This window comes from Melospiza melodia, chromosome 13 (assembly GCF_035770615.1).
Source record: "Melospiza melodia melodia isolate bMelMel2 chromosome 13, bMelMel2.pri, whole genome shotgun sequence".
NCBI lineage: Eukaryota > Metazoa > Chordata > Aves > Passeriformes > Passerellidae > Melospiza > Melospiza melodia.
The window spans coordinates 17722293-17794381 of NC_086206.1; the positions used below are offsets into that span (position 1 = coordinate 17722293).

General features: G+C 40.3%; 1 long non-coding RNA gene across 1 annotated transcript; it reads left to right on the forward strand.

The window, feature by feature from the left end:
- The first annotated feature begins 29898 nt into the window (after positions 1-29898).
- Positions 29899-32902, forward strand: LOC134424071 (uncharacterized). Its single transcript, XR_010029329.1, has 2 exons — positions 29899-30130; positions 32706-32902. It is a non-coding gene; the product is annotated as an uncharacterized LOC134424071 (long non-coding RNA).
- The last annotated feature ends 39187 nt before the right edge of the window (positions 32903-72089 follow it).

Consider the following 72089-nt stretch of genomic DNA (forward strand, 5'->3'; position numbering starts at 1 on the left):
TTGCTTATCCACAGTGATCTGCCCTGTGGACTGAGAGGAATAAACAGCCCTCACATCTAACCCACAAGAATCAATAGCAAACCCTTTCAGATCCTAATGGTGACAGCTTAGGACATCTCCACCCAGGCAGAAGTGCTTGCAGGATCACGCCTCAGTTTAGCTTTTGTTTTCTAAGGAGGGATTTATTGAACATGAAGCTGAACATCTTGTATAGATGCTTTTACATGCTTATTTTCACAAGGTCTGACTTTCTGCAGTGGTTATTGTTGGTGATACGGGTCTTCAGTGATGGCATTTTGGATTTAAGTCAGATCTAAATTTGATTGGCTAATTTATCAGCTCAATTTCTAAAGAACCTGGGACAATGGAGCCCCTAACCATAAAAAATGTGACACTGCTCTTTGATTACCAGCTGGGATCTCCAAGCTCTTTTGGCCTACAAAGCGACAGTTTTTCAAAATATACAGCAACTAATATTTCATCTCAGCTGGCAAGGCTCCATAAAATGGTTTGGACCCTACAGTGCACTTAAACCCTTTGATAAACACACTCTATAGATGGAGCAGATGGTGGTTCAGGAGTTCAAAATGCTCAAATTTCCAGCTGAACATAAAATAACCTGTAGGCAGAAGCAGAATAACATCTGAACAGGTTGGAACTATGTCTGTGATAGTCTGTTCTACTTGTTAAATGCTGAGGGAGAGCTGGTCTGAAACCGGGATATGGGATTGGTTGGGATCATCTATTTCTATGGGAGAAAACATCCAGTCCTCTGCAGTCACAGAGCAGCTGCACCATTGAGTAGCCCTTTTTACAAGCCAGCCTGGTTCCATCATGACAGCATTTGGCTGTCATGCTCCCATCACTTCATTTGGAAGGCTGTAGGTAAATCTAATTGCTCCAAGGGACAGGCATGGACATTTAATCTACCTTTTAAGAGTATTTACAACAACACTGAAGATTTAACCTCTCCTCATTACCTTTCAAAAGGAGATGTCTGCAGAAAGACAGGTCACAGCCACGTGTAAGAAAGCCAAGAGCTGACTGGCTTTTGAGCTGAGATGCAAAGATAGAAAAGAAGCCAAACTCTGCAGGCTGCCAGCGCTGAGTGTGCATGATGTGAGCCACAGCTCCCCACAGAGCCCACAGACCCAAAGCTTCCATGAGGACAAAGTTCAAATGCATTTCACACTGGGGAGAGGTCTGCAAGATTCACCTCAACCACACTCCTGCAGCGTTTTCCTTTTGCAGGATATAAATGATCCCTTGGAAAACATGACTAGCTGGGCAAAACGGGAGATGCTGAGCTAGCCATGGCTCTGTGCAAGCCAAATCCCCCTCCTGGGACTCTGCTGCCCCAGAACAAGCTCCTCCTGCAGGAAACTGCCAAGTGCAGCGCCAGGAGCTGCCAATTTCCAACCAGAAGAGCTGAAAACCTTGCACAGGTCTGGACAATTTGATCCTAAAATCCCTTACTCTTTTTGACTTGTCTCTGTTAAGTCGATGGATCTGCTTACCTGGGTGCATATCAGTTACAGGAAGAAAGAACACCAATGCTGAGTGTAACTTAGTGACAGCGGTTGCAAAGGGGAAGGAAAACAAAGAACTTCTCATATGCCAAATATTAAACCTTCCATTTGCATGCTTTTCCTCCTTACAGAGCTGGATTTTGACTAGCAGTGACAGCAGTTATAGTGCCCAACAGAAAAGCAGGCGTTCTGGCACCACATCACCCTAATATAAAAAATATTAACTCAGGCTTAGTAACTGTACAATTTCCTGGTGTTCTTTTAAAAATTGGGAGAAATAAAAGGATCTGTGTCAAACATGCACATCTAATGAGTCCCATGACCTAATCTGGAAAAGACTCATCAGGATACTGAAAAAAGCCAGACGTGAGGCACTACACAGAGTTCTGCTCCTTATTGTTGAATTCCAAGGCATACAGCAAGGTATCCCAAAATAATTACCAAACCATTTGTTACTTTTGAAAACAGAAGCTGTCCAGGATATTCTGGTGTCCCTCATACATCTGATACCCTCAATTATTCAATGAAACACAGAACATCAGCATCCAAGAACCAGGTCCTCTCTCTGCTACAGCTCAGGCCATCAGCCTAAGGAATACTGGAGTGAACCTTTGATAAATTAAAAAAAAACAAACCTCTTGTTTCTGGTAGTCCTTCCTTCTCTCCTTGAATTAGCTAATAAAAAAGTAAGGCTTTTTGTTTTCCCTATTAAAAAAAAAAAAAAAAAGGCAGGAAAAATGAATATTTCCAGAAATTAAATGGCAAGTTGTGTTATTTTTAGGGGGTTAGATGACAGGAGGCATCATATTTGAAAGTACTCACTTGATCAAAGAGCCCTAAAAGGATTCAGCAGTACTGAGAACTATATATCAAATAGGATTATGACAGAATTAAGGGACTGAGCCATTTATAACTTAGGGCAGTCTCCCTCTTTGAAGCCTGCCTTGGTAATTGATCCATTTTTCTATAAACCAGAACCATAGCATTGCATTAAAAATCTGTATCTATTCCAGAACTATTAGCTTTCCACAAGATAATCAGGGGAAAAGGTAACATTTGTATGTGACACTAGAATTTTCACTTGAAAAAGGAAATAGTCATGACATCTAAACAGAGAGAACATTTTTCTATCAGCGTTACCGTGTCCAACAAATTCTCTTCTGCAGCGTGTCAAAGCACCAGTTGTGCATTAAGGAAACATAAATCACACAAAAGAAGTGGAAACTATTGTTTTGTGTTAGACAAATTGAAAAGGATATGAAAGCATCAGTGGCACTTATTTTACTTCTTGGGATGCACAAATAGTGCTGAGAGGAAATCTAAGGCACACACAAATCAGTTCAGGTGGTCTTACTCTTGCCTTTGTTTGTGGGGACACTCAGGAGAAATCCTGGCCCTGGTGAGGTCCAGAGCAAAACTCCCAAAACCACCAAAAGCTACAAAGGGACTGCAAGAAGCAGCAATTCCTTGTTTGGCATTAAGGTATCCCTATATTCATTAATTTATTAGATGCATTAGTGTAACTAAAGAGGAGGAAAAATTCCAGCTACAGACTCCAAAACCCATCACATTTATTTAAAGCTCTTTGTTCAGTCCAGCCAGGGTTTTATGGACTTAGTGCTGCCATGTGTCTGTATCATCCCACAGCAGGCAGCCCCACCTTTTCAGATGATGCAGATATAAATAGGACCAACGTTGGCATGTCTGAAATTCAGAGAATATTTTCACCACTTAATATAACTGCTGGGGAAAAAGTTAACGGGCTGACTTGTGCAGGCACTTTGCTTTATTGTCTGGTGGCTCTGACCTGCCATCATTGCCTGTGACAGGAACCTCATAAACCAAAATTCAGAGAGAGTAACCAAAATTCAGAGAGAGTAACCAAAATCTGCTCCTTTCCTTCTGCATGTGGCTTCATCTTAGGAAGTCACCACTGCAACTAAACCCACAAGACTGCCCAGATGCAGGTCTGCTTACATGCACACATAGACATGGAAAACAGGACTACATAGCTTTTTACTGAACCATTAATTCACAGTCACCTAAATTTCCACTTTTATTAACACACACCTTGGTATGATTTAGCCCATTTTGTAGGAAGTGTCTCACAGCTCTGTTATCAAAAAAGACCAAAGGCTGTGCTGGAGCAGGAGATTCTCCCCTGGTATTAATAGAAGGTGCACCTGGCAAAATCTTAGCTGCTTCTACACATGTATTGCATGTGTGCACACAACAAATGCAAAAACCTTTACTGTAAGTGTCCTTGTGAGGTGGCAAGGATGTACATAGACTAATTCATGGGCGCATGGCAACTGCAGATCATCTACAACTTTAGATCCCACCTTCTCCACATTTAACTGTTGTATATATTCTATTTATTGAGTCAAATTGCTCACCCACCATCAAAAATTTTAAGAATTTTCTCTGCTTATTTAAGCAGGTCTAGAAACAAGATATTAGGGGCTGCCCAATGTACAGCCAGATTGAGATGAGGCATTTCACAACAGGCCTCATTCTCTAAGTTTTCTTCCATAATTAAAATATTCTCCTGCCTTTGAGGTGAGGAAAAAAAATACACATACACATTCACATATTTAAATATATTTAAATATGAGGAATTCTGTAGCTCCTCTGATGGATTATATACTCTCATTTAGAAAAATAAAAAGGAAATTTTGAATCTCAAAATCCTTCTTTCTAATGTTGGAAAAAATAGAAGCTTCTGCTCAAAAACCATAAAAAATTGTAAGCATTCTTAATCTGTGTCCATTTATTATTCACTTAGGTTCCCAGCCAAATTCATCCTGAAAGTCAGCAAAATCCACTCAACTTCATATTCTTGCACTTCAAATTAATTTTTCCCTCCTGCCCACTGCAGAGGTAAACAAACACCATTTGACCTTGTACTGATTTCTCTGATGAATTTCCCATTTAAGCCCCACTCTGAGGGGTTTAAGGGGGATATATGAGATCCATGGCATTCATGCAGGCCCTTTACACAGGGTTGGGTTTCTCCCTTACCACACAGTACCACACAAAATTATGAAAACAATCCTCTCCTAACCATTCACTTCAGCCCCAATTACCATAGACCCCATCACAGCCAGCTGAGTTACCCCAGCAGATCCAATCTCCACCATGATCAACCCAAACTCTGCATTACATGTTGCCTATGTTCCTCCCATTTAAAAATATTTACATAAGCTTGGATTTCAGCAATATTTACAGTTACAAAACAGCAATTTCTGTCAGAACAGTTCCATCCCAATTTCTGTCACAACAGTTCATCCCAATTCATGAACCACTGCTCAAAATGTCACTGAAATTGCATGGGCATGGTTAGTTTGTTAATTCTGTGTTCTGCTTGTTTCTCTTAAAATCAAATGAAACTTGACTTGCTTATTTATTTATTTTTGCTAGAAGCCTTTCATAACAACACTGCTTTTACGGGGAAGAAACAAGGGTTGGTTTAACATTTTATGAACTTCTTACCTCATAGCTTTAGACAGCAAACTCAGTCCCACCATGAGAGCTGAAGTCCACAAACCCTACACCTGAAAAACTGTGTGGGACAGTTGACAACTCATTGCCACGCTAGACCACATCCAGGGATGCAGGGTCACTGCACATGGACATGCTGGCAGGCCTTTCACTCCATTTCTCCAGTGAAAGAAGGGATTTAGGGGGAAATCCCAGCCCCAGAAAACAATAAATGAGAGGTCTGCACTTCAGTGCACTCAGCTCTCAGTCTCCTGAGTGAGATTAGCCCACATTTAATGGGCCAGCGTTAAGTTTCGAGCACTGGTGTTCAACAGGAGCAGTGTAAAACTGTGAGCTTTCCAGAGAGAGCTGATTCCATGGCAAAACTGATGCAAACTGCAGGGAAATGCTGTTATTACACTACACACAATTACACTATCACCCAGAGACTCCAATTAACAGTATAGTCTCATTGTACAGCCCTGGCTTCAAAGGGAGTTTGATTTAAATAGACAAGGCAGGTAACTGAAGCCTTAGGATATACACTGTACAACTGAGAAATGAGGCAAAAGTAATTAAGTGACTTGACCAGGATCATACAGGAAATCTTTGGCTGAGCCAGGCCCTGATTCCCATTATGCTCAGCCCTTGCCTGCAGCCATAATTACAGCAGCATTCTTCTGCTCTGACCTCAGCCGGGCTGCAAATGCACACACACGTCAAAGGCATGGCCCCAGCCCTTCATCCCTGCTCCACGGCGCTGCCAAGCAAGACAAAGTCCCAGGAAAAGAGAAAAATGGCTTTCAAGTGCATTTCCACACCTGCTGGTGTGTAATCCACGAGGCCATTTGTGTCTCCATCCCAGCAGAGGCACAGCATCCCCCCAGTAACCTCACACAGCTCTGGGACCATTCCTCAGACCATTCCCTTTCAGCAGCCACCAGCTAATCCAGCAGTTTAAATGTGTTAAAAACACTGAGTTTCACATGCTATAGATCCCAGAAAATATGAATTTAAAAAAAAAAATTGCATTTCATTAGTGATTACATTTTCACAGGAAATCCACTAAAAATATTAGTGGTGGTTTGGGCAAATGCAGCCTTGAAAACATTAATTGACACTTGAAGCTGCCAACATTGTAAATTATCAGGATCTGCTGTAATTTCAAGAAAAAAAAAAAGAAAAGTAATAAAATGAGGGATTTCAATAACTTTTGTTCCTTTTTTTCTTTTAGAAATTACATTAGGATATACCTAATATACTTCTTGCCCCACTTTCAGCTTCTGATGTAAGGATGCCAAAAAAGCTTAATTGAAGGATATACATACTTTTCTCCCTTCCTTTCTGTAACTGCTACCAAAGGAAAAGCTCTCCAATACAGTCTATTGTTAAAATTAATATGAAACAGTCCACTCTAAAATCTGGGAATACCACACCATCAGCTACTAGAAACTGCCACAGTTCCACTAGCACTTACTGCAGCTGAGTAGAAAAACCTCTGAAAGAGGTTCCCAAAACCCTGAAAGATACAACAAAACCAGACCTGCCAGCAGAAGGTCAATTGTCATGTGGAGAGCTTGTCTGTACAAACAGGCACAGCATCTCTCAGCTCCTATGAGCTCTTTCCTCCTCCTCACTGATTTTTGTAACAACAGATAGGATACAAGTGCCTGGATCAGCAGGCTGACAGAGATTCCCCAACAGATAAGTGGGTTTAGCTTATCTCCTGTTAATCCAGCATTACTTAACTCACAAATTAATTCTGATATAGTTGATTGAAACAGAAGCACATTGTCTTGTGTGGGGATCTCTATGCCTTTTTATTTAATGCAGTATTTCCTCCTTTGGTGAGCACTCACTAAAAAATGAAATCCTGTTACCTCACAGGAGAATGTTACAGCCCAGGTGGTGAGGAAAAAAGCTTTGAACATGTGAACCAACTGCAAAAATGCAGTGCTGGGTTAACCATGATCATCAATATACCTTTTCTCCACATCTCCACTGACAGAAAACTGTTTAAATCTGTAGATGACATCATCTCCTCCAGGCTGGGGCTGAGCACACACTAATTTACCCAGTTCGGTGGGGAGTAGAGAAACAAAAAGTTTTTGCCAAAGCTTTTCCCACTGAGCTACAACTTCCCATATATCCCTGGTCTCTGGGCTGTGCAAACTTCAGCACTTCACCCATAAAGCACCCATGATCCCAGGTCTGGAAATTCTGTGCACACCCTGTCCTGCACTGGCCTTCCTCCAGGCCCGCGGGCACAGGTGCAGTTACCTGTAACCACAGGAAAACACACAGATCAAAAATATACATATCAGGGACTTACATTAAGAAGACAAGTCACCTAGGAGAAGCATTACATTTTTAAGCAAGTTATTCACGATGAATGAAAGGCAGAGAGTGCAGATTAATTATCCTACTCGCTCCTCCAGCGCTGCTTAGCGAGATGTGACTCCTGCAGAAAGGCGACACTGCAGCATAATTGTCTTAAAAGCTCTCTGTAGCTTAGTGAGATTTGGCCTGTTAGTATGATAAATCTGCATCAAGCAGAAGCACACAGGGCACCAGCAGAGCTCAGGTGGTGTGTGCTGCCTCACCACCACCTTTTCTGAGGTGCTGTCACAGTGGCACAGAGAGACAGAGAGATCTGACGGTGTTGTTAATTTTGCAAGGTGAAGGCCCATTGCATGACTGATCATGTTGCTGATTTAACCCTAGCATTCAGACTTAGCATATTTCAGGGCTATCCTTTACTCAAGCTTCTGAAAGCAGGAACTATATAAAAATGTTCACTTTTTTTAGCAGGCAATTTTTCTAAGATTTATAGTGACATTCCAGTTTGTTTATCGATCCATTCACAATGAAACGGAAATGAACACTTTGCTTCCCCCACATCCATGCCCGGTGCCAGGTTAACACTTTGACATGCTATCAGGTGAGCTCAAAGCATAAATTCCTTCAAAACTAAAACCAAGACAGCCTCCCAATATTTTAGATTAACATTACTTGCAAAAGAACCACTAATTATCTTTTTTTTGAGGCAGATATTTACTACTTTCTGATTCTACTGAGTGTCAGAGCAGAGGCTATCATTTCCTCCCTGAAAACCCAGCCACTTTACTGCTGGGTTTTGCTTGAGAAAAGAGCATGCCTTTATTTTGTTTCAGTACACTGCTGCCATTATGAGCGTTTCATAATTGCCATGGACTCCCTGAAATCAGTTGTTTCTACAATTAGTGACTGATTACACACAGCACTAAACATTGCAGGCAACAGTTCATTAACTCCTGGTACCAGACAGCATGAAAGGACTCAGGTTTAATTCAATCAGCTTTGTCCAGAGAACTGCACACACAGCGTGTTGGGGATGGGGGGAAGGGTTTGTGTGTGTGTGTGCAGAAATATTCCTGAACTTCAAGAAAGCTCCCAATCCTGACCTGAATTAAATGCATTGGATTTATAGGTGGTCTAACTAAACCTTCAGATCTAGACAGCATGAAACACTTCAGATGAATTCTCCAAAACCAGAGAGATTCTCCAGCCTTGGCTGACCTGCGGGTTTCCCTGTAGACCAGCTGTGACACTGCTCCACATTCACCGGTAAAAAGACAACTGAGGACTAAGGGTCAAATGATTCCCTACAAGGAATTATTTCACAGCCTCTCTTTTTTGAAGAGCATCTATAAACACACCATAATTAATCCAGGTGTTTGTCTCCTTTAGGTTATGATCTGGATTCATCACATAATGGCACGTGATTTATGGCACATAACCTCTGCTGCCAGCTTGGGAAGCAGAGGAAATCTCTGCATCCACAGAGCCTTTCAGTTATCGACCTGGGTGTTAGTAGGGCCAAAAAGATAGCGACAGCCGCCAGTAAAAAAAGCAATCAAACAACATCCATTGACAGAACTCGCCAGTCCCCATGGACTGGCTGCAACTTCTCAGTTTCAATGTCCAAATATAGTAGGGTAATCACAGGGCTGATGTATCCGCTGTCCAGTCTCCACTTATCAGCACTTTTTTTTTTTCCTCTTTTCTTTTTTACCATGGAGATTAAAGGACTAATTCCAGAGAGGAGTTCAGCAGTGGAAATGAAAGCAGGAATAATAATACAAACAATAGTCAGGAAGGTTTTGTTTTTAAAGTACAGAAAAGAAATGCCTTGTTTAAGCATCCTGAAGTCAGATGAAAAATTCCCATTGACCTCTCAGGAGGTTAAAATCAGGTTCTTAAAGACATTACTCAATGCCCCAGGAAATGCTTCAATTCATTTATGATATAATCTCTTCCAAAAGAGAGCTTTAGCAGTAAAAAAAGCTTATGTGTTGTCTAGGTGGAACTCAGCTATTCTGGCTGAAAATCAAATGTCATCTTCAAAAGTCCTAAGGAGCCTCTCTCAGGCTGCATTGAGTTACTACAGATGACTCTTTAGCCAGAAAAAATCACAGTAACAAGCTTGTTCACCATAAAAGTCAATACACTCTTCCAAGAGCAAGACTTGTTGATCAGCCTTTAAGACCTTAACATTGTGCACTGTCCAAAAGTGAGCCCTTCCAGGGCCCAAGGCAAACCTTAGACCCACTCATAAGGGAAAAATCAACCTCTTAAGCATGTGGTGTGGATGAAAAGTGTGATGGAAATGTCTTTCCTACAAGGATCTGGATTGTGGATCCACAGACCTGAGAGTTAGTCTGGGCTATTATCATTCTCTTGCCAGTCCCATTTCATGCCTCACATACCATGGAGCCAGAGCTCAAACTAAATGCTGCAAGCAAAGTAATAAACAGATTTGTCTACTTTTCAGTGAAAGACATTCAAATGAATGAATCCCAAAACATCATGTAGAGACAAACAAAGGTGCCACTAACAAGACTGTCCCTTTTGTCTGTGGTACTTCTTCAGTGTGCACGGAGACAGGTTCTCAGACTACTTTAAACCAGTGCTGTGGGTACACATAACTAAAAGTCTTATTGTCTCTAAAGTGACTGTTGAGAAACTAAAGGAGATGTCATGGACTTCAATTCCTGACCATAATCCTTGTGCCCAAAATAACTTATCAGAAAAGAGCTAATGTGATACAGAAGAAAAAGGAGAGGCATTCAGTTCCAAAATAGAGGGAAAGTGAATCAGTTCAGGAACATTAGTTGGAAACTCCAACCAAAAAACCTGCATTTCTTTAAGAACTTGGCCTTAGACTTTAATTCTGTGTCTCTGTAGTACTATCTCTTTTTCTTCTATTTTTGCAAGCTATCCCTCCATGAGAAATAGGCATCCAAATGAGAGATAAAAGCATGTTGCAGATCAAGAAATTGTATGAGTACTTACTGTATGGAAGCTGAAGAAACACAGACATATTTTCCAGGCTTTTCACTAATTACAACCTCTTACATAACCATGATTGCCTGCTAGGACATATGTTATTATAAAGCTTTCCCCAACTCATCCAAGGCTATAAACCATGGTTAGCAAATAAAACTCTCACTGAAGTTTCATATTGCCTCCCATGTAAGCAGAGGGTAGATGACCTCATTAAGAATGCACACGACCTCTGGCTGATGTGCTGGAGCTGCCACAGGCTGCAAAGGAAGGCGCAGACATGGTTGGATTTCTGCTTCCGTCCCAATCTTTAAGCGTTGGCTACTGCTGCTTTAAATATTTATAGCAGATGCAGGAAGTGTGGCTTGAATATAATGGAAAGAGAGAGATGGTGAGAAACTCATTCTCTCCAACTTTTGTTTCACTTTAATCCCTGGTTGCTGGAAGTCAGGAATTTTGATACGATATGTTAGTGCTAACAGTGGCGGCTGCAGATTTAGTAGGCTCTGGGCCCCTTAGCATAGGGTTAAATGTCAAAAGCAGAGGAGGAAGCTGTCTGCAGTGAATGTGAATTAAGTTTTCCCTTCCTCAGCAAACCAGAAAAAAAAAAAAGGCATAAACTTCTGTAGCAATGCATTGTAATACCAAATGTCTACTTCAAGACATCATAGGAAAAGTCATCACTGCTGAGCTGCTGCACTACCTGTGAAGGAAACCCCTGGTACCACAGGAGCTGCCTTTGTTTCAAGGTGTTCACTCTAAATCTCATCTTGCCTTTCTAAGAGTCCATCATTTATCCCCCTCCCCTTCTGGCCTTGCCACATGCAACATAAATAAAACATTATTAATTACATTAATCAATGATGAGGCATCCTGTTCCTATAATCAATCCCATTCATTACAGTGGAATCTCACATAATTATGAATGTCTGTTAGGAGTCAAGCTGGTAGTTTAGAGCCAATAACAGTTATTAGCCAATAATTATACTCCCCCCTCCTTACAGAGGGATCATCTTTATCCTGTGAGCTCAAGATTCCATTGGGAGAGGACTCAGCTGTTCTCAGAGATGGAAGTGCAATGCCTGGGTCCCTCTGACAGTGTAACACTGCTCAGATGGGCAGATGTCACTGCCTGCCCTGTTTAGTGTGGGAAACTGAGGAAGGAGAAGTTACCTGACAGAAACATGCTGACATGAGGGCTGGCAATAAAACCAGATCTTTCTGCTCTAGCAATAGGAGAAGTTCTTATCCAAAAAGCTTTTTCTAAGAGCAAACATACCCTGACTAGGCTTGACTCCAACAAGGCTGTGTTACATTATGATGACGATGGAGCTGAGGGAACAGTAAAAAGGAGGATTTTTATGACTTTTAAAAAAGAAGGGAAGATGTCTTTACCCTAATTTGTCAGTGGATTTGACAGACTCAAGAACAAGTGGGTATTGTTGACAACATCCTCAAGACAAGAACTCATAGTGCCAAGTTTATTTATCTCTGACTTTCTGGATCCAGAAAAAGGGCATTTGTCTCTGGGAGTTTTGGTAGACTGAAGCCTGAGTGAAGCCCATTATGAAAGGCAGGAGGACCTCAGGGAGAACACTCCCTCTCTGTGGGTGTTGGGGAAGGCCCCATGACAGTATCTGCTGCTGAACTTTTCCAGATGTTGAAGATGGAGCTCAGACTTGATTCCACAGCTCACTCTTGCCTTCTGTTTTACAAGAATGAAAGGGGACTCACAGCAAGACCAAACTGTGCTTTGGGTGATGACAGAGTAAAGGAGGTTATTGGGCAGAAAAGATTCAAAATTTACCTGTCTGGTTTTCCATTTGATTTCTTTTTCTAGGCCAAAAAGAATTTTCTCACAAAACGAGCATTGGAAAATTACAGAATCAAAAGGAACATTTCTAGTCAAGCCATCCTGCAAGCACTAGAATTTACAGTGATTACCTTCTACCCTCCCCTGGGTCTCAAATGTAAGCTCCTGAAGGGATTCTCCTCTGTCTGGTGAGAGCTGAATGTACCCACACATCATTTTCCACAAAAGTTGAAAGCACTGAACCTTGAAACCCCTGTTATCTGTCACATTTTGTCAAATAGGCCCCAACACAGAAGTCACTGGGGAAGGGATACAACAGACATATGCAGACTAAAAGGAGTGATAAACAAGCCTTTAGGAAAAGAAGATAAAAAGGAAACCAGAAAAATTATGAAAGTGTATAGCTGATAAAAGAGAAAGTCTGCATTCTGAAAATTCAAAGTTTCACAGCAGTGCCTAGAATTATTAGACTGAAAAATTCCAGTCTTATGTTATAGCACAAGTTTTCTAAGTTTAAATAAAGGAAAATATCTGAAACCCTAGTTTTGCTCAGACCCTCTCCAGTTGGTGATTTTTGTGTCAAAAAAAAAAAAAGCTGTGCAGTTTGTAACGACAAGAAAATAAGCACATGAGGTTATAATTTCCCTTTGTTCTGCAAGAGAAATTTCCAGAGAAGATGGAGCTGCTGGTTATTTCCATCCTCTAATTAAGACACACAGCAATTCTGTTTGGCCTGACATACTCTCAAAAGGAGTACAGGCATGTAGCATGTTAGAGATAGTAACTGGAACAGCTTCTCTAAAAGCCTCTAAAATTATACCAAAAAGAACACTTTGATCCCTTCTGACCTACCAGTGAGTTCCCACATTAGCATGAAAACCTGACTCTAAAACCACCTGGAGATCTTGGGTCACCAGGAGCCCTTGGCTCCTCTCAGTCTGGCTCTGGCTACAAGACACAGAAATCATCCAACAAAAGATGAGTTCACTTGTTTTCACCTTTTGGCCATTTTGCTGCATGCAACTGCTTGTACCAAGCCCAGGGAAGCTGGAACTTCACACAACTGGGTCACAAAGCTTCCACCTGAACTCAAAGCAGAGCTCCAGGGGTCAGGGCTAAGATTGAAAAGGCTGATAATGTAAAAGTACAGAGAACATTCCTGCAACTGCTTAATGATGTGAGTAACCTCAGTAACACAAGGAAATCCTCTGTGGAGCATAAGAAGCTGCAGCTGAGTCCCTGCCTGGCATTTGCAACTCTTGGGCAGCATCTTGCATTGTTAATTTTAACTATACTTTTGCAAAGTGATACACATTGCTGTTCTAGGCCATTTAGCCAGAATTTCATGGTAAATCTGAGCTATTTGGGACTCCTGCTGTGAGAGGTTTCTCATGGATTTCAAGGAGAGAACAGATCATACACAGGGTGCAGTGCTGAGGCCTTGAAATGGCAAAAGCAGCCAAGAGTTCCAGTACAACACCTGAAATTCCCTCTATCTGTCATTGTCAGGGGCTGAGGGAGACCTAAATCCCCCCAGGCTGATTCTGTGTTGGTGGGGAAGGTGAGAGAGAGCCAAGACCTGCTGGGAACGGGCACAGAGGGGACAAGGCACTGCACAGTCCTGTGTGTGCTGCTGTAACACAGGATCCTGCCCAAAGAAGTGCTGCTGGAAAGGAATTTGTCTCCTTCCTGATCCCACATTAAATTCATCTATATTAATTACCAAGGGGACACCATGCACAGCTCCAGCCATAGGAAGGTGCTCCACAAGCTGCAGAGTCTGACTTTCTAAAAATCCTTGTGACAGATGCGCCCTGCCAAAGAGCAAGGCCCTTAGACCCTGACCAGCTACCAAAACAAAAAGAGCTGAGTTACAAGCAGAATCACAGAGGAAAACAGCAGTGATAGAGTTAAGCTGGAGATTCTTAAACTTCCATTTTTATTTTCTTTGGGGTTTGGATGAAGGAGGGCAGTAAGCCAGGGCTTCCTGAGTTTACTGCAGTTCAAAACCTGCAGTGCTGTGAGCAGGTGAGCACTTACATTTTCTTCCAGGTGCCAATGTATCCAAGTATTTATGTGGTCAATAAAAAATTTCTACATTTTAGGACCTGGCCCAAATTCTCATCCTCACATCAGTCAGCATAATTAATACAACTTGTGTTCTTGTCTGTACAGCAGAGTTTTCTTTAAGTCTTTGTGTATAACCCCAGCACAAGAGATGCAAGGTCCTTTGTAGAACCTTTGCCAACAGGGAACAATTTTGTTTATCTCCTCACCTCAGTGATTGTCCCACATTTTTTATTCTCTCCCTAAAATTCCCTCTGCACTAGTTTCTGCTTTAACCTTTAGCACTGCATTAGTTCTTGGCAGATTCACTTTTCAGAATGAAACAAACAAAGAGAAAATAATTTACTTGGGGACAACAGAAAATAGTTGGCTCTTTTATAAAACTTTCTTTTCCGGTGCAGGAGTTTTGGGGTGAGGCTTTTGTTCAGTTTGGTTTTATAATAACTAAAGCTACCTCAGGAAGTTAGGTTTACCTTGAAAATGTAAAAAAAAAACCCTGTGTTTCTACACAAGAACTATTTTAATTTTCAAAAATCAAATCTCTAGGCAGAGTTTTTCAACAGAGTACCACTCCACCCCCTATATGAAAGTATATAATAAATTTTTTTCTTTGGAAAAAACACAGTTTTGGAACAAAATTTTGTAAAGGATTTCACTGTGCCCCAAACCCAAATTAGTCAAGTGTTGTAAGACCCTCATGATCCAACCAGAGTAAACCACCACAACTGGCAAGAGCAGCACTAAAAGCTGGAAAAACGAGTTTGAACATTACTAAGCTTAAAACCCACATTATACAAGGTACAGACACCAGCCCAGAAGCTACAGGAGCACCACTCTGCTGCTCTGGGAGCTGCAGCAAGAAAAGGGGTTCTGATGAGGAAGACTCTGGTTAATCATCTTACCTGAGCACACATCCAGAGGAAAATAACAATTTTAAGGAGAGTTTGATGGGTGTCCTTCCACAGGGCATTTTACAGAGATTAGCAGAGATAACTCTTCCTGCCCTTCCCTGTGAGCAGGGCAGGAAAAGGCTCTGGAGATTAGGGCACAGTGGTTTTTAACTGATAAGCTTTGCTTTGGTGGACTATAAAACAAACCTCTTGGAAAACACCTAAGAATCTTAACTTCTAGCTCACTTGGGTACACAGACTCAGAGGTAGAAAAAAAAATTAAGAAAAGAGCTTGGAAATGTGGGAATGAAAGAGAACTCTACACTTACTACCATGATCATTCAATCTTCTGTTCTTTGAGCATTTGAGATTGGCAATATTGCTTCCCTGATGGGCAGAACTGCTCATTAATATATGTGATCCATCTGCTTCTCCACGTTGTACAGAGCAAGCAAAATCAATTCTGATTGTGAGTTTGAGCTTGCAGTATAATAGAGACTGTATCTGACAGCAGACTGAGCCCTATTTCCCCATTTCATAAAAAACATATGCTGTGAGATGATTAAGATGTGCTCCCCTCTTTCATTCCTATCTCATGAAGTTTCATGTGGAAACAGAGAGTTTTTCAACTCAGAATTCCTGATACTTTGTTCTGCAGCTGGCACTGATAAATTATCAGTGATCTGAGCAGTGTGCAGGTACCTTGGCCTCACTCAGGACCCAGAACTGGTGCTGTGGTGTGTCACCCTGCACTGACACCTCCATGCAGTGCTGCTGCTGGGGCACACAGCCACCAGCACCTCACAGGGCAAACACTTCACAGCACAGCAGCTCTTTTCCATGTCGGTAAATTAATATTTCAGTTATTCCAGTATCCAGCAAAGTATGAGATGACACTTCTGCAGATGCCTTGGCTGCTCAGACACCTCAAGTCTGCTGCTGTAACCATTTAACTCAATGGCATTCACAGGGACAAAAAAGAAAAGAACATCTTTAGCAATACTGCTGCATCAGTTATCTGGTGCTTGTAAACCTGCCTCCCCGACCTCCTGACAACAAGGGAAATCAGACATTTTCACAGCAGTGGAAGAACTTCTACAATTCTGTTTTATGCAGAACTCCACTCCAGGCCCTAAGGACCTGCTTTTTCATTTTACTGCTGGCCTTTTCTCTTCACCCTGACCTGCCTCTGTATTCCCAAGTTGCTCAGCCTTTATCTCCATGTAAAGAGGGCAGAAGCCTGCTATGCCATGTGCTATTCTGACAGGGAATTCCTGTCACAGGAACACTCGAGCACTGCTGCAACCTGACAATGAGATCTCCCTGAAAAGTTATTTCTGAGCACTCATTCCATATTTAAATGCACTAAGGGATGTGTTAGCTGCAGAAGAGAGAGAAAAGGAATAAAGGTTAATAATTACATTTTTAAGAGCCTGCAGCCTACAGGTTATCATCTGTGTATTAGAGGTTGCAAAATCTTTTAGGAGTCAGTTGCTGTTACTCAGATAACAAACCTGAATACATGTATGTAAAGCCACAAGATCAAACACATTACACACTGCTCCTGGTCAAAACCAAAATAAAGCCCCTAGAACTTACAGACAACACATATACAAGGATTTGAGCGAACCTCTTCATGCCTAACATTTTAAAAGTAAAAGCTCCTAAAAAAGACCCCTAATAGCAATTTTTGCATGGAAATTTAGTTTACCTGTTTATTTACCTACACAACCATCTTCCTGCTGTTTGGAATGTGGGTCTACACTACCAATGTGAATAGATTTAAAGTTTCTTAAGATTTCACATATTAAATACTCATCTGGGAAGGAAACCCAATTTAAATAAAACTTTACAAAAGGATGTGGAGTAACAGTCAGGCAATCAGTCATTTTCTCTTCCACTTCAGCAGGGTGTTGTGTGCTGTGCCTTTCTGCCTCTGGTTCTCACTGTTGCTGCAGTGCCACAATTGCTTCCAGAGCTGTTCTACATTTGCAACACAGCCCAAACCTAAGGCAAAACCAGCCCCAACCCTTCTGCTCACTCCAGCAGGCTCTGGATCATGGAGGCTTATGCAGAATCCATCTCCTGACTATGGGATCAAGCTGGGACACAACAAATCTTCACTGCATTCACACCTGTGCTTATTTATTGCTGCAGCTTCTGGTGGTGAATCCCAAACAAAGCACCAGGCACCACAGTCAGCACCTCAAGATCTGGTTAAAACATCATGAACTGGTGTCATAAGTCATTCTTTTTACACAAACAGAATCCTAAATACCAACTGATTGTTAAAAGGCCACTTACCAAGGTTTATTAAGTACATACAACATAAATCCATTTGGCATGTAATTAATTCAAAATTACATGAGCACTAAATGTGCAATTAACTCTGCAAGGAATGTTTAGGCCTTTAACTGGCATTTACAAAGGAAGCTGGAAGTTTATTAGCTAGCAATTTATTGCTAAAATACTGGCAATTCCTGAGTATGTTGATTGAAATCTCACTTACTGTCACTATATCGTTATAGGGCAATTAAGGGTCTAAACAACACTTCCAAGTAAATTAAGAAACAATGCAAGTTTCGTGCATTAATAAGAATGCTGTTAACCACACAACCAACAGGTCCTTTATCAAAGCCCAGCAAGTGTGCTTTTCCTCAGCTGTGGAGAACCCTGTCAGCCATACCCCAAAACTTTGCCAACCTCCAATGGGGTATTAGGGATCTGCTGGAAAAATCCCACTGCTGTTGCCAGACAAGAATTCCATAGGACACTGCACAGCAGATTTTAGCCAAACAGCCACAATTTAGGGCCTCTTTTGGTCTGAACTACAGCAAGAATAGAGCTCAGCTCAGATGCTGAAAAACAGCAGAGCAAACCAGAGGAAGGGTGTCAGCAATCCCTTTGTCTGGGAAGCTTTCTCCTTGGGCCCAGACTAATGTGGTCTGGTGGTCAGACACATTTTAGTTATCAGACACATTTTAGGTATCAGTACTTCACTAGGAGGCTGCACAGAAGTGCCCTCAGAGCCTGCACAACAGAGAAGTCTTTGGGGTTTTGTTTAAGAATCATCAACAACAAAACTCCAGCTCAAAAGGCAAACACTAGTTTACAAATCAGCTAAATCTGGCAAAAGTTTGGATTCAGGCCCAAGCTTTGTGGCCTGGAGTTCTTTTTATGATGAACTAAATACTGAATCTGAGAATCCACAAATTTCTTGAAAATATGTACTTAATATGAACTTGGAGTCTAACCCCATAGTCCAAGCCTATTACTCAAGTCTATATACTCTCCTGGCTGGACATCCAGTTTATGATTGCTCTTTTTATCTCTGGAAAGCATAATCTGTCCATAGCAATGTCAACAGCCAGCCATCTGCAGCACATATTTTGCTTCCACTTATAACCTCCACCCTGTGATTCTCCTCATGCAAACCAAGCAGCAGCTCCCACGTGCCAGGACTTGGAGCCCTCACCCACTCCCTGCTGCAGTCCCTGGGTCTCACACAGAGAAGGAAATTCCAGCCAAATGTACAGATGACAACAGAGAAAGCTGCTCCCTTGCCTGGGCTGAGCAGTGTTTCCCCATCTAAGATTTCAGCAGCATTGGGCTTCTCACTCTTTGGTTTGCTCTTCCCCCATCACGAAATTCTGTGCTATCAGTGAAAATTAATCCCTCTGCATTTTGTGGTAGAGAAAAAAAGGTTAGGATGTGCCACAGAAAAAGGGAAGGGACAAACTGTTCAAGATTATCTTTTAGAACAGGGGGTCAGGATCTTTTGGAGGATTGAGAAATTAAAAAACATAAAGAGGAAAAAAACCACTCCAACTGATAAATAAGACAAGTCATATGTCCCTAAAATACAGCCAAATTCCTTGGCACTCGCCTTTCCCTCACTGAGACCCCTCCAGCCACAAGAGGCAGCATCTCTCCCTGCCCTGCAGTGAACCAAAGGAGCTTCAGGTGCCAGGGCTGCCCTGAGACCACCCTCAGACCAAACACAGCTGCTGGGCAAGATGCTCAAGAGCATTTCATTGCTCACATGGCTCCTCAGACAGGCTCCACCACCTCCCAGCACTCCTGCAGCCCTCTCCAGGGTAAAGTATCCATAACTCAGTGTTTCCCTTATCGTATATATCACAGATTTTGTGGCAACACAACAACTCCACCCAAAAAGCCATGGATGCATTTTTCAGTTTGAATAACTCTATTTAGCTGGAGCTGCCATAACTTTTTCTGGCTCAGTTGTGTGCTCAGGTGTTGGCCATACAACAGCAACCTTCTGAAGGAGCCAGAGATGCTCAGGATTTAAAATTTGCAGAGAACAGAACACAGCAGCCAGACTGAAACAATCAGACTTAGTAACTTCATATCCAACCTCCCCTCCCACAGAAAACCATGATTAAATCCAAAAGTTAGGAAATTCTAGGCAAAAGAAGGAAACATGTTTATTGATTTTTATTAATCTCCTCTTAATTTCAGTATTCTGGGGAAGGTTTGTTTGTTTTTTTAAGGAGCTGCACTTTTTGCCATGCTTGGGGAATTTAGAGTTAAATGTAACTTATGGAATCCCAGGGTTCCAGCAACTGTTGGTGTTTCTCTTTAGAAAAATCTGAATGCAAATGTTACAGGTGACATTACTTTGAAGTTCTATTCTTAGCTTTCCAGTAGATGTTTAATGACATCAGAAAACATTATCCAAGGCAATACAATTAAGCCTTCTCTAAAATCCCTAAACAAAAGATGTCCAGTACCAGCACACATCCCAGGCTACTGTGAGCTGTCAGGTCCCCATGCTCACCCACACATTGGTGGGGGCAGCTCAGAGCAGGCTCAGATTTTCGTTGTTTAAAGCTGATCCCACCATGGACACCATCAGCTGTCACACTTCTGGCTGCTGTTTTCACCCACAGATTCATCTCTCTGCATTTTTACAGAAACAAACTCACAGTTACCAGGTTAATTTAATAAACAGGTAATGGGAGTTAGCAGAGAGGCTGTGCTGGTACCCTCAGAATAGCAGGATTATAGACCATCAGATGGCTCAAACCACACACTGCTTTTCCTGGGACTCTGATATGAAGATTATGAAGCAGACCAACAGAAGACACCAACTGTGTTACTGTCCTAGAAATTTCTAGTCCCAGCTTAAACACCACCTTGCTTATGTTGAATTTTCTGAATAAAATTATAATAAACCACATTGGACCAATCTTGGGGTGCTGCAGTTATTTTACTCAGGGTCTGTATCAGGCTTTGAGTAGATGTACACCAGGACAAACAGCCTCTGCTGAGCTTTTGTTTTACATATTATTCCTGCTCATTTACATGCAATCTTCATTCAGTCCTGGCCAGGCCCTATTTTCTCAATCCCCACCTGTTCCTGTGTCACAGGGCATTTGTCTCTGGGCTGGAATGATGGAACAGTGTGGGGAGAGATGATGGGGTGCTTCCATGGAGATTCCTAAACCCCAGTAGATGCTGAAGAGGGGTTTATATGCACAAATATATTCACAAACAACAGCAAGAGAGCAGGATTTACTGGTGCCTGCCACCAAGTCCTGAGTTATGATGAAGACTGTGTCAGTTGAGCTATTTTCAATGTTCTTTTGTTTAGGGTTGATTAGAAGTGCAGTCTGAGCTGTGCAGCTCCCACTGGCAGCCTGATAAATACAGGCACAGCAGCTTTGTTGATTGTCCTCCTCTCCATTCCCTTTCACTCCCTCTCCTTAAAAATGCATTTCCAAAACTGCTCCATTCATTCTATAGTCAGGCCACCAAAGGAAATCAGAATTTACTGGAAGGCCTTCAGATTTCAGAAGGCTATTTAGGGGAAGTAAGAGGAAAAAGAAAAATCCCTTGGGAAAATCTCATCTGAAAAAAAACACCATAGTGCATTCAGAGGAAAAAAAATCAAATACAAACATTAGGCATGAATATACCAACATGCCACTAAATAAAAATAATCCTTAGAGCTTACACAGAGCTTTTTGACTCCACAAAGCAAACATTAACCAATTAGTTAAAGCTAAAACACAACGCTAAGGTCAGCTATGCACTAAGCTGCTGCACTGGAAATCTGAACTAAGTCCAGAGATTTAAATCATCATGCTTTGGATTTCCAGCAGCATGGCTGACAGCAGACCCTGGCCTCTGACTGAAGACAAAAGAGGTTCTAAACTTTCAAAATCCACTTTCTGTGCACATGGATGTGCTGTGTCCCACTAGAACCTGGCTACTTGTCTACTACATAAATTCCTTCAGCAGACATTTCTGTACCCAGGACATTTTCCCACTGCCCTTTTTCTACTAAATTTCATAGTGAATAATACTTCTGGAATTTGATCACACTCACACAAATTCTGAAGTAAATGCTGCTGCTTTCAGAGCATCTACTGCATCACCCCTGTGCCCCTCAGCAGCTCTTTAGAGGAAGCAATTTCTTTGAAGCTCAAAGCTTAGCAGAGCCAGTAAAAGAAAAAATCTCCAAAGCAGCTTACTGAACTTCCAAGTTGTGCAGCTGTAAAACAAACACGCTCCTATCTCTTTAAATCTGCTTCCTCATAACCACAAACATGTATGTTTTTCATAAAGCTCTGGAAATTGTACTGGGCCCAAGGGAAGGTACCAAGTGGAAACCCTGATATCTTGAGATTAGAACTCTACTAGTCCTGAGGTACAATGTGCTGTTTGTAACAATTATAATAATACACCTGTACTACCATTGTCAGTGTGGAGTAGCCACATGGGGTCTCATTAGTATTGTATTAGGACTGCATGGGGAAACGGATAATGGCCCATAATGAAAAATGCCAAATTTTCTATATAATAAAAATGAACTTGATTAATGAAAATCACTTTCAGGGAAAGAGTTACAGCGTTGTTAGAAATAAAAAATGATGTATTAATCCGACACTCTTACAGATGGTCCCAACCTCCTGACAACTGCTATTCATTTGAGATGCTATTAGCATGCATAATTATGCTAATTAAGTTGTAATTAAGCACCAATTCTTCAGAGGGCTTTTTTTGTCTATCATTTAATACAACTCAGCTTCAAAGAGTGCTTAAAGCTTTACACAGTGTTTCATGAGAAAGGGGTTCCCAAGTTTCTTAGCAAAGATTCAGCAGCTGAGCTATGGAACAGGGCCTGTAATCTTTGTTTTGGTTAAAGGGAAAACAGCAAATTGAAGCAGGGTCTGCCAATTGTTGATAAAATAATTAACATTTTCTGCTAAAATAGCACAGTTCAGACTAGGACAATTATGAAAAGGAGAAAAATGGTATAATTATCAATGGAGCCAACGCCAGTGGACTATTATGGCTGCTACCCCCTAATTTGAAAAAAATAATTCAGTGAAAAGTAGATTCCCGTAAATAATAATAATGGTCCCAATTCAGATACTCTTACACATAGTGTGTACAGTCCCTCATTCCAAGACTACTCCTGCAGGCCTAATTTAAATAACAGGGCAAATTGCATCAGCTCAATTTAAATTGATCTGAAAATCAATTTAATTAAACCAGGGCCAATCTCAGTGTGAACACTCCTGCTTCATTTTAACTTACACCTGTTTCCAATTGATCAAGGATTTGATCCAGTAGAGGAGTTTGGATGAAGCCACTCTTATTCCAGGATTTCCACTATTTTAATGCACCTTTCCTGTTTGAATGAGGTTAAATCAGATGCAAAAATAACAATCTTTTTTGACAGCTCATTGCTAGCATTATTATTCACACATTTGTGAAAATGAGAGAGTTGTCTTAAAAGCCAGCAGAAACCCAAGCCCCTGTTTGCCAGTGCTGGCAAATCCCTCTCTCCTTTCTGGAACAGGATTGGGTAGTGCTGTGAAAGCCATATTCTCATAATTCCACATCTCCCTCTTTCTAGCACAGTAGATCTGTACTCCTATTTGGGCAAAACTCTACTGTCACATTAAGCCAAAGGAATATTTTTATTTTTAACTGATTCAGCTGTTTTCTTGTCTTATGAGCAGAGCTGAAATGGCAAATAGCTACTTTATATTTTTTTTAGGAAAAAAAAAAGTCTCATGATAAAAATATTAAACTATGTACTGTACATGCAAGTTGACATTGTGAGTATCCAGGCTTGGCCAATTTCCTGGGACCCAAACATTTGGCTCTAATCTTCATTTAAACAGCCTACAGGACCAAATAATTTTTCTTTCCTTTTACTTTCAGACCCCATCCCAAACATTAAATGCCTTCCCAATAAAACCTAAAGCAATGTAGTATTATTTGTCTCACATGGAATACTAAGCAACAGATATAAAAGCATATAAATATTTTTTTTAAAGTAAATGGGAAACATGCACTGTAAAATCAAAAGTCTCTGCACTAATCTTTGGATAAACACAAATGGTTGCTGTTAAGAAAATGGCCCAGAGGGGATTATCTAAAATACTGTTACACTGCTGACAACTTGGCTGTCTCTTTTTTATTATTTTATTGTATTCTTATTTAGAGCTCTATTCTATCATCTGCTGCAATTTCGGAATTTTTTTTTACTTCTCAGTTAATTTAAGTTTTCAAACCCTGGCAGGGTTGACTGGCTCAGATTTCAAATAAAGGTGTAAAAAGTAGAAAAGGGCACTTTTTAAACTGGGATGTTTTTAACATTTGGGGTCTTCAGGAATAAAGCAAACTGGAGGCTGAGGGTTTGACTCTCTGAAAACAAACAATGACATTTTAAAACCAAGCTGGACTGCTTTGAGCACCACTTATAAACTCCACTCATCCAGATGCCAACCAGAAACCCCTTGAACAATGTCTGGAGCCAGATTATCAGATTCCTGCATGGACCAGTTCAGAGGTAAAATGTGCATTATTTCCACATGCATTTTTCCCTTCCCACACATGCAGTTTTTGTTGGGGCATGCATAGTCTGAGCCTCGTTTCAAGCTGCTTGCAAACACAGCCTCATGTGTGAATGTCCAGCATCAGACCCTGGGCACTTTCCTTAAAAGCAAATATGGCTACAGGAAAAGCCATGGAAACATCACATTATGGGCACATTGGGCAGTTCAGCCCAATTATTCCCTATTTTGCCAAAGAAAACACAACTTCAGAAATTCCCACTGATTCATACTATGCTAAATGCAAGGATGAGCTGAGTGAAGCAATCAAGTCTGCAACCCTGTTTTCAGTATCTTCCAAATATTTCTCACTGTAAGGCCCAATTAAAATTTACAGCATGCTTACAAATGCCATCCCTCCAGTGGGAAATCCAGCACCAGAATCCTTCAAAGTCTTTATCCTGCTGGGAAAAAAAAGTCTCAGACTCTGTCCCAAAATGTTTTGTTCATTTGTTCCCCATATAGAGCTTTTCATGGATTTGCACTGCTGGCAGCTTGTCTGCACCTCAAGAAACGTGTGTTATTTACAGCAGTGGCTTCAGTAAATAACTGACATCACCTACAAAAAAAGACATCCAATACAGGATTTATGCCCAAACAAAATAGAATATATAATATAGCATAGAATGCTTGAAAGCTTTTAATTCAAAATACTTTGTGCATTTGTTTTCAGCCTGCTGTGTGTCAGCTATCTTGAAAACTCCCCAAACTACAAGAAGCTAGTTCAAAGACAACAAATGCAGATTTTTCTTTCAATACAGATTGTATTAAAGGACTTGTGTGTTCTCTGAATGTCAACCAACCATTGAGTATTGGCAAAAAGCAATTTCTTTAATAGCAAGGTTAATTGAAATACCATTGAAAGCTGATTTCTATTGTACAATCGAAATTAGTGGCTTTACCTGAAAAATCCAATTGGCATTGAAAAAGGTTGCTAGATGATCATAAAATGATGAGAAGAATGGTAACTGAATGAATAAAGTTATGGACAGGGAAACAGAACATATAAGTAATGCTCTAGTTCCATCACAATATGACTTTGTTTCTCAAAAGCTCTTTTCAACTCATTAAAGTTTTTGAAACTTTAACAAGGCTAGAAAAACAGAGGAAATTTTTGATTCCCAAGCACTGGGAAAGCATATCTCTGAAATTCAGCAATCTTGGTGAAGAAAATGCAGTGGAGTCATGGCTGCATGTAAAGGCTGCCTTGTCTTTCTTTCTTTGGTGGTAAGTAGTAATTTTTCTTGTTGTTGGAATGAATCAAACATTATCTATACGCCTCTTACACTATAATAACAGTTTCCAAAAGCAAGATCTAAAAAGAAAAATACAAATTTGGAGCTTGTAACAAAGTTTGAAACAGAGAGTTTTCCTCCAGAATTTTGCTCATAGGTATATAAAAACACAGACTGTAACAGGCACCTGATCAAATCCCAAAGTCAATGGCAGCCTTTCCATTGCCCTCACCAGATTTAGATCAGATCTACAGTATCCATTTGCTCCTGGTTTAGGCAAGAACAAAAAGACTCTTGATCCACTGCAGAACTCTGATCCCCAGACTCAATCAAAAAATTAAGTAGCATACAAAAACCCCCCAAACCAAAATTCATGTCCAAGTCTAATTCATATCTCAAAAAGTAGTAAAAATGGGATTCTATGCAATCCATTTACCCATCTTCAACACAAGAATCTCCTATTGACTGCACTTGATAAAAACCAAAACCACAATTCAATTGCCTTCCTTTGAAGAACGAACAGAAAACAACCCAGAGGCTGCTTCCTTCCCTCCCCACAGTGCAAGAAAAACAGTGAGAAATGATCTTTTGTTCTGCAGCAAGCTCTAAAGCATCACAGCCCATATTGTGACACTTCCACATCTGACCCCAGCAGCAGCAAACTCCTGTGAAGGATGAGAGTTGAGAGAGAAAGGCTGTAACTGCTCCTTCCACTGAAATTTGCCCCCATGTCAAAAACCTGGTGGGACTAAAAGTGATTCAATGTTAGAAACAAAGGAGTGGGATGTTTTTCAGTGATTTATTTGGGGGTTCCCTGACTCCTGCAGAAGACACATGGGACTGTTTTTCAGGAATAAATGCTGCTGTCCCTATTGTCAGAATCTATCTTGTGGGTGGCATTTGGCTCTTTCTTATGGAAGAGAATTTTTTCCAGTAATGCACTGAGTTTATCATGAAACACAGAAAAGGGGACATTAATATTCACTTTGAGCAAAACACCAGCTCTGATGATGTTTTTCTTTTTATTCCTACCACTGTTCAATAAGATTAACTCTCATCCACTGAAAAGTTTGTTCACAGTTAAGCCAGAACAAATTTTACTCAGCAGAGCAATATGCCCTGAATACAAATAAAGCCCTTACACTTTTTGATTAATGTTATTTCATGCTCCCAGGATACTGGGACAGTATCACATATGAAACTGGGAAAGTCCCATACAAAATGGAACACATGATTACTGTAAAATTAAAAAATGCATATACTGGAGGGAAAAAATCTGATACTGATACAAGTTCAGTCATCTGGATCACTGAGAACCACAGGAAATTATCACCATTTCTTTCACCAATTCTTAATGGTTTTAACCTAAAAAAAGACAAGTATTGATTTTTGCAAAATAAAATAATATCTTGGTAGTATCCTTTCTCTTAAAGGATGTTTATTTAAACAAGTGCTTTATTTTGTAATTAAATCCTGATGGTAAATCACATTATGATCCTCAGAGAAGGATTCCCACATAAATTCAATGAACTAAGTATTTGATTTCCTTTTTTTTTAGATCACCCAAAACATTATAATCCTTAGCCATACAAAGCCATAGCAGCTCTACTAAGTTTCCAAGCAGACAGACATCTAGATTCTTATTTGTTCAGTTATATTTGCACACCACACAGGAAAAAGAAACCACATTAAACACCACTAAGGAATCTTGACAAAGAAAAGGAGTCAATTGAGTGAGCCACACAGAAAGCTCCTAACCATGCCTTCCACTTGACCTAGAATTAAGAGAACTGGCGAGTTTAACAATAAAGTTTCCTCACTGCAAAAAAAGAAAAAAGGGGGGGAAAGGAAAAAAAAGTCTGTGCTTCTTTTCTTAGTCACTCCTTCAAGGAAAATCCTGAAGCCAGAATAAAGTTTGCACTGGGTTTTAGTTACAGTTAATGTATAAGCCAACAATGTTTACTCAATATTATATAGGCTTTGCAACACACCACGGCAGTAAATTAGCTTGATATATTAGCTCTGTGCTGAGAAAATGAGACTGTCCCTGAGATCTGTAAAGCACTGCAAGTATTTCCCCCATGGTACAAAGATGAGTTCAGGTCACAGCAATAAAATCTAGGCCAACGTGCTGTGCTGCACACAGAAGAAAAACAAGCTGCAGGATCCTTGCTGCCCTCACGTACACATGTGGAAAACATCCACCGACCACCACGCTGGCAACACTTGCCAATCCAAGGACGGCATTTTTTCCTTCTTCGTTTCACCCCATGCCCATCTCAGAAGAGTTCTCCATGGAGAAATACAGCTGTACCCTTTCTGTTCTTCCCTCTTCCTTCTGATCTCCCCTAAAGATAGTTTTCTACTGAAATTAAAAAAAAAGAAAGAAAATCGGTGTTTGATGGTAAATAGGATTAAGGACATTAAGTTCATTTCAAGCATCTCTTGTTTTTCTGGCTGTGTCTTTTCACCTGAAGTTGCTTAGAACAGACTTGTTCTGCTCATCATCAATTACTCCAGACACACCTTGCTTAAAGGCAAACAGCAAAAGGAGGCTGAGGGATCAGGGTTGTCACATCATGGCACCTGCCCTAGGAACCCACTGCCTGCCACAGGGATACCCTCTGGAAGCCACTCAGCTTTTCCCATGTCCGGTTCTTCTGCAGATCCATTTGTAAAATCAGAAAGTGACATCTCCTCATGCACAAGAACACCAAAAAGCTCAAGAGAGGTAAATTGGTTTGAATTACTGAGTAGACAATATTTTATAACAGCCAAGTACTCTTAGCAAAGCCACAATTTGAAAGATGTCCCTATCTCCTGACAGAGGCCCTTGTGCTACCTTCCTTTTCCATGCTCATAGCTTGTCATTTAGGTGTGAAGTGACAAATGAAGGAACAGCTCCCTGTTCATTTAAAATCCAAGACCTTGGACTGAACAGCCACTTCTCCCTACACTTTAACCAGAAGAAAGAAAATATTATAAGCAACTCAAACACCAGTCATGGGACATCCACAATTGTACAGCAATTACAAAGTAAACAAAAAGAGATACCTGGAAGGACATACAAACACTACACCAAGAGGTAAACTACATATTTTGCCAGATTGACACCTTTTCCATAGGTGGACTATCTCTGACAACTATGATAGCTAAGTACAGAATAAAACTATTTCACTGCTGGCTTGAGAATTTTTAATTGCTCCTCCAAATCAGATGGCATAAATCCACACTAGAACACGGGGTAGGTGAATCCTACATTTGACAGCTGATGAGTGTTTTATTGCATACTTAAGTGTTGTATTTATTATCTCACAAGCCTGGTGTCCTGAGGGGGAAAAGTGTGAGCTATAATGGTATTTAAGAGTACCACTGAAGCACCCAGCCTTTGCAGTGACACTGCTCTCTTCACAACTTTTGATTCCATCACACTGAAAGCGAATTAACAGCTCCCATTTGACCACAGAACTCAAAACTGTTATCTGTTTAACAAACAAATGCTCCTGGGTTCTTCAAATTTCATGTAGCACAAACCTAGTAAATGCCAGCAGAGTATTATACAGGTATAGAAATATTACTGGAGCTTGGTTAGTGATTTAAACAGGTGATGAACCACTTAGGTCAAAGAACCTACCCATTTGCTCATACTTTACATCATGGGGTTTTTTAAATCTGGTTTAAAGTTACTCAGTTTGCACTTTCTGCTCCACATTCTTTATTCATTTATTCAAAAATAAATAGTGTGATTTGTTGGAAAGCAGATGCTGAAGTGTGAATATCAGAGCTGGTTTAGTGCAGACATTTTTTAAACTGTGAAGACAAAATCTGACTTTTTCTAGTAAGAAAACTCAAGTGTGGAGCTGAAAATAGAAATAATGTAAAACAAAAATTTTTAGTGTTTTTTAAAATTTTCTAGCAAGTATTTATGGAAAGTGTCTTCACTATGGAAAAAAACATTGCTACCAAATAACAGTAAGAACATCAGTCAGCACAAGTTAGTTATGCTGTCCTGTACTGAAGTCAGGATTCATTAATTGTTTTCCCACTATCCACATCTGGTACAGCCACAACAGGAATTCCAGGAGCCACACGGAGGTTTTGGAAATAGCAGAGGGTTGTAACAAACAGGACAAGACCAGGATTTTCCTGGGTGCAGCTTTGGTTCCCCTGGAGTCCACGGGTGGTAGAGACACTCTCCTGCTCCCTTTGGATGAATAGCTCTGAAACAGAAGCCAAGATGACTCTGACTCAGATGGAACTGAGTATTGGATACATGTGGATCTTGTTAATGATAGCAAATAAGTCTTGGTGGCTCAAGCTAAAACCATGTGTTGTCAGGATTTACCAGCATATGAAACAGTTTCATCTTGCACTATAATCTGGGACACCATTCTTTTCATAGACTGACCCTGAGCACCACTCTCTTTTGGGTACTATTTGTACACCTGTCCCAGTAAAAATTTATTGCCTAGTCATTATTTTAAACCATCAGCACAGCTCAGTAAGAGGGTTAAAATCCATTAGCACAATATAAATATACCAGTGCTAACAGCCTCCTATCTTTTCCATCAGTAGAGAAGATATCAGATCTACTGTTAAAGGCAAATTGGGGTTATTGAGGAAAATTAAGTTCCTGCCCTGAAACAGGACTTAAATTCCAAAGGAAATAAATTTAGAGCTCAAGGAGGAGACAGAGAGGGGCGACTAGAACATGAGTTAAACATCCCAGAAATGGTCACCTGAAACGGCTCTGCAGGGTGTATTTTTCTTCTGGCAAGGTTTACCATGACAGCAGTAAGTCAGTAGGTGCCAAGTGTTCTTCCTTAAAACTCATGCATGGAAAGCTTCTATTTCCTTGGGTGTTACAAGCTGATCCCAACCAAGTCTTCCTCACAAATCAAAGGCTAGAGCAGAGGTAAGTAGTTAACTTTTTCTTGCAGTTCTAGGATATTTAGTATTTTAGCTCAATTGATCACCATGTTGCAGGGTCCATAGAACTTATTTCTGCAAAGAAATTAATCTGTTTTCTTACTACACTTTACTACACTTCACTACCTCAAAAATATATGGAAAAATATAGTTTTGTACAGAATTGGTATGGGAGAGGAGCAAATACTTCTCAAATACTGCAGTTGCCATTCACTTTTGAAATTAATACAGATGGAGTGAGAACAGGAAATTGTGAGTTGTATTTTGACGTGTATTATTTTGTATGAAAATAAGCCACAGCCTGACTCTGCTTTAAAGGGCACCATGTGCCCACACAGGACATTGGTATGACACATTTTGCTTTCACACTTGAAATTATTCCAGTAACCTTTTTGCACAGGCAAATGCACAGACTGACCTCCTCAGTGATATGTATAGAGAAAACCAGGTCAAATTCTGCACTTCTTGCAGTTAATGACAAAATTGCTGAAGACATCAATGACTGTCCAACAGCCCTTGTTTTGCTTATTAGATGATTCATCTCTATAGGATCAAAAACAACAATAAAAAAAGGCCTGCTGCCATTGAAATTGATGCAATTTGAAAATATTCAATATTCAATGTACTCCAGACATCCTGGCCCTTCCCACAGTATCGCTCTCCTTCACTCATTTTTTTTTCTTCACATAGAAGAAAAAAATTCACATTTTTTCATCCACACACTCAACTCCAACAGCATCATTAGAGATGTCTCAACATCTACTTAGGAACAAAGGGATCTCTATTCATTAAATGCCAGGATACAGGTGTAGTACGTTTATTGTTTGTTCTTCCCTGAGCTGTGAACATCCATAGGGAAAACTTGTATTTAACTTGTGCCAGTGGGTGAGTTGGATACTCCCAGGTTACACTCCAGATCTTGTGCTCTGCCCTCTACAATCATGGTGAAACCTCACCAAGATCCCAGCTCCAGAAGAGGGAATCTGATCACCCCTTTCACATCTTTCAAGTGCAGCAGCCATGGCAAGTGTGAAGCCAAGGGATGCAGATTCCAACCCCCAGGGCAGGTCTGGAGGACAGAAGATGATGAGCTGCATCTCCATTAACTGCAGCACAGCTCTATGTACTTATATCACATTTATATTGCACTGGTATCCACCTGAAGTATTTTAGAGAGATGTTATTGGAAATAGGTTTCCCATTTGCTTAATAGTCTCTTCTGTTCTATAGTTACTTTGAAGTGTTCGTAAAAGCTGAGATTTACAGAATATTAATATTATTATATAATCACATAATCAGTCCCTGATTCTACATTTTTCCTTTCCTATATAAAGAACAATGATAATTTATCAAGTGACTGCTTCTTCCATGTTTACAACTAATTTTAAATATAACATCCAGGGCAAGCTTCACTTATAATTTTTAACCTATTTTTATCTGCTTTATGTATTTTTTTAATATGTATTTTAAGTCATGTTACCAAAGAGTATATTTGAGAAGGCAGACAGTGCAAGGGCAAAGGCCACTTTAAAAAATGACATTAAGTTTAACATCTTTTTGAGGGGACCTGCTTAATTAGAAATGGCCTTTGTTCCATGAGGTTGCATAAAACAATATTTCAATGGAGTACTTGTGGAAACTTTCCCTGACTGCGACAGTGCTGCCAAAATCTAATTAGAGACTCATCTAGTCATATATATCAATGTTATTGTCTGTCAGGCAGCCACAATGTATCATGGTTAAGTGGATTTTTAACTGTCTAAATCAGTCTGTCTAAACAACATAAAATGGGAAACAAATCAAAAGACCAGTTAAAATCATGGAAGTGACACGTATTTATTACCAAATGCCATTTGTTGTATTAATGGGTTTAATGGCAGGGAGATGGAGCCAGGTGTGTCAGAGCAGTGATTTCCTGCACCAGGAGATGATGTTACTGCTCATGTCAGAGACAACACTCCCAGCCTTTACAGCTAATGGCCCTCAATGAGCTTGGCTGTGTTTCACCAACACCCCAGAGTGGTTTGGAGGGGCAGGGGTTGTCACAGTACTGGGCCTTCAAATTGATACAAAACATGGCCTTAGACATCACCATGGATGCACAGTGCCTGCCAGCCTGCGCCTCAGCCACACAGGAAGCCACTTTCCCTGCAAGAATCCATGTCCCAGGCCTCTCCAAGCACCACAAATCACACCCTGGGAATGGCACAGCTGGGCCAGGAAGGGGCAAGAACAGTGCTTTTATTTTAAACCTAGTCTTGATTTTCTTATCTTTAATTTTTAACTCATATTTCCTTTTTAAAGTTAAGCTTTAATCACCCCCTGAGCTGGTTTAAATGTAATCATGTTGTTCTGTGGCCTTGAAGTCACCTCTAAGGGCGACTCTCCACCACCTTCACCACAGCAGCAGAGATGAAGCTGCTGAGGAGCTGACAGAATGAACTCCAAAACACTGCTCCTTGGCAGAATGAACCCCTAAGCACTGCTCCTTGGCAGAATGAACCCCTAAGCACTGCTCCTTGGCAGAATGAACCCCTAAGCACTGCTCCTTGGCTCCACAGGTACAAGAGTGACCAGCAGCACCTCCCTGCTGCCTTTGGGGAGTGAGAAGAGGAGCCCAAACCAGCTCAGGTGCTCTCCAGAAGGCACTGCCTGGCACTGCTCAGCTCTTGTCTCTCCTCCCTCCAAAATGCTGGGCTTTGTTGTTTGTTTTGTGGTTGGGTCTTTTTCTCCCTCTTAACTCAGCCTTCATTTCTCCACTATCTTTGTGTTCTTTTATTTGTTCATTTTGTTCATCCTTGAGGTTGATGACCACTTCTGCTGTTTGCAGAGTGCTAAGCACAAAGCAGATTTACAATCACAGAAAATCACAGAAAATCACAGAAAATGCTGAGTTGGAAGGGACCCACAAGGTCATTGAGTCCAACCCCTGGTCCTGCACAGACACCCCAACAATCCCACCCTGTCCCTGGGAGTGCTGTCCCCACTCCTGCAGCTCTGGCACCCTTGGGGCTGTGACCATTTCCTGTCCAGGGCCCCAACACTCAGTGGGGGAAGAACCTTCTTCTAACATCCAACCTAAACCTCCTCTGACACAATTTCAGACCATTCCCTCAGTCCTGTCCCACAGAGATCACTGCCTGCCCCTCCTCTTCCCTTCGGGAGGAAAGTGCAACTGTGATGAGTCTCCCCTCAGCCTTAGTTCAGTCTTTAATTTATGCCTGCAATATCCTGCAGCAGCACATTTTGATTTTATGGTAATTTTCCACCACATGTATGTTGTTGGCAGGACTATTTTTTCCTCTCTCTTTATAAATAAGAATCAGAAATTAAGAGTTTCAGTACTGAAAGCTTTTAGCAATGGGATCCTTACATATCCACAAGTGAGACAAGCATTCACTGACCATTGCTACTCTAAGGGATGATTTACCTTGAATATAGATCCACCAATACCATTGACTTAGAAGTAAAAAAAAACATCTGCAGGAGAAAACCATGCTCAACCTGCCACCAGACTCTGAAGCTGCCACTCACTGACACTGTGTTTCACTCAAACAGTCACAGCAAGGAAGGGTTTTGGTTCCTGAAACTGAAAACTAAGTGGTTATCATGGCTGGAAAGCTTGTATTTTAAAGGAACATTCATTCTTATTCAATGACATGTCATGAATTTTGCATGAGGCACAGCACTTGGTGTCAGAAATTATATCAGCTCCAGTGAGGGGGACAATGATACATATGTTTGTACAAAACACATAATATGTTTTATTTAAAGTATGCCATAAATATTTTTGCCCTGAAGCAGGGTTTAAAATGAGCTCTGTAAGGTGCCATAAGAAAATGTATGTTCAGAAAGTAGAAAGAGGTGCATCTATTCCTAAATGTCTGACTTCATCTGAAAAAAAATGCTGGATATTCCCTGATAAAGCTGCCACTCCATTCTGAGATGGCTGATACCAACAGTAAAACACACAAGGCCACACTCCCTGTCATGGCTCACAATTTATGCACCAAACCTTCCCTCTCTCAAGAGCCTGAAGACAGCAGAACACCGAGAGAAGCAGCAAATCACAGCCCTGATTACAGCTGCTTGCCATTCTGTACTACCCACTGTGAGAAAAATAAAATCATGAGCCTGGTCCCCAGGCAAAGAGGATCCTGAAAGCAGCAGGGGTGACCACGTTGGCAGGTGCCACCCCCTGCCCACACAGGTAAGCCCTTGGTAGGCTGGTGATGCTCTCCAGGGTCTGCACAGGATGGCTCCTGGCAGGAATGTCCCTCCCCTCTGTCCCACTGCCTTGGAGCACCCACTGCAGCTGTATTTATGGCCTGGGTCAGGCAGATAATGCACAAGGTGGATCCTGAAACTGCTCTCAGTCACAGGGCACAGAATGTGGGGACAGCCTGTGTCAGTAGTGCAGGTTTGTTCAGCAGAAATTATTGAAAAGAGTAGCTCAGCACTGAGACATCACATCCACTTGTAGCACTCAGCTGTCCCTAGGTACTCAGTGTTTGAGCAAGGAGACTGAGCTGCTTTCCTCAGCTCTAGGGTGGGTCTGAATTTGTAGGGATGTACACACTCAGCTACACACACACAATGAGCAAAGCAGGAAATGAAGCCAAAATAGCTCAAGGCAGCCTGGAGCTGCACTCCATTTAGCACTAAGTCACTCTCAATACATCAGAATTGTCTGTCTCCTTTCTCAAAAAACAGTTTTAAATTACTCCAAAATCCTGTTCCAGCAACCAATCCTGCTGCAGCAAACTGCAAAAGGCAGACAGTGACCAGAAAGAGCCCAGGCTAAGAAAAACTAATATTAACACAATGTGCAATTAATGTTAACATTGAATGTGCAAAAGCAAAACACCTCCACAATAGGATGTGACAGGGATAATATTTGGGAAATATTGTGTTCACAGTTGTAAATGAGGCCAGACTTAGCACCACCCAGCTCTTTCTAGGTGTCCATTTTCACAAACTGAGTAAAATCAACCACAGCCACAGGCCTCGTGCTGCTGAACCCTCCCACATCTGCCACTGAGGGAGGTCCAAGTGTCACTTAAGGTTTCAAGCTACCAAAACAGGACCAGAAATCAATGATGAATTCTAAAAGGCTATGGATGGGCTCCATTTTCCACTGACAAAAATGTTTAGAAATGCTCTCATGTCATACCTGTCGCCAGCCAATGCGTGTTTGGCTGAGCAATAATTATCTGGTTAGGCATTAGAAATAGCAGCATTTTGTTAACAGTGATTTAGGATTGACAAACGCCATCATCAGGAATGAAAATTATTGCTGGTAGATGGGAGGTGAACCTGAGGCTGTCCTGATACAAGATCACAAGAAGTCACTGATGTTAGAGGAAGCTGCAACTTGCATAAAGGAAAACTATAAATTTACAAATTAAAGGAAAAAAAACCTTTAAAATTGGCAGCAAAAAGCTGGAAAGGTTACAGAGTTCCATATCAATCAAAAAATAACTAAATAGAGGAAAAAGAGAGGCTGAATCAAAGACTTCCAAGCTCAACCTTGCCTACAGAGAAAATCATGGGAATATATGACAGGATATGACAGCTCTGCCTCATTTGACAGAAGGAGAATTCCATTTTTAAAGCTCAGGAGTTGGTAGAAAGAAGGAACACTCCCCATTGTGACACACAGCATTCCCATTGATTCTGAACCATCCTCTGTGAATCAATGGCAGTTGTCCCACTGACCTCCATGGAGGTTGGACTGGACCCACGGGGGAATCAATCCCACAGGTAGCAAAACAAATGAAGGCCATGGATTTCTTCATGAGCTAGTCACCAATAGAATTAGGCCAGTCAAAGAGAATCAGATAATGATTTAAAATTCAAAATAAAGTCATCTTTCTCCCTTGCCTACACTTGTCTTCCTCAGATATACAGACATTCAGGATCTGAGCCAGCCTCATTCAGTGCAAGAAATCTAAATACTCCAATCCCTGTATTTTTGTGTTAGCTAAACTAACAACATTTGGTCTAGGTGGAGACTAACTGAATAAAATAAATATTCACAACATTGGGAATTGGAACTCAGACAGGTCTTTAAAAAATCCAACTTGTATTTGTATTTTTGATGTGCAACCTAATTAGACCAGAGCATCTTTAATTAAGTGTGTCAGCCCCAGTGGAAGCCACAGAGTTCAACGCTAATAAAGCTGATAAGGTTTTTATTTTTCAGACTTAGTTTATTTAATGCCTCATCCATGTTAAGCCAATCTGTAACATATGGGCAGTTCTCCCACTATGGATTTATCGTTTGGGTGTTTCTTTTTGTGAATTAATGCAATCAAACTCCTGCCAGTGTTAATTATTTTTCTTCGAGAGCAAATCCCAGAATTGAAAAAACACACACACACACACCTGTTATAGCTCCAAAGCCGTAGCACTGCAACTGAAAAATAATTTTTTAAATGCTGGGAAAACCAGAATGTTTCTGGGATGGTATAAAAGAGATTTGGAAAACATTCAGGAGTGTAATATTTATATTTCTGGCCTTGTAAGACAAGCAGTAGAGGTGCTACAAAACCAAACTCAGTATCCACATAGAAAGGAACAATTATTTCAGTCTTTAAACATCTCTCCTTTACTGTTGCTTTTCTTCAAAAAGGAGAGTGGGAGGAAAGCTAGCTAGTTGTTTCAACAAGTTTTTAAGAAATGTGGCAAATCACTTATGTTCTAGAACAATAAACCCAAAACCTTCTTTCCAAAGGATGTGCTTTAGCTCAACCACAAGCAAAAGAACTTTAAAAGGAATATCACAAGTGAAATTGTACAGCTTATGTTACAGTTCAGACTAGGCAGTCCTTGCTGCCTTTAAACCTCTGAAAGGATCTTCCAGCCAGACACCCCTGGGCAACATCACGGTGGGTTTGGAACTCACCTGGAGCCAGCAGCTCCCGAAATCCCAGACTCTGACGCTTCCTCTCCTGTCTAAGCCGTAAGATTGGGAACATTACGTGCTAAATCTGAAACATGATTTCACTGTTTGGATTTCTACAAAGCCACTGATCATTTTCATGGCTCATTTGTGAAGATTAATTGGTTAATATCTATGCAATGTTTTGGAGGTGGGAAGTACTAAACCATAGCTCTCAGTCTTGATAATCCTCAATTGCAGTTTCATCCTCTCAGCTCTGGCCTCTCCACCACTATTTTAAATCTCTGCTGTTTCACACTTCCTCCCCTTGCAGGCCAGCTAATTACCATCATACATAACAAAGGAAACATCCTTTTATAGGGGGAGATGAACTAACAGGACTTTTAATTTCTAATTTTTGGCATTCCTTGATTACTAGAGCCACAGAACACTGACTGCAGAATTGCTGCTTTTGTTCTCTAGGCATTACTGATCCATTACTGATGCTGCTTGGGAGACACCGGTGTTCATTGCAATACTTGCAAAATTTTACTGACCCCTACATCTCATTTGGCTCTGGTATTTGGTGTACCAAATAATGCCAACTCACTATTTCCATATTGCCTGCACTGGGCAGGTGCTGCTCTGCATGAAAAGCCACTCCTGAACTTGCTTTGAGACTTTCATCATCTTACTCAAATTCTTTCTGAATGCTGTGTTCTCCTGTGAGAGATGCAGGAATCAAAAAACAGATCACCTTATTTTTTCATCATCACTTCACTTCATGTTTCTGCTGAGGAAATTCAATACCTTCCTTGCCTGCCACTTCTTTATCCATTACTTCCACCATTTTCATCCCAGATGGCCTCATATGTGGTTAAATTCATCTGCACATCCTGTTTAGTCATACAAGTCTGGAATAAAATTTTAATTCCTTGTAGCAATAACCTTGTTTTCACAGAGGTTGCTGAAGCATCCCCTGCACCCTTCTAGGGCTGTAAAACAATCTTTATCTTATCAATGTCTGTACTGAAGTCTACAAGTCCATGATCTGCCTGGATGCAAAGTTTAACCAAATCACCCAGGATTTTAATTCCATTCTCCAGCTTTTCAGGGATCTACCAATCAGGTAGTATTGACCCACAGCATGGCAGCAATTTATTTAGGTTTGCTGCTGGTAATGACCACTCTCTATTTTCCCCTTTTACACTTTGACAGCCTGTAAATAAAGCAAAAAATCAAAAAGTCTATGTAAACCCAGCTCTGTCCACTGATATTTATAAACCCCAGTGCAACCTCCAAAATTGACTTCCATCATTGCTGAGAGAAGCACAGCACCCTGGTACTTAATTTATTACTTTTTTACTTTTTCAATTGCTGTTCATCGGAACACTTGGTTTTCTTTACTTAAACTGAAGAGATTCCCAAGGGGAAAAAGTCCTGTTTTCAGGCACAGGATCTTTCTAGGTGCACACACTGCTGCTGTGAGCAACAGAGCTGTAGAAACCTCCCATCTCCTCTGAAATTTGAATTCTCAACAAGGAAAGGCTTGGGCTCACATGGGGAATTTGCTGATACTGTTTTAACAGCAGGGATATTACCACACCTCTTATTATTTATCTCAGGGATTCTAAAGCAGAGCAGCTGAAAAAATAACTGCAAATACAAGGTTAGAAAAACAGAATAAGGAGAGCAAAACCACTGTCTTAAACTGTGGTTTAACTGTTTCCATGACCTTTGCAATCTCCTGCTTCTTCCATGTCAAAGATACTGGGAAAACAGAAGCTATTTTATTTTGCTCTGCCACTTTTATTCATAAAATGAGAAGGTTATTTTACAAATTGTGTTTAGAGGTCTTGATTAGCTACACAATAGCAGTAAAAGCTGATCCTTATTCCTTTATACATTTATAAAGTCTGGTTCAATTTCATATTTAAGTACCATAAACACTTATTTTCTAAAGTTTTTCTTAAAACCAATATGATACAGGATACAAAGTTCCACTGAAAGACAGCAAGGGCTACAGTCCTGAATTTATACATTTGAAGTGTTCCCTCAGAGCCCATGAAAAGCAGTGAATCAAACCCACTTTAGAATCTGCCCCTCTTGAACCATGTAAGAGAACTTTCAAGAATCCAACTACAAATCACCCAGATAATCATCTTGGTAAGTGTTTTTAAAACTTTCTTGTATCTTGTGTCTGATCTGCCCCCTCTCAGCCTTCCCCAGACACAAAGGTAAGTCTGAAACCCACTACAACACAGAGTAGTAGAATCTTCTCTATAGGTGAGTTTAAGGAACATTGGGAGCCAAAAATATCTGAAAAATCAAGTAATCAAAGTTCACACATTTCTGAAAACAACTTGTGATTGAAGCAGAGATACAGGTGGAAAAAAGTAAGAAAAAAAGAGGGGGAAAAAAACCTGCAAATCCTCAAGTAGTAGCTCACTAACACAAAGCCAATATAACAATAAACAAAAGAAGAATCCATTTGGAAAAACTGGTCCAGTGGGGAAATACCCCACAAGGAGAGGGCTTATAAAAGTAGCTGATAAAGGCACAGGCTTTATCCTGAGAACAATTCATTCTGCATGAAGTTGTTCCTTTTAGACATTCTATTTATTAAAATACTCCATCAAATTAAGACTTTTCTAACAACAAAGCCCAGAAAGTCAATACTGATGTTACTAAAAAAACAGGAAGTGAGATGGAATACAGCAAACACATTCACTTCCCCAATGACTCCCATAACTGCTGGGGGAATTTTGCCACCCAGGATGATTCTTAAAGCTTTAGCTCCAGGACTCCCACTACAATTGAGAATTTCAGCTTTTCTCTACCAGTGAAATATGCTCCTACCTTAAGTGGTTCAAGATGAAACCTCATAAATATTGAAGTATAGCAAAATTCCCCAAACAACAAAAATATTGGTTTGAATCCAGGTTTATAATGTAATTGGTGAATAAACTAAAGCTTTTATAGTTTAAGCCTTCACCTGATCTTCTGTATTCTTCCCTCCACATGAAATCCTTGCTGTAACAGAAGGGAAGGAGGGCACACAAGCTTTTGTTAAGTATTAAGGAGTCCCTGGATGTGCTATTTCAGTTTGCTGAGAAGAAACACAACTGGCCTCATGCAGGGACCTCAGAAGTCATGTGTGCAAGGAAAAAAAGCTGAAATAAACACAGCCCCAAAACATCCACAATTACAGAGAGCAAAGCAGGGGAGCCTGTCAAACCACACAGCACATCTTGAGTTGTCTGAGGGAACCCTGCAACAGCACAAGTCCAGAGGAAAATACAAAACCACTCTTAATCTCATCACTCTCCTGTAAATAAACAGCTGTTTAACAGCATATTGGGCTTCCTCCTCAGGCCTTGCTGCCCAATATGCTTCTGAGCACTGGAATATTTTTGTGCAGTTGTTCTCAAATCAAAGGTTGCCATTCACCATATGGGCTGAGCCAGCAGAGTCCCTCAAAGGCTGAAAAAAGGCCTGGTTTATGTGGCATGGAAATAAGTGTCTTTGAGAACTGAGGTCTCCTGGGCTCCATCAGACCCTGTCTCCTGTTGGATCTCAGGGTAGGAGAGTCTGAGATTTCATTCCTTGACACCCCACCACAGTTTGAGGCAGAAAAAGCTTCCCTCTACCTACATTACACTCTGCTAGCTTTACATCCATTAATCAAATCAGGATATGGCTACTCAGAGTACTTGTTTATTTGTCTAAGAGTGGCCTGGAGTTATTTGTTTTCCAGCACACACATGTCCACAGCACCACCCTTTTTCATCTCGTGGCCATGTGTTCAGGCTTCCTGCATTTCACCCTGACAGCCTATTGCTCACCAGTTAAGAACCACATTAGTTTGAGGACACCATTCATCTAACATTAGTACTTCCATTAGTGTGGACAGTTCAAACTGGGCAAAATGCACATCTCATGCATAATTTAATGGACTTCATAGAGTGAGTCAAAAATTGTTACTACAGCAGCAAAAAAACTCAGACTATTTCTTCAGAGACTCATCACTGGCAGATATCAAAACCAGGGCAATTGCTCCACAAGATCCACATTTGTGTCTGCACACAGCAGCATTGAGTGGGTTAGTCTAAGATGTTCCACCAATATCCTGTTTCTGAATCAGAAAGCCACCCCCTCCTCTCTCATGAAAATCTCCTACTTTTCCTTCAGAAAGTCCTCATTATCCAAGTTTCTCCAGAGCTTCTTTCTTTGGATCCCAATGGTTTGTGTCTGCACAGAATATAAAATTTTTCAGGGGTAAGTAGTTTTGCTTGTTTATTTAAAAAAACCCCTAAACTCCCACGCACTATCATAAGCCACAAAAATAAATACATCAAGAACAGAATCCCATGCAGAGTTTTCCTCCCACATGAGAGGCGTGACAGGCAACCAACAAACCTGAGCAGGGATGGCATTTATTATTTAACCAGAATCAGTATCTCTGTTGATTTTACCCCTAAACTGATTAAATTTAACAGCCTGGCAGAGCAGGACTGCACTAAGAAAAACACTCAGAGCACTTCTAAGTGGAGACAGGCTGAGCCCTATCCCTCAGGCCTGCAGTGTCACACAGAGCAGGCTGGGAACCACCACCAGGGAAGGAAGGTTCCATGGGAAGAGCTGCTGGGATCAGGATCCTCACATGTTCTGCCCTGCGATGTGATCCTACAAAACTCTTACGTTCCTAGAGTTTCTCTCCCTACAAAGCTTTGCCTGCACCTCTCCAGAGATGGCACCCAAAGTGGCAGGCTCCAGGCACTGCTGGGATATCAGTGTCACCACAACTACAACTGCCTCCAGTCCCTCTTTGCACTGGCCTGATTGCTTCTTCTGCTTCCTTGCCTTTTCACAGTTCTATCAGGGCTCCTCATGCACTAAGGAAGTTATTAGGAAATTGTTTCTAAAAAGCTTGAGAATCCTTAGCTAAAACAGGACAGTAATTTCTGACCTTTATCTGAGATGATTCACTCACTGCAGCCCAATTCTTGTGTTACTTTCCTAAATTAGCCATTTGGAAAGGTGGGTTGGTCACCATTCGATCCCTCTCGCTGCTACCGGAAAATCAGCCAAGTATAGCAGGAGGAAGTTACTGACAGTGTGACACAAAGGTGTAATTTCACAAATTGACATTGACTTACCCCATTTATCATACCCACTTTTCCCCTTCAAAAACAATCCTATAAATCTCCTTGTGCTGCTTGTCTGAAGATGCACTGAATTAATATGACCACATCCTTTTTCACTCATCCTTTTCCACTCTGCTCTGGTCTCTGGGCTGATCATCAACCAAAATCTCACCTATGGAATTTATTTTCTCCATTTAAATCTCAGAAAGAAAGGGCTTTCAAGCTGTAATGACTAGTTTAGAGTCCAAGTCTCAATGTGATTTCAGCACAGAAACCTCCCCCTGCAATGGTCCTCATAGGTGCCTGAATAATATCACACTCTCCTCTTCTGCTTTTGTGCTCTCTGATATCCTTCCTCTCTCTAAGCAGAGCATTCACCTCAGTATCATGATTTTCCCTGGGCTAACAAGAGACAACTGGGTTTTCCTTTTTGAAAGGCACTTTTAGACCCTTAGGAAAAAGCTTTAGGTGAGATCTGAGTGTTAGAGAAAGACCTGCCGCATAAATTTTAAAATCAAATAAACATGAGTTGTCATCTCTTAAAAAAAAAAAATCAAGACAGTTCAATTTCCGAGTCTAAGCTCCAAGACAGGACAAAGAAATGACTGAATGCCTGACAGTCAGAAAAAGAAAATTATAGTATTTTCAATAGTGAAAGTATTAGGAGAATGAGAGAATGATAGCAGAGCATGTCACAGGCTAAAGGAGGTCAAGAGAGAACAGAAACAGCTGTGATCTATAATCAAATTATAGAAGCTGGGATGCTGGATGGATAGTGTATAAATACATGTAATATACTGCGCACATTCAGAGCCCATAGATTTTTTTTTTTCCTTATTTAAATCATCTTACAATAAAGCAATACTCTTCTCACCCATCCATGGAGAAGGTTCATAAGGCTAATGTGAGTGATCAGTTATGAGACCACTGGCCTTAAGTTTAAATGAATGCAACTTAGATAATGATTTCTTTCCAGCTTCAAAGTCAAGACTCTTCAAAACAGCCAGCAGAAACAGGACAATAGATCTGTTTTGAAGACAGAAAACAAGAATCACTGTTCATGCACTTTTTTTGCAGTCTCCCAGCTGCCAGACCCATTCATATGAACAACGTTTGAAGTAAACTACCAGCCCCAGATCAAGTACACTGAATGTCAAAAGTGACTGGCTGAGGCAGACAAGTAATGCTTGGTGCCTGAACCCCAGAGTCACAGCAGGGTTTAAAAGAGATGAACTGGAATGGTGGTGGATGAAAAAAACATGAGCTTTCCTTCCTGAAGCCATCAAATGTTTCTGGAACCCTTGGAATCAATATTTCTTCATATATGTGTGCAGATGGACAAGTGAAACCCATCCTCAGCAAATGAAAGGTGTATAATGTTCTCTTCTGGGCTAGCCAGGTCTGGGTACCCCTGCAGTTAATTTACAAGAACTCCAAGAGCTCTACAGGATATTTTTGTGGATTAAGAAAGTCAAAATTAAAACAAGACCATAGAAATTGATCCAAAAGAAGCAGTTTGGGAGGAAAGTACCCTAAATTTTTTAGTCAATAGTCAAGGAAGCTTTTTTACACATTTACAATCACTTCCTGTGAGACTGAACAGCAAGGCCAAGAATTTCCTGATGTAGGGCAAAATTTAAATATCAACCTGTGTCCTTCAAGAGAAATGAGGCTACTCTGAAGTGTCAGGTCCTGTGCCTCGGGGTAGGAGCCCTGGATAGGAATCCTGCCCAAGTATGTCAGACATTAGAACAAGAAATTACAAGCACTTTGTCTTCTGAGTGACTTATTATGCTCCATGAAAGCAGTGAAACACTCATGTTCTCTGTCCCAGACACTCTAGTTCAGCATGTTTTATTGAAATGCTACAGTGGTTTCTTTCTGTGATTTATAACCTTACATATTCCCACATGCACTGAAAGACACTCAAAACACACGGGCAGTCTCCTGTTAATAAAAACCAGATCCCATTTCAGCCAATGTATTACCTGAGCCATCTCCAGCTGAAGAACAACAGCAAGACCAAGGGAAGAGCCAAAAGGTGACCTGAGGGTGAGGTGACCATCTCACCAGTCTTCTCAGAGCTCACCAAAACCTTGCAACAGGCTGCCACTGCTTACACTCGGTTAGAATTAGAATTAAAAATGATAGAAGTATCACTGAAGCTTTCATTTAAGCTCATCTTATGATCCAAGATTAGACCACCAGATCAACATTAAACCAATGAATAACCTTTCCTTGTGTACCTCACAAGTGCAAAACCAAACATCAACCAAAAAAAGAAATAGCAAGAGCTAGTGGGAGAGTGTCTATATAAAGAAACACCAAAACATAATGACTTTCAAGAGCAAAATAATTTTACCTCAATTTCCATTTACTCTAAGGGTTGTTAAAGGCTCAAAATATTTTTTAACCAAAAGAAAAACATATGCAAAAAAGAGCATGCTATGAATATTACTCTTATTTTTACAATTGCAAATAAAAAAAGAACATGAGGGATAAAAAAATAAGATAAGCGATTAAAACAGAAGTGTAAGGCCTCTTTCTCTTTCAGAATTATGCTATTTCAGATTACTTAAGGTGTCTTCCCTGACAGAGAACATTGTTTTAGAGGACCACAACATGGTACAACTGAGCTTGAGGTTAACATGGAATTAAGTGTCTTCTAATGAAAAGATCCTTAAAAAAGAATAAAGAGAGACTTAGCTACTTACTCATTTTGCTAGTAAGTAAAATGAGCTGCCATTAGATTATTATTGAGCATATTTTAAAAGGGTTTTTCTAAGTTTGTGTCACAGAATATTTAAAGAAAATGAGATGTTTCCTAGGAAATGCTCTTGGGCTTGTTCAGAACAAAGCCCACACCAAAATGAGCTCATACTCGACTCTGCCCTGCCCTGGGCACAACCCCCTGAGTTAATCATCTCCACCAGGGAAAGGGGCCCTGCAAATGCACCACTGTGGGCTAAGAGAGAGAGACACTGACCATGCCCAAGGCCCAAAGCACACCTCAGCCAGATCCTACAGCGAATTACAATAAAGAAATTCCTGCTAGGGGTTCTTGCTGTTGCCTTTGTTTGTGGTTGAAGTTTTTTTGGTTATTTTTTTTTGTCCCTGCCCGCTCCCTCCCCCCTTTCTGATAAACATCCAGACACAGCAACCACCTCATCTAATTGCCCAGGCATTTCTATTGCTTCATCCTTGCATGATCTCAGCACCTTCAACTCAAACTTCATTCTCACAGTTCCCAAATGGCAAAGGAGTATCATGATGCTACCCCACAGCTGAGAAACACAGACTAAATAGATGAATTATTTGCCTGTGGTCAAAGATCATGGATGTGAAAGAGCTGATAATTCAACACTGGTCCACAGGGACATGCTTCACTATCACTATCAATTTCTCCTGGGTAAGTCAGCAAGGTGCTGAACACCTTCTGAGACTCACTGAGAGGGATTGTTTTCAAGATAGATTCCAAATGCATGAAACTTAGAGAGTAAACATTTCTTTAGTTCATTTTTAGATAGGAAAAAGGTATTTCTACTTTTCCATGAGACTATAATTAATTGAAATTTTGTATGTAACATAAAAGACTCATATCTCTATTTTCCTTCAGTCATACACATGCCATTTCATACACATGCAATGAAAAACTTCAATGACCCTGGGTTGCTTTTTTGTCTTTAAATTAAAAGAACAAACATGGACGTATACAAATTTCATCTTACTGCATACAGGTTTATGTTCAGAAATCAAGGTATCCAGAGGATTGAGGGTGAAAGCCAAAAATTAAGACTGGTCCTGCCCATCTCCCAGTGGCTTTACTGAATATTTAAAATACCTTTCCCTAGGATGTCCAGAGGGCAGAACTCCCAAAGATTTCTCTGGCTGTGTTGCTACTCCCATATGGTGCACAAGCACACAACATGGACACACTTCAGCACTGTCCTACACACTGTGGATCACCCATATTTATTCTCCCTGCACAAACCCGACCAAACCATTTTGGTTCAGTAGTAGACATAGATGCTCTCCATTACACCAGTTTCAGAAGGTAGCAAATTCATGGGTGCTAACAAAATTGCAGCTGTTTAACATTTGTGTACAGAATAACACAATAAGCCTTATAAACTCAACATTGCATTGCAGGGTCACTTCACCAATATTATAATATATTATATTATAGTGAACTTTAACTGAGATATTTTTTTTACAGTAAGTCACACAGAGAAAATTACATTTCATTTATAGATACTCTAAGAGGGTGAATTTTTATCCCTGGCTCCCAGGATTTGTACCAGCCACACAGCAGATCTACACAGTGGATAAATTTGGCCTCTCTTGCTTGACAGTGAGGTAAATTGCACCAACTCTAGTAAGTTGCACAGTTTGTCCTAATCTATGTTTTATTCCTTCACATACACCTCAATTTGAGGGGAAAAGAAATAGATATCAGATGTGACAAGTGTATGTTTTTTTTCCCCTGATATCTGACTGTTCATTTTGCCTTGGAAGGGCTGGAGCACCTTTCAAAAGTTTTAGCCCTCTGTTTCTGAGGAACTTATCCTTGTGGCATGTCTGTCAGTTTTCACAGTGCTCAAGCAAGTCTTTGCAATTTTCACATAATGGCAGTTGTTGACAGGTTGTTAGGGCTGACAGTGAATATGTTTGAAAAACTGTCAAGCTGGTGAAAAAAAAATTAGAGGAGAGAGAAGGAGCCTCCTTACATTTGTAACAGCATGTTAAACTGTAAATGCATTCTCAAAATGCACAGGCCTACTTCCAGTCGTGTTACTTGCTCTACAATGACAGCATATGTGAATACATGATCCTTAAAAATTAATGTCAGATTGTCATTTTATAGGTCATGGTCATATTACTACAAAACTGTTTACCTTTATAGAATTGATTTTACCTATAATGCTCAATAATGGCTGATTCAGGCAAAGAAATTGCTAGAAATAAGGTGCCAGTGCTGCTGGCTTTTAATTAGCTTTGTAGTGCCTTTGCCAGAGGTATGAGTGGCCCGAGAGCCCCCGGCAATGAGCAGATGCTGGCTCCTGTCCAAGGGCCTTTTCCAGCACTGTGCAGAGGGCTATGGAAGGTCTCCAAAGCCCCTCAGAGAGGTGAGTGACCAGCAGCACCTGTGGCTGAGGCTCAGCCTTGAACCCCCTTCCACAGCTACCACTGTCAGGTCCATGGGGAGTCTCTGTGCCTAAAATTGTGACAGCATCCAGAAATGAACCTCTGTGATGGATCTTTATTTACACTGCCTGCCAGTGAACTCCAAAATGTCCCTTGAACAAAGCAGGCTAAGAAGTAGAGAAGCACCATGAATCTGACATCATAGAAATTACTTTGCCTCATTATTTTAAGACAGATTGAGCTCATTTTGGTGATGCTGAAATACGTGGTTAGTAACTGATATTAATGAGGAATCTTTTCTCTTACATGTCAGACAGACCAATTCTTCTTTGATAAAGAAGTTATATAATTCAACTTATTTCTGGGAGGAATGAACTCACCTATCTCTCCTTCACATAAGGGATTTCTTAAAATAATTTTAGTTCGGATTTTAAATACTTTTTCTTGCAGTCTTTTTATAGCACTGCTTTGCTTATCATGTCAAGGGTAACAATATGAGTCCTGAGCACCTACAGTGTGAGACAGGCCTGCTTTGTCTAATATTGGAAAAGACTAAAATAACTGAGAAGAATAAAGGGCAAGCTAGCATCATCACAGACACAAAATTATTATAACTATGGTAAAGTACTATGGACTGTTTTCTCAGCAACAAAACTGGTCTAAAAAAAGGACTTTGATATGATTAACTATGTAGAGGCAGCATTGCAGTAGACAGCAGCTGAGTTACATGACCAGTTAAAAATAGGCAAAAGAGCTGTACTGGATAAATCCATGAAGGAAGATGGCAAAGGTGATACAGAAGAATTCATGGATGATCTGTCTCCCAGGGCTACGTGCAGCATCAAGAATATGCTGGGGCTTGAATATACACTAAAAAACAAATTATATAGAAGATAACCAAAACAGAATGGTAAAGAGGAAGACTAAAAATGAATCATGCAAGAAAGTCTAGATAACATGATCAGGAAACACCAGACTCTGTAGTACAGTGAGGAAGAAGACTCCATGAGGTTCAGTGTAGATTGACATCTAGACTGAACTCAAACCTTGATGTGTCACAGAAGCTTCTTCCAGCTCCTGCTGAAGTCAAGAGAAGAACTCCCATTTATTTGAAGAGAAGCAGGATTAGGTCCTAATCCTTCTGCCTCACTATCCAGTAAAGTGAGGATAATAATTGTATTGACAGGTAATTCTGTCTCACAGGAGTATTCTGAGGATTACGTAGCGTCTGCACTGTGCTGTGAAATGCTAAGTGCTAAATATGATTATACAGGGATTTCCATCCAAAGATCTCAAAGCACTTTCCAAACATTAATAATTGAAGCTTTATAATACCCTTAGGACTGCACATGTAAAGAAGGCAAACAAGATTCAGGGCTCAGCAAAGCGGACAAGGATTATTAGACTTATTTTATAGTGGATAAACTACACCACAGCGAGATTAAGTGACTTGCCCAAAGTAACAGAACAAATCAGTGACACTTCAGAAAATGAGCCTAGAAGGTCAGACTCCTTCACACTTTGCACAGAAAAGATTCACATGGGGTGAGAGTCAATCAGTTTTTGGAAGGAGTTGGATGGATCAGACCATTGAAGAGATGTGCAACTCCTGGAGAAGACTGAGGAGAGCACAAGAAAAACAAACAAGGTTTGTTTATTTTTAGGTACTTGAGCAAGAACCAGTAGAAGAAAATACAATGCCTTAAAGCAGCAAAAAGTAGAGCTTACTGGCAGGAGGCATAGCCTCTGCTAAGAACATCAATTCCTTGGCTTACAGATTTAACAAAGACGACAGAGAACATGTGTCAGAACTCAGATTAATTTCCCAGGGGAAGAACAAATACAGAAAGAAACTGAAATCATGTTAGAACAAGAAATCAAGAAATCAGAATGACTGAAGACCGGTTGGATGAATGGTACATACTCCTCTCAACTTCTAGAACAATGGCAAAGTATTGACAAAATTCTTCAAAATAATTTTGGTATCAGAGTATTACAGAACCTCATCTAACACTGAAATGGACTTGAATCTCAGGGTGACAAGCAGAGCTAGAAGAAATCACAGCAGTCTTGGCAGATAAGAACAACCATAAATGTAAACAAAGTTGGCTTCTGAGAACATTCAAGAACTCAGTTTTGATGACAAAAGAAAGATCTTGTCTAGCAATCGTAACTGAATATTAAAATAAAAACTCAACTCCGGAAGAGGACGTGGGCTTTGAACAGGGCCAACCAACCACCTTAAAAAGTAGTGATATTCCATGAGATTAACAGTGATCTTCATCTGCCAGCCAGCAAGACTTTGGAGCATGGGATACTGCTGCAATATTCAGATGAGGAATTGCAGCAGATACTCAAAGTGAAATTTGGTTGTCAGGACAAGCATTTGGAGATGAAATATTTCCCTCACCATGTGTGTTTTTACAAATTTCTCAAGAGCTTCTGAGCAAGAGGGAACATTGGACACTTTTGGAGGGAGCAGTAAAGGGAGCCCACTGTCAGTGGTTACTTCAACAATATTAATTTCATTTCAGTGCAACAGTGAAAAGGATGTTTTCACTGCCTTGGAGCAACACAGAAAGTGTTTTGTACACTGGGAATGAACACAAATCCAAGATCTCTCTGCTTTAGCTATTAGAAAGGTTGAAAGGAAATACCACAAATCTATACAAGCACAGATTGCGTATATAAACAAAAAAAAAAAAAATTAAGAAAAATACATTACAGTAAACTCAGGGGGAGAACAGAAGTGTTACACAGTTATGTGTCTACACAGTGGCCTATAAAATCACAGAAAATAAGTTTTAAGTACTTGCTGAAAAAGCAATACTGAACTAAAATTGCTAAAAATAAAAGTGGGGCTCCAGAAGTTTCTATCCATCACTTTGGTTTTAGATTCTGGTAAAAGAAAAAGTTATTTCCTTGGCTATTTCATTGCAGGAAAAAAGCCTTGAAATAATTAATGAAGAGCAGTCCCTGTAAAAAGGTAAAGCATTGTCTTTAAATCCATTTTCTTTTCTGGTCCAGCTTCTCAACTTAGCTTTTGCTAAATCAATTTCTTCTCTGCCATGCCATGCAATGCTGGGCACTTAGCTTGAAAAGAAAACAACTAATAATTACTTAAAGAGTGCTATGAATATGCATGGTTCATACTGACCAAAAGGATAAACTTCAGAGAAGTATTTTCACCTCTTTACTGGAATTAAATTTAATCTGAGCAATAGGATTTGACACAGACATGAAGCTCATGACCAGCTTTGTAACAAATACACTATAAATATTTTTAGTTAAAAGTGATCTGAAAAAAAGAAAATTTCACTTAAAAACATTACAGTGTTATTGGGAAAGATCCTAGAGATCTGTAGCAAACATTTTAACCTGCTCTGAAAAGAGTATCAAGATGTTTGATCAGCTGAATCAATTTGCCTTTAGGTCTGTGTGAGAGTTTTTGTTTATTTTCAAGGAATCATTGTGAAAAACACAGATAGAAAGGAAGCTTATATACAAAAAGATGAAATCTCCTTTTAATCCTGATTTCCCAAGTTTCTACACTTCCAAATGAGTTAATTAAGGTTTTCCACTGACTTCATTAGCAACAGGATCAATAGTTTCAAATATAAAATGATAAACTATAACTCAAGGGGTTTTTTTCCTAAATAATATTTAACATCTCCATCATACAGAAGTTTTTCTGGACACAGACTACTGGTGAGGGCTGTGACCTCTCTGAGGTACAAAGACTGTTCAGACTCTAAACAGGCTGCTCTAAAGTAGCTTTTGATAAAACCCAACTCCCTGTAAGTGAAGGAATTTACCAAATACCACATCTTCAGTCTTCCACTTTTTATTAACATATGAGATTTGCCAGATTAAAAAATTTTGCCAGCATCACAAGCAGGGAATTTTATCCATTATTATCCCTTCTTACAACCAATACAAGCAGCATGGATTATTCTTTTTGTGCATTAAAAGCACAGTTAACAGAACAACCAAAGGAGAATAAATAAGAACAGTCCCTGATTTGTACTGGATTTCAGTCCTTGGGACTGGATTAAAAGGATTTGGCTTCAAAATTTTAAAGCTACAGGCTTTCTGTATTTTCCACAATAATTTGGAAAATAAGTCTGTTCACATTGAACAAAGTTTAATTGCTACCAGCAAAAAACTAGAATATCTGACCTGGGATAACTCCTGCAATTTAGAGAAAATGAAACAAAATGGTTCAGTTAAATACTTGTACTACTAGAGTAACAAAAGCGAGTGTTCACCTTCCAAATATATTTGTTCCTTGATATTTCTGCTGTACATGTAATGTTTGGCTTCACTAACTTGCTAATGTCCCAAGAAGATGCACACACATTGTGATGAACACAGATTCCTAGCTCTGATAACCTAAGTCAGTAACACTAAGACAATTTCTAGAAATTACATAAAATAAGCAGCTTTTTGCCTTTCGAAAATAAGCAAATTTTTTCGCTTTTCATTGCCATTAACAAGGAACCTGCGATCTAATAAATGTCACAATCAGTTTCATTTAATTAAAATAATAAATATTGTACAGTAATGCAGATTGACATTTATATCTTCATTTACGTGAGGTTGGATTTATGGTCAATGCTTTATTTGATGGAGGCCACAAATAATGGCCATTAAAGTGCCACACGATGGACACAAGATCACATTAATGAAATTAGACAAGGCAAGGCATTGATATATGGAGCCCTCCTGGTAGAAAATAAAGTAAGTCATGTCCAAAGCAGATGTTTTCCTTGGCTGCAGTTTAGGTTTGCTGAATTTTTAGTGGGCAGTTTAACTTCATCTGCACAAAGGTGGAAAGGAAGAGAACTCCTGTAAAAATGCCTCTCAAAATGTATTACAATTAATGCAGCACATAATAAACCAGCTTCCCCTGTCTAACACATTCATGCAAGAATGATTGTTAAGTGTGAAGAATTGTCTAATAGAATAGTGATTATTAAATTTCAGCTAAGCAGCCTGGTATAAAGTTTTTGTAGTTATTGGTGGAATAAACACTTCATCTCTCCCTTTTGCTAACTAAACACACATCCAGGGAGGTAAGTACAGAAACATACAGGTTGTTAGCCCTTTTTCTTCATTAAAATTATGTCCAGAGTTTTGAAATACTGGTGTAAGGTTACTTTAGGGCAAGCAGAAGGGATAAGAGGGAAAAACATTTCCACAATCCTCTTACCTCTGCAGTTGCACCATCACCAATTTTTCTAGCCCATCCTGGATGCACTGGGAGCTCCTTTGCTTCTCACTCCAGAGTTTTTCATGAAAGATAGTACTGCAGTATCTATCCTCACAGTGCTTGCTTAAAAAATCAGGCTAGTCCATAGCTCTGCTGCAGTGAATAAATAATCTCAAGTAGCAGAACATTGTGAAAAATGAAACAAACTTGCCTCGTGGGCAAATTATCTAACTGGATGCTGTGTGTGAAGTTCAGATAAACATTCAGTTACATGGAACAGCATCTCAAAGTTTGATATTTATCTCTGTGGATTTATTTTCACCTCAGGATCTTCATGTGCCATGTTAATATGATGCCAAACAGGTTCAAGTGAAAAAAAAAAAAACAACAAGTAAATCATTTTGGGAGGCAACACAGAAAATGAAACGTGCCAAAACAATGAAAGCCATTATAATTTTTTTCTTCTGAACTAGACAAATAGCTTTTAAAGCTATGCCTTCTAAAGAATGGCTCAGCTTGGTCATTTATGCTAAAACTAGGCATTACAAGCCTAAGGGTCTGGTCTAAATAACAATACCTTCATTAATCAATTTATAACAGCTGAGATTCTATTTCTGGCTCCAGAGAGGAATGCAATATAGCCAGCTGAAATTTGGCCTCACATTCCTCAGGCTCAGGTGAAATGACACTGCAAATAATTTAGACATCTCTGGACAATTTATTCAATAAATTGTCCAGCTTCTTGATCTATTTATCACAAGGGATGGAGCTGATTTAACTAACAACTTTACCTGCCTTATTCCAGAATCATTTCTGCATTCTGCTTCAAATTCTCCCTTGAACAAAATTAATTTCCTTATACAGATAAATCTATGCTTATGTTTCTTGAGAAACCAGGCACAGATAAATCTGAGGCCTTGGGCACTTGCACTTGCACACCACAAGAATCATGCAGTGATGAAATACTGTTGGCTCAACCTGTGACTTTGAGCCATTGTCAGATGCCATCCCAGGGCTGAAGAGGATGCAATCTCATCCCAGAGTCCTGCTGGGTGGGTTAAATACACAGACAAAGCTGTGCTCATTGTCCAGCACAATTTGCTGTACCTTTCAGAGCCACAGGACTCACAGAGGGCGGCACACCTGGGCAATGCAGGCTTTATTCAGATCAAACCCCAATGCAGTACCCACTTCTCTGGCAGCAAATTCAGCAGCTTTTCCCTGTTACCAGAACTTTCTAAGGCTGCTCCCCTACACATCTTCCTCCTCCACACTGTGAGGCTGAACTGAACAATTCCTGTTGACATGCACTTCTGCATCATGCACATGCACTAATCCTAGAAATGCAGGAAATGCACAAAAGGTGGAAAGGCATGGGACACACAATTTAAAGCAAAGGTGAAACTGGAAAACCAAAATCACACAGATCTTAATGACTGAAAGAATGAATGCTTCATTTTGGTCAGCTCAGATGGGCTCTCTGCTGCATCTGTCACTTCACAGGTAACCTTCATTAGACAAGTTTCATTTGGCACACAAAACCCATATCTCATTTCAACAGTGAGCAATGTGCAACCACCATGTACAGTAGTCATCTCAGTATACTCATTTTCTGCATACATATAATTCTGATTAAATTAAGAAACCAGCATATCAGCTTCAGTAAGAAGTGCCCCAGACACCTGCAATTGCTGCTCTTTTGTTTTCACACGTTTCTCACACAACATCCTGCTAAGCCAACCCTTCAAGAAAGGGCTTCACAACACTTTATCAGCTCTTGCAGAGGAGTCATTAAAAATCGAAGTTTTGTTGTCAGAAAGCCAGGCATCACTCATTCCTTCACAGATAGTAACTTCTGGGGGGGAGAAAAATCAACACCCTTTCTGCATCAGGTTTCTGTACCTGTGACCTCAGTCAAATATGGATACACAAAACCTGTAATTCAGTCTTGCTGAAATCAAAGAAGTTTTGCCATTGTAGCGCTGAGTTTACCAAATTTCAACTCAGCCATGTTACAAATCGGATACCAAAAACACAGGATTCCTTTAAACAAACCCAATTGCCTTTACAAGCTACACTGCTGTTCATTTTCTCTTTTACCATGTGAAAGTTAGGGCAGCATTCCTCCTGTCTGGCTGCTCAGCATGAATAATAGATACGTCATTTTTTAACTGTCAACAAAGTATCTGTAAGAGGTGCACTCGGTCCTTTTAGATATCTACAGCAAACTGTTTATTTGGCATTACACACAGCTCACATTTTCCAACCAGCAAAGAAATTACTAAAAAAGACCTACATGTTAAACCACAGAAACAATTTTAATCACACCTTGTTATCCTTATGTAATATTTAATTATGTCCTCTCCTACTCCCTTGCTTCAGTGACAATTTGCTCAATGATGTGTCAAGGAGATGGAAAAAAAAAATACAAAACAAAACAAATGAGGTCAAATCTTTGCAATAATACACTGGTGCTTATTTACTGAGGGCCAAAGCCTCCGTGGCTGTAAATGGTGCAACTCCTGTGCAGGCAGCTGAGCTCTGCTGATTTACACCAGCTGGGGACTGAAACACAACTGCTGAGAAAGAGATTACACTGCTGTAATCTTCAATGTAAACCAGGCAATATTTCAGATACAAAAAGCAAAGACCTTTAAGGAGAGCTGAGACTGTACTGATAGGGTGACAAACACTCCCCCACACAGCAGAGGACAAGTTTTCCAGCGGTGTAAATGGCCACACTTCCCCGGGAGCTCAGCTCAGGACCACCCACCGCTTGTGTGGCTGTGGTCTCCAGTACCTCCTTTGTGACAATTAGTCTCATCTCCCCTCTAATAATCCCTTCTGGCAGTGCCCCTTCCCTGCTCTTGTCCTCAGCAGGTCAGATGCTTTTGGCAGCCTCACCCCTCGCTGCCATTCCCTGTCCAGTGCCACATGCTCCAGTGACCACCCTCACTGCTCTGCCAAAGGACCATTCCTGTGGCCCTGCTCTACATCAGGTCTGTGAAAGGACGCCCTTCAGAAATAAAATATTCTGACTGTTGCAGACTTAGGGCCCAACTGCATGAAAAGCTGAGGAGGAAAGGCAAAGTGGGCAGTGGGAACAGGAGTCACACATGGTGGTGGGAAAGGAGGAGCCTCTGAAATCAGATCTGCCAGAACAACATTATTTAAACATCCACAATAAGTCACCATATTTCTTTAGGTTATGGCTGGCTATCAGGAGCCTCAAACTTTTGAGGTTACAATCCAAGAGCTATCTGATCTTTAGAGGATAATTACTTCCCTCACAGGTCAGGATTAGGCACAGCAGACACTTTCAGCATTTAAAGCTTTATTGCCTATACACAGATATATAAGCAATCAGCAGGTACTTCGAGCACAACAATTTGATATTGTCCCCAAAGAGGTTGGTGGCAGAGCTGGGCTAAAAACGCCCCAGTTCCCAACTAGATGACAGCAAACATGCCAAAAAATTATCACAGCTCCCCGTGCAATGGGCAGCACTTACCCCTCATGCACTGGGAAGAGTTCACCTCTGTGTGTGTGCTCAGGATGCCACATCACTCTCCTGGTTTGGAAGGATCTTTTGATTTCCCTCCAGTATTACTGCCACCAGTAACAATGGTGGCAGGGAACATGGGGATTTGGGAGAGGAGTTGCCTGCATTTGCTCTGAGCAAGGCAAGAAGTCCCTATGGAGCAAAAAAAAAAACCCAACCAAAAAAAACCACCCACTTCCCACACATTAGAGTTTTCATTATTGATAGCACCTCAAGGGCTGAAAAACTGATGGGAGGCATTGGGGAAAATTAGGACAGGTTGAAAAAAAAATGAAGGAATAGACAGCCCCAAGAGTGAGGATACCATTACTGTAAGTTGACAGACCATTAAAAAAAGGTCAGTATCCACTTTAAATATATGAACAAATTAACAGAATACACCATGTTCAGCTACATGTTCAGAAGCACTAATGAGAATAGCTTGCAGTTCAGTTTACTTAGCTCTTTAAATAAACATGGGCTATTGGAAATGTTATACAACAACGCCAGCACCATAAGTGTAGCTCCAACTCCTGTCATTCCTGCAGATGAGTTACAAATCTACAAGAACTTGTCTGCCCCATGCTTGCAGCCACCACTACACTTAAATTAGTAACTACATAGGCCTCTTCCAAGGCATATCAGAGACCAGCTGTGCAAGGACCTGTCACCTTCTTGTCAGTGAAAGTTTTCTGTCCAAAGAACTTTCGTCATCCCCCATTCCTCAAGTAGCTGGATGTCACTTGAAGAGACAGCTGAAGTCACTTGCAATGAATGGTCTCAAATCAGAGCTCACTGCCCTTGTCACAGAAAGTCTCACCCCGCAGCTAAAACTGTCACTGATCATGTTTAGATATGTACACTGAGGTATCAGATTAGAAAAGAGTATGCACGAGATGGGAGTTTAAAAGAGGCCAAGTTGCAAGGAAAATCTTAATAGGGAGAATCGAAGGCTTGAAGAGTTAGCCCTTTTCCAAACCAAATTTATATTCCCCATCAAATCCAATAAAAAATATCTAGCTTCTAAAAACGGCATGTGTCCAACCAACATATTCAAGAAGGAGCTAAAACTTTAAGTGGTACTTTGGCCAGAGAACATGCAGATTGCTGAGATATTATGGCATCTCTGCAGCAAGTTACTTCATTAATAGGAAAATACCCAAAAGGCATGTCTTGGCTTCAAGATTAATGCTCAAAATGGTAGACACATGTGCTATAGTTAAACAATAAATTAAAAATTGTATTAAATTGGTATAGTCTTAAAAAAAATCCCAACACCTTAAATATTATCACATTTGCTGTTTGTTTCTCACTGTCTGGCTTATATTAGCAATAGGAGCTTGGCCTCCTGGTTGTGGCAGGAGATGGAACAATCCAGGCTCCACAGTTGCTCTCCCAGCTCAGGTACTGACTTTTGGGTGACTCGCTCAGATTCTCACTAACTTCTAGGAAATCCAGTTTATCCACTGGCAAACCCAGCTGCCTGGTCTTGCCAAGGAGCACTTGAGGACACATTTCTAAGGCTGACCTCCACACTAAAAATAGCCAAGTACAAGTTGGGTTGCAGCTGTTAGTAGAAAGACAAAGGACATGGAAACATCCAGAAGATGGTCATTATGTTCTACATAATTTCATTTCACACTTTTAAGACCTTGGCCCACCAGTGCACCATAGGAGCTGGATCCTGGAGAATGCTCTGCAGATTTGCCCATGTTACACTGCAACCTCTGGTGCAATCTGGGCCAGCCCAGGAGCTCCAGAAAATGTGTTTCTCTGCTGTGCCTCTCCTCAGAAGGGGAATTTTAGTGGGAGAGTTGGATAAGGGCATGGGGATTGGAAGACATTCACAACAGAATGCAGGAGTGCTTTTCCCTCTCTACAAAGCCATCTCACAAAAAGCTGGAGCTGGAGAAGAAACCCTTGACAAATCTCAAAGTCTGCTGCTGCCTGGGAATTGAGAAGACATACCTGAGCTTTCACTTCTGCCTGTCCAGTTCTCCTCCAAGGCTTTAAAGTTCCTGAATAAAGTATTCAGGCTCATTTCTGTCCTAGAATTTGATTTAGCCAGTATCTTGTTCTTCTTATATAAAAGAAAATAATCTTCAGTCAGAAGCTTCATAAGCTTCTTTCCTTTTACCCTCTCACTGTTGGCATGAAAGCAAGATCATTTGTTCCAACTATGTATTTGCAACAAGCATTTGCTTTGGTTTTGCTTGAAAACACAGCAAGAGAAATTTTACTCCAAATTTCATATGTCAAAATTCCCTCCATAAATAAAGCTTGACAGAGTAATGGGTATCCATTCCAACTTTTTTTTTAAAGTATATATATATATATATATATTGTTCTTGCCTGAAATCACAGCAGGGAAATTTTATTTAAAAGTGAATATGAAGGAGTATTGTTCAGAATAGAGACCCAATTTTAGCCCAGGAAATTTTATTCCTCACCTTCCATGCTCCCCAGGAATCACAAGCAAATACAAAAGTACAGCCCAAACTGAGACTGCAACCAACATTTACAGATTTTGCTACAGAGAATTCCCTGAAATATCCCTGCACATTAATTTATGACCATCAGGAGCTATCACAGTTCTCTTTGCACTGAAGAAGTCCTGGGGAGGTATTGTGACACAAATGGCATTTGTGTTGGGATGCAGCTGTAGGGTGCAATCACTGCATTGTGTTTGTGTTCTGAGCTCAGACTATTATTCTATCACTCCACACAATCAAAATCCCATGCAACACAAAATACCTAAAATAAATCAATTTTATATTAAATATTAAACTCTCCTCATCTAGAATATCTAAAAACCTGTCCAGAGTATTGAGCCAAACAGGAGCCTCTGGATCCTCAGCCCTTTTAAAAATTAGGCCACTACTTTAGAAATCTAAACACAGGCTAAATGATCTGACTGTAGGCTCCTATTTTTGAAAGTTCTTGGTCTTTAATTTTCATAGCATGGTAAACAAAGCATCTTTTTTCTTCCCTGCTAGAAAGTACTCAGGGTTCAGAAGTTTATTGGAAACATAGCTGACATCCAAATCAACACAGATTGCAAAAACAACAGGGCTGACAAGACACAACACTTTCAAAACATCACACTGATCATTAGAACAGCAGAGCAAAACATTAATATCATAAGCTTTGCAGTCAGGGACTCTGCTCTAGCTGAGTATAGCTCTTTAAGCAAGGGAAACCTGGGAAAACAGACTTTGAAGATAAATAGATGGATTTGCTTTCCAGCAAACAAATACAGGATCAACAAAATTGAACATGATGACTATTCCATAGGCAACAGTGATGCTGCCATGCAGATTTTCAAAAATGTCACTATAGCAAATAAGCTTCTGCTTTGCTCTTGGGAGCAACAGAAAGTGAGAAAGTAGAGTAGATATTGAAAGACATTTTGGCAAAAAATAATAGCAAAAAATAAAGAAATTCTCCCCATCATTAAGTCCAACTTTCATTTGACAGTCAGACCAGGAGACAGGGGTGGAGAGGTGGGGGTGTAGCTTTAACAAAAAAATGTATTTTTAAACAGATCTTCCAAGAGAGAAAACATTAATTTAGCACTGTGGAAGAGAGAAACAAAGCCTCAAAAACAGTAATTCACTTCTAATAGAGGAAAGTCCTATTTACAAAAGATGTTTAGGGAGTAAACTCAGCCCTGTTGTCCCTAAATTCAAACCTTTACTGGATGAAAGCCTCATTTGTCTGATCCAGAATGAAATAAATCACAGCCTTTTACTGATAAGACTGGAGATTCATGGGGAGGGTTTTCTGGACACTGGAGAATCTTTCTTTCCTAGTTCCACATGTGAAATAACTCCCTACAAATATGAATTTCATACATTTTAGTGACACAAACCTTACACAAACATACCTACTAATGATCTCGACAGGAGCTACGTGCACAGAGGATCAATAGTGTTGACACTGAATTACTGGTGTGCAGATGTACCACTTTTGATACATGAATACAAGAAATGTGTCAGCTTGATCTTCAAAGTTGATAACTTCTACTGGAGGTGTTGGGCCCTTCACTATTTATATTATTTCCTTATTGCATTCTGTTTTGGAGCAATGACTTTGACCTGGCAAAAACCTTTTCCTTGCCAAAGTATGTGTATTTACAACAGGAAAACTAAAAAGCATCATTCCCTTATTGTCTATACAAGAAAGCTTGGCAGTAAAACATATCTTTATTATCATGTCAGAGATTGAGCTCTTATAGTTAAATATCTGAGTTTGTTGGTATTTCCATCATAACCCCAACCATAAAAGTGTGTTTTGAGTGAGATTTACAAGTCAAAGGCTCTGATTTTCCTCACTTGAAGTGATATAAATTAGGAGTTAGTGCACACATGGCATGCACGGGGAGAGATTCAAGGATCTGGGGAAAGCAAAAAAACCCAAAAGCAATGAAAGAGGAACAAAGGCTGCTTTGCACACATGATGCTCAATTTGCAGGCATCCCCGTTTATAAGAGTGAGCCCATTTCAGCCCCATTCAGCTCACTTCTGTTGCAAAAGCCTCTGCATGGTCTGTGCATCATCTTTTGCATTAAATGAATATGCTGTGCTAACACAGCCTTACCTGTATCTAAAAAAAGTGTAATAATATTGCTGTGAGTGAGACTGTCGTTTCATTGAACAGCTCAACTTAGAACATTGTGTTTTCAATGAAAGGCAAATCTGATCCAGCGAAACAAACCTGGGACTATAAAGACAGGAATTTCCAGATCTTCATCCCACTGCTGCCAGTGATTTGATGAGTCACTATATGAGAGTTCACTTACCATTTAGATTATCACACACTCACCAGTTTTTACCTGGGGATGCTGGCATCTGCTTGCTTTCCATATTGGGGGTGTTGTGAAGATTCAATAACATCTCCACGTGTTAAGCATTAGAGAAGTGCTAAGCGGTCATAGTGTCTGATTTAATGCTCCCTTTTCTGGGAGCTGGGATAGAGTTACAATTTTCATGCTAAGCTTACCTCATATTGCTTGACTTGGTGGAGGAAAGGTCTCTCTCTAGATACATATCACACAACACATATTCCAAAACCAGAACCAGGGACTTTCGGGCCAAAAAAACCAAAAACTTGAGCCACAACACGCATTGGGGTGAACTTAAAAACAAAACCCACCCCACGCACGAGTGTTTCACTCCTGTCTTATTAAAATTCATTCTTTTTTCCTGCTTGCTTTTCCATTTTGCTGCCTTGGTTTTTCTGTCCATCTCCATCCTTCAGCAGACTCACTGGCTCACCGAGGTCACTCTGCTGTGTGTGACATCACAGTCCCCATGGTAACCCCCATGTTGTCACAAACAGTGTCAGAGGAGGAGGGGGAATAAAGTTAGAAAAGAGCATTTACACACAAATATCTTGGCATTCAAAAAGACTGGGAAAGAAAATGCACAAAAAAAAGCCCATGACAGCTTAATGAGGTTTTGGTAACATGCTGTAGTTTTCCCACTGTGTTCAAGTGTGATCTTGGTTCTTAAGATTTGATTTTCCTTACTTTTATGGACTTAAAAGAACTACATCCATTTTGCTCAGCACAGCAATCTGAAAGTTCCCATGTCTGATTTTATTATTTAATGTGTAGGAAGAATTGCATTTCAACGCCTGCCGAAAGAAACTGCCTTTTATAAAGACAGTCTACAGAGATATGTTTGGAATTTTAAATCCTGGTGTTTTGCTTTTTCTTTAATCTTTTATTAATGGTTTGTGTTCCCATTACTCCAAACTGAGCATTAGGTTCCTGGGGAAAAGCACCAATCAAATGTGTAGAGCAACTGGAATGTATTTGAAAATAAAGGAGGGTTACTTGATCAAAATCAGTATTTCTGAGATTTAGGCCTGTGATGGACATCTTGTATTGAACAAAAAAAAAGTCAAAAAAAGGAGAATCATTTTGACAGCAGCAGTTCTGGAGGTAGTGAGAGAGAAACCAGTACCCATTTTCCTTTAATTCTGATTGATCAGTCTCAAGAGGTTACACCAGCACCAAATTCAAATACCATTTACTTTTTTGTGACAGAGCTGGGCAGAAATTAATTCTGCTGCCTGATCTGACCACAGCCCCAACTGAGGTACTCTTGCAGCTCACTCCTGCAAAGGGTTGGTGTGATTTGAGTTGTGAGGCATGATGGCCACGATTTGCTTATTTCAACTCAGCCTATGAGAAAAAGAAAACCATAACTTTTCCTGGCAACACCAACAGCTAAACCTTGATTTTTATCCTTACTCTGGAAACCTGAACAATTGCCACTGGGTTATAACTGCATGTCCAAAGATTCTAGGAAAAAAAAGGATATTAAAGCAGAACTGTGTGGCAGAAAAAGGCCACTGTGACACAGCCACCTCCCCTCCCTCAAGCACAACCACAGCCCTGGCTGATCAAACCTCACAGCACCAGGGTCCTCACCTCACAAATTGGTAGCAACTAAATCTATCCTACAGGGATGTTTAGAAGGGTTTTCCAGAACTGTATATATTCACCTACTATTACCAGTGTCCTTCCTTCTCCACAAATATTATTAGTATTATTATTCAACTACTTTATAGCACTTAATAGCAGGTTTTATCACTGTTAAGGAATTCTGGATTAAAAATTATCTACCAGGGTCCTTCTAACCTGGCCAGTGACAGGGCTCATTGTGTTCTGATTATAGAGTCACTTGTTTTAAATTGTGTTTGCCAAATATTAACTTGTTTGTTTTGCTCAGGAGGTGTGTGAACACCACAATGTACTGCACATGCAAGCCTTAATTGTCCAGGATAAAGAAAAAAAGCTATGGCCTTCCTGTGATACTGAATATTTGGTTTTTAATCAAAACATGGATTACAGGTTCAGTATTCACTGCCTACCACATCTGATTTATGGATCTTCTCTTAAAATCCATGTCTGTTTTAAAGTAACATATTCTACAGCCAAGCATCAGCTTGACCCACACAGAATTGAGAGCTCCTAAAGAGCAATACATAAAGTGTTTTTAAAACATTTTAAATGAAGCAACAGAAGTGTTTCACACACAATGTAAAACCAGAGTGTAAAAACAAGAGTGTGCTGCTCAGCTAATTCAGCTTCTCTCTGTCACCACACATATAACACTGCCTGCTTCTCAGACACAAGGGAGCAGCTGAAAAAAAAATGATCATCAGATAAAATCTAAAATAGAAAGTAAAGTTAAAACTGTGGGGATAAAATGATGCCTCCTATTTTCCTAGCTGACCTCTTGCTTTAATTCTTTCACTCAAAATACCAAGTGTCAAAAGCAATGCTGAAGCAGTAATTCAATATTTGAATACTCAGATGAAAGATTCTTTATTACATGCAACCAAAAATTGAGTGATTAAAAATGACAATATAAATACTAACAAAACTTTAAAACACTGACAAACATACAACAGGCAAAAATGAAACATGTTGCTACAAAAATGGCCTCTAGTCATCTCAGCAAAATTCTACAGGAACCATTTGCAGCTTGAAAACAGACTGCTCAAACAATCGAAGTGCATTTCTAATAAAATATTATTAAAAGCAGACATGCTCATAATTTTTTTTTTTCATTTGGTAGCAGGATCAGTTTTGCAAGTCTTCTCCCATAGAAATCAGCTCATTTTTCAGTGGTTTAAAAATGATGCACACCAAGTGCTGCAATCCCACCCAGAACATGAAACACGATACAGGAGGCACCAGAAGCACAGTGAGCTCCAGCTATTCTATTTCATTTTCATATTTCTATTTCATTTCCACTGGTGAGTCACCTGCTCCCTCCTGAGTCTCCCTTCACTGCACAGGTGCTGCTGGTTTGATTTTGAATCTCCACTGAACTCAAACTTGCCACAAGGGTTTGGTCCCAAGGTCTAGACTTTGCCTGCTTGCGTCCATCCCAGAGTGCCACACAGCCTGTTTCTGCTCAATGTGTAAAAAGTTTCCAAACATTTCCTTCCAGATCCCCAATCAGAGCACAGACATCCGTTTAAAGGGATATTAAACATCCCAAATGCAGATTTTAAAGCAAAGTCTGCACCAAGTATTGCATTAATTACCGGGATGATTCCAAGGCCACGATGAACACTTCAGTAGGGTACATCACATTTAAGGCAAATTATTTTGCTTGTTGGGAGAGAGATTTTATTCTGTGTTTGCCTGCATTGCACTGCACAGGAAAACCCAAAAACTGCAGACCTAGAGCTCTGAAATTAGTGTCTATATCCTCACAGGTGCAGAAAGCAGTTCCAGGGGAAATGCATCTGTCCCTCAGGCAAAAAAAGTGAATTCTTAGGAACCAAGCCACAACCCAAGTCAGCTGGTCAGGGGAGAGCAGGTCAGAGGGTCAAGGGAGGAACTCTGACCCCACAGAGTTTTCTATCAAAAATAATGATTTTTTTTTTAACTTTCACTAAATTTTTATAGTGACACAGCTGAACAGTAATGACAGTAGTTTATGCAATAAGAGGTGCTCTTATTTTGCCTCTTTTCTTTTTATCCTTCATTTTGGCTCAACCACCTGGAACTCTCCCCTCTTTACCCCAAATAAAAACCCACAATACAATTCTGCCAGTCCAAGATCACTGACTGAGCAGCTCATTTTAAAACACTTGTCTAAAATTTTTCACACCCAGATGTTGGGACAGGTTAGAATGGCTGCCATTCCCCTTGTCCTCAGAGGATGATCATGTCACATGCAGGCTCAGATCTGCATTCTTTAAGAACATTAATTGGAAATATAATCTATTAATAGTTGAACCTCTCCTCTTAAAAATTCCTTGCATCCATGAACTTTCCAAAACTGACAGCATTTGTGAGAACATTCCAGCAAAACAAAAACAAAGTAATCACACACAGTTTTAGACTAAGTTATTTAAAAACAAATCTAAATATTCACTGTAATTTTTTGAAGTATTTCTCCATTGTTTTATTTCCAGAAATTAACTGAAAACTCCTAGTATGAAGCTCTCCATTAGCACTGCTTTTACAATCAACTACTCCTGTGAAATATCACATTATGTGGTACAATTTCTTTTTCCAGTTGAGAGGGTGACTAAAATGAGGCCTTTCAAAACATGTAGGCAAACTGACCCCAATATATGATTGGAAACAGTCAAGGAAAGCCATGTGCAGGTGAAACAATATTTGGTATTCTTGAGTAATATTTTAGTTCACTCTAAGAACCTGACAGTGATTATCAGTAATCTCATCCTCACCTGAAAAAAGGAACTTGGGGTGAAAAGAGTTGTGCAAGAGCACATGTCACCAGCTAATTTTATGTCCTCAATCCATCACCTGTGCTCTATCCACTTGCCAACAAAACTTTGTGCAATAAGAGATACTCCTCATCCCACTGAAACAACAAAATCATGTCTGCCTGACATTTCTGAAAAGCACTGCAGTTGAACAGTAACTTCTGCTATTGCAAAAGAACATTTTCAGATTGCCCCCTGACTTATTGCTTTAATCACCTGTGATATTTCTGCAATTCCAGGCAGCTTATCTGCAGTACATGGGACACAAACCTCTGCCCCTTTATTGTCCCACTTGGCTGAAGATTAGGGATGGGCTTCCCCCTTCCTCTTTGCTTGCTTAAGCCAATATTGCTCCTTACAATTCTCTAATGCTGCTACGTATTGAGCAGTCCTTGAGTGACCTATGCCAAACAAGAGCAGTCCTTTCTATGAATGCACAGTTGTAATTACAAAGCAAACACTACCATCTGCTGGCCTGTTTGAAAAGCCAGTTCCATAAAAAAAGAGAAACCAGTATAACACTCCAGTTAATTTTCCTAGAAAAATTAGAAGAAATACTCAAACTGGAAAATTATGATCTTCTGTGTTCTCTCCCTTCCCTCCTGCCCCCATCAACAAGAACTCAATTAAATCCTGTCCTGACATACTGGGATAGCCCTCACCTGGCACGAGTTGACTCTGTAGGGTTTTACTTGCACAATGGAATGAGTGGCAAAGGTGGGAGAAGGTGCCTGATGTCCAAGCTCTTGTCCCTCAGGATCATGATTAAAGCAGGGCTCTGAGGCACAGGTTACCCTTTAACAGCTGGGGCTGAGTTGGAACACTGCTCCCAAATCCTCCCAAATCACACAGGATTTCAGCCTGCACATCCACTCTGAACTTTGTTCATGGTTTCTACTGTGACAGGTTAGAAAATAAACCCCAAAATAAAGCTATTTAATGCAAGTGTAATTTCCTACAAGGATATATGATCCAGTTTGTCCAGCTTCAGTCCTATTGTCTCATTCACACTACGTAGCTCCAGTTGGGGGCTGAGAAATCTAACTTCTTCCACCTCAAAAAGCAACCTTTGCTGCATAAGGTTTTGCAATTTACTTCCAACTAAAAACCTGATTCTTTCAAGTATACAATGCATGCAAAATTCAACACCACCTGTCAGTACCCAGGGAACAGCTTTACAAAGACAATCTCCTTATATAATATAAAACCCAATTGTTTCTCTTCTTTAAGCCATTAACTATTTTCATACCCTTTACATCAGCTGGGAACTATATATCACAGACAAAGACAATCTCATTTGTTTTAATGGCTAAGTAAATTCAGAATGGAAATGACTAGGTAATTTGTTCTTGTGCTTTTTTAATTTTGTTTTCTTCACTCCCCATCCCCCTAACCATCATCCCCCAGTCCCTCCAGAAAAAAAAAAAAACTTTTAGTCAAGGACTAGAATTCTGGCAAACCATCTTATCTCCACTGAATTTGACATAAATCAGGCTTAAGCAAATCAAATATTTGGCTTCAAAATTTCTTTAACTTCCTAGTACTAGGTTAAGACGCTTTATTATTGGCATTATCCATCATAAGCCTTTCAAATTGATCTTTCAAACAGTAATATCTTCAATAATGGGCACCAGTTAAAAGAAAATGTAACAGACAAATAATTGTAGTGGTTGCTGTTAAAGCAATAGTTGTATCAGGTGCTGTGCAAGCAGATACTGGTCAGCCCCTGATGGATGTTCCACTTTGCCATTTACCTGGGGCACACGAATTGGCAGCTCATTATCAGTCATCTGCCATTCCTGCACTTGAGTTAATCCTAATCTGCATTCAGCACTGGGTGATTCCAATTGGATTATCATTTGTTTTCAGCACTTTTACATCCCCAAGTGCTTTAGAAGACAATCCAAATTGTAATAAAACATGCATTTTTTATTTAATTATCTAAAGTTTCAAAAATTTTGGACAGTGATTCAGTTTTGTTAGGCTGTGTTTCCTTTTGCTTCTCAAGGTCTCAGGCATGATTGCCAATACATCCAAGCATGTGGAACAGCAGATACTTCATGCTTTCATTATTTTCAGGCTACTTGGCACACCTTTAATTTAGGTGCACAGCATTTCAATCCTGCAGAAAAGTGCATGCAGAACATGCCAACAGTAGATTTTAATTCAACAATGACACAAGAGGTATAGGGTAACTCAGAAAACTGCTCTGCTATGATATGAAACATATGTCAGCTGGTTCTGGGGAAAAAAGCACTGGTCCAGGACTCCTCCTGGAAGTCAGACAACTTGAACAGAACATGATGCACTTCAGACTTTGCCTGCTCTGAGCCTGTTACCATGAGCTGCACCGTTCCATGGCGTTGGGAATATGGTGCTGCACTGGGAATACAGTGTTTCACACAACATGGATTTAAGCAGACCAGTTCATCTGATTCATAACCTAACAACAGTTATGTACAGCTTGGCACAAACTAGGAAAAAAACAAACCTGAATTAGGCTTTAATCCAGTATATATTCATGCAGAACTAACCAGCACTCATTGGAGCCTAACACAACTTGCAGTTCTTAACATGTTGCTGTGCAGCCACAAACACCATTCACACTGAAAGCAGGAAGGCACAACAAACATTTGTATTGTTTTCTAATAAAAATCAGATTATTTTACTGGTGTTCATATACTTTAACAGAGGGAAATCCAGGCCCAAAAGCCAAAGCTAAGAAAACAAAGTGTTAAATGATAGACAGAATGACCAGGATACAACTGTATCACCCCAAACACAAGATGGACATCACTTAGACAACTTGGGGAAACCTATCAAAGATGAGTTTTTGAACAAATCTACAACAGAGAGAACAGATAACTGCTGGCATGCTTAACCAGAGGCATGAAGTAAAAACATCACAGCACAGACAAACTGCAAAAAAGAGGGGTCATTTCTGAACTGCAAAATGGATTTATTTTGATTAAGAAATACAAGAAGGTAATACAGAGAGCAGTGACCAGAGTTTCAGATCATACAGCAATAGAAAAGGAACTCATAAGCCCCCTAGGGACATAAGGCAACCCACCCACACACAGCTTATATTTCAAGTCTTCATTTTAAGGCCATGACTTGACCTCTGTTCAGAGACATATTAAGGTCTTGGCACAGTATCAGATGCCTAGAATAGTGAAGTATCGTAAACAGATTTAGTGTATGGAATTTTACACTGGCCAAAATTAATTGGCTAAGAGGTCAAATTACAGCTGTTAATATTTTGCAGTAGGAGCCAAAGCCCTTCGATTGCCCTGCACTCTATTAACTGTTTCCTTCAATGATTTTTATGTCTCTAGTTACTTTGGGAAAAAGTCACAATTTTGAGGTTTTCCAAAAGTGACAGCAAGTATTAAAATGTAGTTCAGCTTTGTGCAAATCCTGCCTTCAGCCAGCTGCAGATGCCACTGATAAAGTCAGGGCCTCCAAGAAAGTGCAAGAGAGCAAGGTCTGGGGCTTGCAACAACCTAAAATCCCAGAGAATCTAAGTTAAAGCTGTTCTTGCAGTACCAACAGCTTTGGACATGAATTTAGGTAAATCATTCAGGTACTACCAGCACACTCTGCTGATACTAAGGGCCAGCATCAAAGCTCTTACAAGACCAACTATAAAATCAAAAACCACTGTTTCTGTGGCTATCCAGTGTGGACCTGAATGATGTGATCTGTTTCCAGACAGGTCAGTCTCTTCTGTGGCCCACTCACAGTTTAAACCTACCCACTCTTGGTCCTGACCCCTTCCCTTCTGCCTGCAAGTATATACCAGGGTTGGTAGAACATCTGACTGCTGACCAGTTCCTCTGGCAGCTGAACCCCTCCCTGCACATCTGGGACACAGCTCAGCAGCACTCCGGAGTAACAAGAGCCACATCTACATGGCTGGCTTTAGTGGCCCCAAGGTTGAAGAGGGATGGAGGACTGACTTCATGGCCAACCTCAATTTCCATGTAAAAGGATGAGGAAATGTTTTCTGGCTCTGCTGAAGCCAGTGGCAGCAGTCCCATCCTCAGGATTTTTGCTTACAGTAATGCAGCTCTATCATCAGCTCACTTCCCTAAGAATTTATGTACTATTGCTACAGGTGGGGTATATTTGAGCCAAATTCCAAAATTTAGGCTTGAATGTACTGTCAACTGCAGATTTTTACCATCAGTGACCCCCTACCTAAACTGTGTGCCCATATTTCATACCTGAGTAATGAATTGTTGGAGCAACTTCAGCAATTGCATCTGTGCCTGGATTGAGCCCATAAAGTCAGAGGTACTCAGGTTTATAGATCTTGAAAGTCTGTGTATTCGATCAAATCTTAATTATTTCTAAATTCTGATTTGACTAATATGCTGCTTTAGAACCATCAAGTTTCATGAAGTTTACCCAAGAAATGGACCTCAAAGCCAGGATGACTCAGCTGACCTGCACATCTTTTAAAGTGGGTTTATTAATACATGAGCTCCTCTAGGATGAGATATCAAAATGATTGGGACATGAACAAATACAAGTCTTTACATCAGCACCTCAGAGTTCTGCTGTGGTCTCTTGGAGGGGAGTGTGCACCTATCTATTCTTGTCCATATCTTTTTTCTCTAAGGATTTTTGAGGAAAAAAAAAATCAAAAATTAGTCCAATTCCCAAAAGCTATTCAACAAAACTCCTCCTTCCCTACCAGCATAGCTGACATGAAGATGTTGTACCATAGCCATACCCACAGTCTTTTCAGATGGTGCTTATTACAGAAGTCATATTTCTCAGGACAATCTACCGATTTTTACTGAAAATACATCTAAAGATTTTGAGCCACATGTAGGATTCCAAAGAAGCTGGAAACACATCTAAAAATTAACCTAGTCCTGAAGTTTAGCTGTCTTCACTCCTTTCCCTGGGTGCTGAGGGAAGCACAGAGCTGGAAGCATTTGCATTGCCAGGCCCTTGAGATCTCTTCCATAAGGGCATTGCAATCTACAGCTAAGCAGGGATATACTAAAAAATAAACAAAAAACCCCAAAAATAAACAAACAAAATCCCATCCCAAACCTAATTCTCGTTCTCTTTATTACTGGGAAGGACAAGAGCAGCATTTTTCCTGTGGAGGGGAGGTTGCCTGGCTCCAGCAGCTCCCAGGCAATGAGCAGATTGCGTCAGGGCACCCCTCCCCTCCAGTTCAGCACTGCCTAACCTCCTTTCTGCCTCCCAGTTGGCATCACACAATCATCACCTCACAATTATAGAACCACCATGTGGTAGCCATAGCATCACTTGCGTGGAAAGTGCAATTGGGAAAGTGTCACTCCATTGCTGCTTGACTTGGAAGTGAGAACAGACACATCCTTTGTGAAAGAAAAGACAAGACAGTCTTCTTCCACTTCTCAATTCATCCTTTCCTCCCACATATTCAGGTTTTTTTCTACCACAAGCCAGGCAGAAAGACTGCAAGATGACCAAGGATGTAACCAAAAGTTAATGAATAAATAAAGCTCTAAAAAGAGTGCTTGAAATGAGGTGTTTCTTGAGCAGATCTTACCACTCTCAGGGGTACTGGTATCATCTTACCTGTCTATTCCAAATTCAAGGACCCTGTTTCCTTATACAGTTCATACTTTGCTTAGTCAATTCTTGACTAAGCTAAAGCAAATATCACAATGAGAATAACCTTGAACTGCTTATAGGGCCTACCCTTGCTTTGCCAGTCATCAGTGATTTTGACTTCTTTAAAAACGTGACTCCATCCATTTGATAGTGCTCTGCAGAAAGACTTAGGTGTAGGTGCTCCAACGTTTTTGCTTCAATTCTCAATATTGAAGAGATTGAGTGCTAGGAATGCTAGATCCTAAATCAAGAACTGAAGTCAAATTCCTTTGTTTTAAGCCATTTACACATCTTAATACCTCATCATAGAAAATACTATATTGACAGACTAGTCCAGGTCACTGCCACACTCAGATTGAAGATGAATGCAAACTCACAAGAAGAAAAACAACTTCTCAATACTAGAGAATGTGACTTCTCTTTTGCCCTTCCTGTAAATATGCATAAAAAACTTCTTCTCCCATAGGCAATGATGCACCCAGCCCTTACTTTCCAAGGCCAGAAGGTGGAGTTGTAATGTTGAGGGCCATTACAGAACATCAAAAAGTCACACACTGCACTGAGCCCTAGATGCTCTCTACTAGAAAAATATATTACCATTTAGTAATTATTAAAAGAAAAGCCACTGCCCTGTATTGATGCTCTGTACATGCTCATCTATAGGCACCACTGTACAACTGCATAAGAGCCAAAACCAGAGAGAGAATTTAAAGCCAGAAAGGAACCTAAAAAAGGGCAAGCAAAACCCACAAATAGCTATAAGTACATTCAGTTTTTCCCTATCTTTTATGTTTTTTTCTAACCCAGAACACGTTCATAACATCTGCAAGGGACTGTTTAAGTTAGTCATTCATTTCTAAACTCATATTAACAACGTGCAAAGGGAATGTTGCTATATTTCACATAGACCACTGGATAGCCATGTATATACATATATCTGCTGAAACACACAGCCAAGTAAGTCAGCCAGAAAACTATGCACTCAATGGAAAATCTGAAACAAAATCATCCTGTGATTACATCTCAACAGTGCCCCTTTAAGCCAAAACAAACATTTAGCACCAGTCCATCAGTAGTTAGCAGGAGGATATATTTAAGCTGACTCCCATATATTGGCAGCAGTGGGATTGG